At 38.5% G+C, this 72,089-nt stretch overlaps 3 protein-coding genes across 10 annotated transcripts; 2 read left to right on the forward strand and 1 right to left on the reverse strand.

The window, feature by feature from the left end:
- Positions 1 to 993: 993 nt before the first annotated feature.
- Positions 994 to 10,415, forward strand: znf207b (zinc finger protein 207, b). 4 transcript variants are annotated; one of them, XM_059571255.1, is made up of 12 exons: positions 994 to 1,188; positions 1,609 to 1,735; positions 1,818 to 1,956; positions 2,052 to 2,240; positions 2,327 to 2,402; positions 2,487 to 2,557; positions 4,275 to 4,414; positions 5,764 to 5,856; positions 7,517 to 7,729; positions 7,925 to 8,090; positions 8,753 to 8,943; positions 9,158 to 10,415. In XM_059571255.1, exons 1-11 carry the CDS (start codon positions 1,148 to 1,150, stop codon positions 8,911 to 8,913), a joined length of 1,416 nt encoding a protein of 471 aa, XP_059427238.1. In that variant the 5' UTR covers positions 994 to 1,147; the 3' UTR covers positions 8,914 to 8,943; positions 9,158 to 10,415. The 4 variants fall into 4 exon arrangements, with proteins under 4 accessions (XP_059427238.1, XP_059427237.1, XP_059427236.1 ...); XM_059571254.1 differs by having other exon boundaries at positions 8,753 to 8,935; XM_059571253.1 differs by having other exon boundaries at positions 8,753 to 10,415.
- A 9,869-nt stretch (positions 10,416 to 20,284) lies between these two features.
- On the forward strand, positions 20,285 to 24,194 carry LOC132161300 (uncharacterized). The gene is made up of 5 exons (XM_059571261.1): positions 20,285 to 20,582; positions 20,905 to 21,252; positions 22,421 to 22,426; positions 23,195 to 23,301; positions 23,825 to 24,194. The coding sequence occupies exons 1-5, from the start codon at positions 20,522 to 20,524 to the stop codon at positions 23,999 to 24,001; spliced, it is 699 nt and encodes a 232-aa protein (XP_059427244.1). The 5' UTR covers positions 20,285 to 20,521; the 3' UTR covers positions 24,002 to 24,194.
- Positions 24,195 to 24,315: 121 nt separating this feature from the next.
- rhot1b (ras homolog family member T1) lies at positions 24,316 to 56,108 on the reverse strand. Of its 5 annotated transcripts, none has more exons than XM_059571248.1 (21): positions 56,037 to 56,108; positions 55,759 to 55,933; positions 43,022 to 43,080; positions 42,825 to 42,906; positions 42,621 to 42,664; positions 42,474 to 42,527; positions 41,891 to 41,943; positions 36,656 to 36,764; positions 35,385 to 35,486; positions 35,180 to 35,278; positions 31,892 to 32,000; positions 31,372 to 31,492; positions 30,833 to 30,917; positions 30,465 to 30,610; positions 30,236 to 30,336; positions 29,779 to 29,909; positions 28,225 to 28,308; positions 27,861 to 27,983; positions 27,413 to 27,615; positions 26,657 to 26,779; positions 24,316 to 24,969 (listed from the first exon to the last, which is right to left on the reverse strand). In XM_059571248.1, the coding sequence occupies exons 1-21, from the start codon at positions 56,091 to 56,093 to the stop codon at positions 24,852 to 24,854; spliced, it is 2,178 nt and encodes a 725-aa protein (XP_059427231.1). In that variant the 5' UTR covers positions 56,094 to 56,108; the 3' UTR covers positions 24,316 to 24,851. The 5 variants fall into 5 exon arrangements, with proteins under 5 accessions (XP_059427231.1, XP_059427233.1, XP_059427232.1 ...); XM_059571250.1 differs by having other exon boundaries at positions 55,759 to 55,878; positions 56,037 to 56,077; XM_059571249.1 differs by lacking the exon at positions 26,657 to 26,779.
- Between the last annotated feature and the right edge of the window lie 15,981 nt (positions 56,109 to 72,089).

Genomic DNA, 72,089 nt, shown 5'->3' on the forward strand with positions numbered 1-72,089 from the left:
GGTGAAAAGTGTCGGAAGCCTCGGAACCGAGTAGAACAAAAATGGCGGAAAGGTTGGAAAGGCTGGAAAGGCTGACAGCGCGACACCCTGAAATACTCCCTGAAATCCTCACCGTTGTTCAGACGCAGCTCACCCACCAGGCGGTGAAACTCCCCGTACTGATACCTCTCTGCCAGGTAGTATTTTACCCACATGGATCTCTTTTTTTTTTGCTTGCTTCTCCAGTATAGGAGAGCAACAGCAAGAGCATTGACAAGTCTACGATTAGCCATAATATAATTTTTCTGGCTATATGTGAATGAGCGGGAAAATGGCCACAACATTGAATTGTACAATATTTAAATATTTAATTATTTAATTGTATTAACTGCATAAATTACGTTATAAAATCATTAAAATGAAAAAATGACATGACAACTTGTCGTTATAAAATCATTATTTATTTTATTAAAAGTTAAGAATTCAGGTTTGTTTATCAGTACCATAGCAACGCCAACTTCGGCTGGAATTGTCGGATAGGAACCGTCCGTAGCCTTTCGCAAGAGTTCAATTTTTTGAACGCATCCGGATGGCCAACGGACACGATTTTTTTCGCACCGCACTCGTTCGCACCTGGTTCGGACCCATTCGCATGCGGTCTGCGAATCTCCATAGAAAATGAATGACTTCCGGTCGTTTCGCTGCCGTATCGGAGCTGATTTCAACTGCCAGTGTGAAGGCGGCGTAAGGGGCAGTCACACGTAGCCTACTTGACTTTCAACGTGTTAAATCTTTTCGGACGCCGCTGCGAATATGGGCGGGAGCAGGTAAGGATATAACATTTAACATTTTAGCCGTAGCGCAGCTTCCTATTTTATAGAATACATCTTTAAAAGATTATAAAAGTATTTAACGGCTCTGGGTGGGTTGTGCAAGTTCCCAAATGGGAGGGGTTATGTCTCAACGTCATCAGGAGCGCGCGAGAGTACGGAAGATGTTGCGTGTTTGCGTCATATCCCGCTGCATTGTGGGTGGAGAGACATTAGCCGAGGAGTCGCGCCATTTTTCTTGTGTGTGTCCCGAAGTAAAATCAAAAAGCTGCGTTTGCTGACGGTTTGAATTCCTCTTCCCCTGTTGGTTTCGAAGACAATACCGAGTTATTATTAAAATGGGACGAAAGAAGAAGAAGCAATTGAAGCCCTGGTGCTGGTATCCTTTTCATTTAACAATGTGGCCTGTTCAGTGCCATTACAGCAGCGTGATCGTGAATTTGAGCTCATGCTGTCAGTTTGACACCGCAGTCATATATTTATTACATATCAGAAGAAAAACAGAAACCTGTATATTCCATATTGGTGCATTTTCTTTTCTTAATGTTATTTAGTGAATCTTCTTTATTAGGATTAAGGGCGTGTTTTTTACACAATAGCTGTGTCTCATTGTCGCAGTTGACCGCGTATCGTGCATCATAGGCGCTTTCTGGGTTGTAATCTTCTATAACTTTCTAAAATCTCATTATCAGCTCATTTATTTGTTCTTTACACAATGCAGTTCGATCTCTATACATATTTCGTTCTCTTTATCACGTTCTTTCCTCTCCCTCAGTGTGATCCTTAATCAGACTTTCAGGTATTGCAACAGAGATTTCGATGATGAAAAGATTCTCATTCAGCACCAAAAAGCCAAACATTTCAAATGTCATATATGTCACAAGAAGCTGTACACCGGACCTGGATTAGCCATACACTGCATGCAGGTACGGACAGTGATGTGTTTACTGATACATTTGCTTTGACGTTTGGTAAAGGTTGTTGAGCTATTTAATCTGTATTTTAAAGGTGCACAAAGAAACAATAGACTCCGTTCCTAATGCTATACCGGGAAGAACAGACATAGAACTGGAAATCTATGGCATGGAGGGTATTCCAGAAAAAGACATGCAAGATCGGAGAAGAGTAATTGAACAAAAGTCACAAGGTATGGTCTTGTAGTGCTTATACTAAACTAATTTGTGTAGAAAATATTCATAGAATAATTTGTGACAGAAATGTAAACTTTTGTTATCTGAGCAGAGAGTCAGAAAAAGAAGCAGAACCAGGATGATTCTGATGAGGACGACGATGATGATGATGATGAAGCTGGACCTTCATCATTTCAGCAGCCTGCTGCTCAGCCTCAGGCTGCCTACATGCCCCCAATGACCCAGGGGGGTATGCATCCTGGTCCTCAGGCCCACGGCATGCCACCCACTGGTTATGGAGGTGTGTATGCCATTCGTTTAAATAGTAGTTTAAATACATCTCAAACAAAAATGTGCCCCATTAATACTTTATATGTCTTACTAAAGGCATGCCACCTATGTTGACTGGCATCCCACCAATGATTCCTGGGATGCCGCCAGTAATGCCAGGCATGCCACCTGGGTAGGTCTTAATTTTCAGTCACTGAAGTTATAATCTTATATATTATATGATCCAGTGACTTAACTTTGGTCCTGTTTTGCGTAGCATGATGCCTATGAGAGGAATGATGCCTCCAGGTCCAGCAATGCCTCCGATGATGCCAGGCATGCCACCAGGTCAGTGTTGTTAATTATTTTATAGTCATTATGTTGATTGTAACAGTAACATTAATTTATCCAAACCAAACTTAAAGTTTTTATGTTAGTAATAGGGTATTTAAACTAGGCCTGTAGCTATCGAATATTTTAGTAATCGAGGATTCTAACGATTTCAACGATTAATCGAGTAATCGGATAAAATGTGTTTTTGCTTAATTAAAGTGCAATATTAATTATGCAAGAGAAAATAAGACTCCTGGGTCTCTTAAAATGAACAACTAAGTTTCCTTTTTTAGAAAAACTAATATTTGTATTTTTTTAAATGCATAGAATGCAATGCATACATCAAAAATAAACATTTAATTATTACCCATTGTTTCTCTGTCTGTAATTTAGTGCATTTAAGAGCCATTCAGTTGGCGTTTTAAATAATGCATTTTCTGAGATGCATATAAAACATTAATTTAATTTATCTTTTAATTATTGAAAATTAAGCAAATGTAACTTTTTGTTAAACAAAGGGGATTTACTATTAAAAATAAAACATGGAACATGTGATTAAACCTTAAAAAAAAAATAAAGTTTGATTTTTTTTTTTTGTAGTAGTAGGCTATGTACATTCTGCTGGACAATAGTGATACATATTTGGCAAATACTTGTTTTTAAAATAAACCGGACTTTTGTTTTGACGGGTTGGCGTACCCTCACAGTTCTGTGTATGTGATGTGACGCTAGTTTTACTCGAATCAAACGGTCAAATGCTCATGAAGTGACTGTCAGAGCAGTTCTGGAGATGTTGTTCATATGTTGACGTCCTTATTTAGTGAGACAGCAGATGCTTGAAATTACCGCGAGCGTCACGCGTGCTTCCGTGTGTTTAATGAATGAAGACGCGCTTCTGCTCCATTCATTAACAGAGACACGCAGAACATGCAGGATTCGTATTTAAATAGACGGTTCCGGCTTAATATTTACAGATATTAGTCCATATCGTGATTTGATGTAAGTGCAATGACTTATTTTTGATTAATTCATTCAAAATTTGCCAAATTCTGTGCTATTCCACATTAAACTTTAAATTCAGTTTTTATGACTGGATTCCGCGATTCCCTCTGTGTTTTCTGCATCGCGGAGATCATAGGGCCCTAGTTGTGGTATGCCAGCTCTATCTTGCAATGGACACACGCCAAGATGTTCTCTTTACGTTTGCCCGCCTCTTCAAATCAAAACACTGCTGACTCCTTGTATGAGATTTCGGACTCAGCGCTTGTGTCTCCTTCCGCTTTGTGGGTGACGTAAACGCGTTGTCACATTGAAAAAAATCATTGCAAAAGAACCTGACGTGAGGAGATTTAAAATGAATTAAAGAGGCTTCGAGGCAGAGGAATTTGCCTCGATCATTTTTTGTAATCGAGTTACTCGAGGAATCGTTTCAGCCCTAATTTAAACTCCTTGTGCTGTTCAGGTTGTCTTATTCTCAGGTAAATTAAACTGCTTTGTTTGATTAACAGTTTTGGTCAGTTATTTTCAGCCCTGCAAAACTATTGTGGCCAAGTATTAATTTTTTATGTTTCAAGTGGACACTTTTGTTTGTCAAAATCTTGGTGCATGAGTAATTGTTTGTGTAAGAATAGTGATATTGTTATTGATAAAAGCCATTTTTTACATTAGCTTGAGAAGAAGAAGAAAATGCTAGTCAACAGGTTGTGGTAGTTGATCATTTTCTTGTTTTTAGGAATGCCACCTCTTGTAGCTAGGCCTGGCATGCCTCCTATGGCGCCTGCAGCTGTCACTGCTCCTGGAATGACCAGCAGACCAGCTGTACCCGCCACACAGTCCGCTGCATCCAAACCTCTCTTTCCCAGCGCTGTGCAGGTACTGAATATAGAACCAGACTTATTTGCTGGTTGAGTATGTGTAGCCACTGTTTGTGAATAAATAAACTTAGGGATCATGAAAAAAAGATATTGGAACAATCTAAAGTTAGTAGTCATTATATTAGACAAGTTTTTTTTTTTGTTTTTTTATATAGTAAAGGACAATAGCTAGTGTCACGGTAAAATAAGAATTTGTATGTTTATAGGTCCCATATCTAAGTTGAAATTTCCTAGCTTTTTTCACAATAACGGGTCTAGGGGCTATTTAACTACCATATAAATTTCAAAACAGTCAGTCCACAGTAAAATGCACACAGCCTACTTAAAGTAGACACGAACCGTTGTGACTGCCGTAAAAAGGTCACGTCAGAACTACAGAGTCACCTCCTTCAATCACCACCACAAGCAGCACTGCCCACCGTGTATATATATATATATATATATATATATATATATACGACATTGTGAGATGCTAGAAACATATAAATCTGTAGACTTGTCCATAAAAACAAAAGACAATATTTTATTGAACCTTTTCAACAAGTGTGCATAAACACAAGCATTTTTGACAAACGTTTCTGTCCAGTCCATTCATTTTATCTTGTTTAACCATAGCTGTCATCGGTTTGTTTGTCTGGCAGTGGCAGCAGATATGCGATCATATTTCTAATTTGAGGCTGTATTACGGTACGTTAATGATTCTGGAACCCAACATCACAACAAGATGATATTTTAAGCTCCTTACGTGGTCGAATCTGTGCTGTTTTGAGTGGGCCACCTCCTGTTTCCCCTTTGTTTTGCTGCCTTCAGCTAGCGCTGTGACGTTGGCTGACCCTAGTTACGTGAGGTTGGCCTGGCCGTGCGTCACTCAGAAAACAGGCCAATCAGAAAAGAGTGCTCATGAATATTAATTAAACAGGCTAAAATCGACCTGTTCTTAGCAGACCTCCTAAGAAAGGTGCTGTAAAAATATAAGATTGTTTTTCGTAATTAGACCACATATATATACTTAAGGATATGAAAACATAAAATAAAACTCCAGAAAAGTGTACAATATGGGACCTTTAAGGTTATAACAACTTGCAATTGGAGAAGTACCCTTACAGAGATAAGTTATACATTATCTTCCTCTAAAATGTGGTCAGTTTGAGGGTGCTGCCCTAGTGACAAGCTGTTCTACACCCAAAGGTTCAGTTTTTGTGAGAATGTATGGTACCGGGTCTGTATCTTCTCTTTCTGTAAAAACAGATCTTGCCACTAAAGGGACTTACTGAATAAATTCAAGGTTCAGTTTACTCAGGGAGTTAAAGGAAACTCTTACTGTTATCCTTTCTCTCTGTGCTTCAGATGGGGACTGGTGTTGCGACCCTCAGCGCAGCCCCTGCAAGTGCAGAAACACAGTCTGCCTCCTCTAAGCCTCTGTTCCCTAGCTCTGCCCAAGTACGCACTAGTTTGTGTGCTTCTCTTCACATTAGCACATGCAGACATGCTTGTCTCTGTCACTCAGTAGATATGCATCTAAAGCTGTGTTGATATATTTAGGCAGATATTTAGTTGTTTGGTGTTTTTGTTCATTTCATCATGCATGCATGCATGCATATGCTTTTTGCATTGGGCATGTTAAATATACACTACTTGTAATTGTCTTATTTAAAAAAAAAATCATAACCAGAAGCTCAAAATTATCGTATTTGGAAGAGTACAGTTATTAAAGTATAGTTATTTTTTTTACCAACAACTTTTTGACACAACCTGCAGGTTACCACAATAGATAAATAGTGGAAAGATCCAAACTCCATCTCTGAGTAACTGTCATTGGAAGCCTGTGTGTTGCCAGATGTTGAGGGTGCGGGTCCTTTTGCTGTACAAATTTGATGCCCTCATGGACCGCAACATAGTATTCATTAGGGCTGCACGATTAATCAAATGTGTATCTGCATATCTTGTAAGTAAAACTGGTTTAGTTAGTAGAATTCAGATGGAGCAGCATTCACTAACAAGCTACGCAAAATCACATTTGTGATCGCAGGTGATTTAAACACGTGATTATAAAATCAAAGAAATCGTTCTGTGATAATGAAAGCTGTTTGCGTAGCTTGACAATGAACTACAGCTCTGTGTAGTAAATGCTCCAAACTCACTTCATTGCGTCAGTTGACTGTTTGAAATAAATTAGGGCTGCTCCGATCACGATCGGCCGATTTCACATAGAGCAGCTGTTGTTACTACACAGAGCCATTGTTAACTGAGAAGATGCGCAAATCCACGTTCATTTCCAGCGTTTATTTGCGCATCTTCTCAGTTAACAACGGCTCTGTGTAGTAACAGCTGCTCTATGTGAAATCATGCACCTGATGGAATTTACCGCTGATTAGAGAATCTGCTTTACTGACGAGATGCGCATAACGATCGGCCGATCGTGATATGAGCAGCCCTAAAATAAATCCTTCTGTGAGTCGATGTGGTTTCTTACACAAATAAGGCACAAAAAATATTTCGTAGTATTCTAAGCAGTTATAATGTCGATTAGCATTGCATTATTATATACTTTTGATTAAAATTGTTGTAGTGTGTTTATTAGTCACTTTGAATTAACGAAAGCAGTTAAATCTTCTGTATTTAAAGTTTCAGGGTGAGAGTGTCCTCTGGCCTTCGGATGGAGATTTATTTCTGATCACAGAACCGTTCTTCACTGAAAGCTATGCATGAAAATCACAGCTTCTGCCTAATCGCGATTTATCACCTTTGCAATTAATTTTGATTAATAGTGCACCCCTAGTGCTCATTGACTTAAAAGCAGGGCACCCTCCCGCATTCTTAACACACTCTGTGCACAATCAATGAGTATAAGAAGCCTTATGATTGCAACCACCATCATTTGAAGTGTCACTAATTTTTGAAATTATCGTATGTTATGGGATGTTTTTCAGTATTGATCTTACATTGTACAGAGGTCAAATTTATCGTTCAAATACTATAATTATCGTACATCTGGCAACACAGTTTGGACTTTAGAGGTTATGTAGATTGTGTGTTATGTGATTGGGGAGGACCTTTGCCTTAATTGTGAAATGTTTTGAAAATGTGGCTTTCATTTCAGGCGCAGCAGACTGTATCAGGACCGTCATCAACCACCTCTGATTCTCCTAAGGTGACATTCCCAGCCTACACCCAGCCTTCCTCCACTCCCTCTGTTGCTGCCTCCTCCAGCACTGTGGCCAAGCCCCCTGCCACAGTCACAAGTAAGCCAGCCACCCTCACCACCTTGAGTGCTACCAGTAAGTTGATGCACCCTGATGAGGATATCTCGCTGGTGAGTGTTTGAGTTTTGCTCTAACTACTTTTTTTGACAGTAAGTAATTGTGAATGCATTAACTGGTATTATGAAATATTGCTGAAGCACAATTGAAGTAGTTATCTGATGTTATGAGAATACATGCTGTCCAAAGTATGTTATTGTTACTGCATCGTGTCTGATTTCATTGTCATTGTCTTGGCCCCGATTCAGGAAGAGAGACGGGCTCAGCTGCCTAGGTACCAGAGGCTAATCCCTCGGCCTGGGCAGACTGCAGCAGCTGCTGTCTCGGCTCCCCCTAGTGGAGCAGTGGGAGGAATGATACCTGCCCAGCAGGTTATACCTCCTCAGCAGCCTGGAATGAGGCATCCCATACATGGTAAGATTATGTCTGTAGATATTATAATTTCAGTTTAAGGTTAAATTTGTTACATTTTTATTTTTTACTCCTATTTATTATTGGTATTTTAAATATGCATTTTGAAAAAAAAAATTCATTAAGAATTTATATATTGATCTCAGTAATGCACAACAAAATAAAATTGTTGATTTTCCATAAAACAGACTTTCTATATTGATAAATTATTTTCAAATAAAGTTTAAAACCCACCCTTTAAAAGCACCTATTTATTTGCTTTATGCCATTTTTTTTATACCATCACACTTTTATGTTGACGCTCTCATTAAAGGGAAGGACATTTACAAATCAACTATAAACAGTTCGCAGTTGGAAAATGAAGCATTACGCTGATCAAAACTTGTATGACATTTTTAATTAAAGCAATAAGCACACACAAGCTGTGGTTTACAGTGATTTTAGGGAAATTGTTGAACACTGCTGTGGAATGCAGGGGCTTTGTTATGCAGATGTAATCAGAGGTGTTAACAAGTATTTGACAGTCATTTTCCAGTCATAATCATTATAGATCATCTCTCAATGCAATAATCACTTGTTGACATTAAAAATAATGGAATTTTAAATCAAGTATGGTAGGCCTAACTGGTTAAGTGTTTAGTCACTATATGTATTTTTGCTTTCAGGTCAGTATGGTGGTCCTCCACAGGGCATGCCTGCTTATATGGGTGGTGGCATGCCTCCTTATGGACAGAGTGCCCCAATGGTGCCCCCTTACCAAGCTGGCCCACCTGGGCCTCCCATGGGCATAAGGCCACCTGTAATGTCTCCAGGCAGCCGATACTGAAACAGCGCTGTCGTCCCACTAGGTTTGGAGGTTAAACCTTTTCTCATCTTGTGCTTTTAATGTAGCCAAACCAATGAGCTCTAAACCCACTGCTGAAGAAAAACTGCATTCTGGACATTTGAGATATGTAATATCACACAAGAGTTTTGGATTCTGCCCTTAAATAAAGACAAAGAAGATAACAGCAGTATCAATGTTACAGTTGATACATGTATTGCTTTTCTTTCTATTGTTTTTCATTCAGGTTGTACAAGTACAGTATATTAGACAAAGGTTCATAATATATTGAAGCTGCTGGCCTAACAGTATCTCCATACTCAAGGCAAGTTCCCAGTAAGATTTCTGCTTTTATCTTAGTAGTGAAGCCCTCACAGCACCATACTGTGCTGTTGGACTTTACGTCCCCAACATCAGCTTGGTGAGGGCTTCAGATTACTGTTGTCATGTTGTTGGTTTTATTTTTTTTTACTGTTTGCATCCATTTATTCAGGGTTTAAATAGCACAAGGGTAAATGTGTCTCTGTATTTTTTCTTTCTTCGCTATATGTATTGTAATAAAACATACTTAATTTGATATTTTTTTTTCTTCTTGATTTTGTTTTTGTGTGAGTGTGTTTCCTGAACAGTGGAGTCTTCAGGCAGGTTGGTTTTTTTGATAAAGCCATAATGACGTTACAGATACACTCGCTCTGGCAATAACAAGTTTGTTCTGGAATGTTCATAAAGGTATTCAGTGTTAACACCATTAAAAGTCATTTATAGTAAAATAAAAAAAAAAGTAAAACTGTAATCACTCCTTAATATTTTTAACTGGTAAATTGCACATTTTTGCTTGATAACCTAGTTGCATGAATGATCTGTCCAGAAGTTGGATTTAAAATGCACCACACATTTGTCTGTGATATGCTTGATTGATGTTTCTCAGTTACCAGTATTAAATTGGTACAATGGCTTGGAAGCATTTCCTGGTTTGCAGGTAAGAGCCACTGTGAGTTACATTGTAAAGGATCTGATCTTATTGCATGTTTTTGTAGTTCATGTTCTTTTCTTTTTCTCATGTAATTATTTTACCAGAAACTGTTTTAGCATTTGGGGAAAAGCAGGAAGAATGAACTCTAAAGATATTTAACCAGCTAAGTGTTTGCCAGACAGTCACGCCACTTAACGTCTGTGTACACATCTGTCAAGACTTTTAATGCCCTAAAATCAGGGGTTTGCTGTCTTACGGAGTTTAGTTTTAACCATATTTCAACTCACCATAACCATGTGATGTAACCTTGGTATTAACGATTGTCAAAATTACAGATGTGTTACTTGATTTCCCACCATAGGTTTTCATCTTTCCTTCCCAATTCGGTGTTATTTTGAAGAAAACAAGTTCTATATTTATTGCTAAGTCAGAACATAAATTCAGTGCTGAAAAGTACTGTAAGGATTTATAGCTGAAAAGTTTTAGTTTGTACTGTGATGTTACAAATGTGAAATAAACCTCTGTATTCTAATTTGACTGTTTCATTGCTTGGATTTAAATATGCAATATACAGTACTAGTTTAAGTTCAAGTTTTCTACACATTCCAGAACTTAAAAAGAGCAAGATGTCTGCCAAGCTTTTTTTTTCTTATGAGACCACAATTTCGCTTCTAATCCAAAGCCTTCATGGACAATATCTTTTTCATTTAGTGATGCCATTTCTAGTTTTGGATTCAAAGTGCAAAATGTTAAATTAGCTGTGTTAATCTTGTCATCAAAATCTGTTTAACCAAAGCTTTTACTACTACTGGATCATTTAGAATACCCAAATTGATAACAGCTTTGCACACTTTTATTTTATAATGCAGCTTGAGGTGCCGATTGAGATGCATTTCCATTTCCAGTCTTGATTAAGCTTCTATACAACAGGCACTGTTTGGAGATGGGATTAAAAAAAAAACTTAACACTGATGATTTCCAGACCACTAGAAATGTGTCTATAGAAATCTAGTGCTTCTGCAGCCTTAGAAGTATGTTAAATATTTTAAAAGGGAAAAAAACTACTATCTGATTGACCTGTTCTAAACATTCATGAGAACACACAAGAAACCACATTTTACACTCAAAACATTCTCTGTGGTTTCCCTTATCTCTTGCACTTTCAAAAGTCAAAACGCCACCCCTTACAAAGTTGAAGTTGAAAACATTTTGAGTTAAAATGTCTTTAAAAGTGTAAAATCTTCTCAACAGGGAATCCGTATGGTATTTATTTTCAATCTCCCACGCTCATGAATTTAAAAATGATCAACAGCAGACTGGTTAGAACTTGGTTCTTTCCAATTTCCAGTTTGTGGTGTGTGAGAGAAGTGAAGAGAATAGCTGTTGTGATCAAAAACAAAGGAAACTAAATAATGATAACTGATTACATTGTAGTCAATGTATGCTTTATTTTCTGTGAGCTTTTTGTTGTTATTATTAATAATAATGTTATCATTACATGATATGCTGGAGTTTTTCTTCCTTGCCAACATTTTTTTTTCTTTGTTTTAATAACTATAATAAATGGACTGCATTTATATAGTGCTTTCAACAGACCACATGGGCATCCAAAGCGCTTTACAAGTTGCCTCACATTCACCCATTCACACACTCATTCATACACCGACTGCGGTGTCAGCCATTCAAGGCACCATCCAGCTCATTGGGAGCAGCTGGGGTTAGGTGTCTTGCTCAAGGACACCTCAACACTTGGTCAGGTTGAGCCGGGGATTGAACCACCAACCTTCCGGTGTGTAGACAACCTACATGAACCACTGAGCCGCTGCCGCCCCATAATAACCAAATTGAGTGCATTTTTCTTCCCATACTCTTTTGTTTTGTGGTCTTTTGGTATATATATATTCTAGATTAAATACATGTAAAGTAAAATGTACAGAGTGTTTTTTTTTTATTTTATTTTTTATTTTGATGATTAGAGCTTACAGCTCATGTAAGTCAAAGATCCAGTATCTCAAAATATCAGAATATTCACATTTGAGTTTCATTAAGGGGGTCATATGATGCTATTTAAATTTTTCCTTTTTCTTTGAAGTGTTACAAGCTCTTAGTGCATAAAGAAGATTGGTAAAGTTGCAAAGACTAAAGTCTCAAATCCAAAGAGATATTCTTTATAAAAGTTAAGACTTTGCTATGCCCTCCCTAAAATAGTTCATTCAAACGCCCCCACATGACTACGTCACTATGTGGAAATATTTGTGTAATGCCGCCCAAATATTCACACAAAGAAAGAAGGCGTGGTTTCAGTAACCGCAGTTAGTGTTGAAGCAGCCATGTCAGGGAGATGCCTGCCGAAAGTAGAGGCATTTAGGAATCTTTAAGATGACTTACAACAGAACAGCAATGCATTTTATGGACGACTGTTTCGTGAACCTAGGAGAGGAGGTAATTCTGTTCCCCTTGCGGGCTTGAACTGATGGTAAAACTAAGGACATTATTAACTTTCTTTACATTTATTTTGAAAAGATTAAACTCACGATTATGGAAAGCGGTGTTACATTTTGCTTGCGGTATTCGGCCAATCACAATGCACTGGGTCAGTTGGCCAATCAAAGCAGACTGCACTTGTCGGAAGGAGGGACTTTGTAGAAAATGACTTGTTTGAGAGAGGTAGGGCATAGTCTACAATAATGTACAATATTTGTTTTTTGAACATTGAAGCATGCTAACATTCTTTTACACCAAATACACAAAATAATTATCTTTTAAAAAAGTGTCATATGACCCCTTTAAATGACCATCCCAACAGTATAAATCCTGGGTATTTCTTGTTCTTTGCAAACACAATAATGGGGAAGACTGTTGACTTATGGTCCAGAAGACCATCTAAATCATTGACACCCTCCACAAAGAGGGTAAGTCACAGAAGGTCATTACAGAAATGGGTGGCTGTTCACAGAGTGCTGTATCAAAGCATATTAAATGCAAAGTTGACTGGAAGGAAGAAATTGGGTAGGAAAAGGTGCATAAGCAACATGGATGATTGCAAGCTTGAGAATACTGTCAAGCAAAGCCAAATTCAAACACCTGGGAGAGCTTCACAAGGACTGGACTGAAGCTGGAATCAGTGCATCTAGAGTCACCACACACAGACGTCACTTCCACTTCTGAAACAGAAACAATGTCAGAAGCATCTTAACTGGCCTGAGGGAAAAAAAGAACTGGACTGTTACTCCGTGGTCCACAGTCCTCTTTTCAGATAAAAGTAAATTTTGCATTTCATATGGAAATCAAGGTCTGGAGGAAGACAGGAGAAGCATAGAATCCAAGCTGCTTCAAATCCAAATCCAAATGTTTTGGTCCAATGTTGGTCTATTGTGTTTTACCAAGTCCAAAGTCAATGCAGCCATCTACCAGAAGATTCTGGAGCACTTTATGGAGATGTTAATTTTCTTTTCCAGCAGGATTTTAGCACCTGTCCACTTCCAAGTGGTTTGCTGACCATGATATTACTGTTCTTAATTGGCCAGCCAACACTCCTGACCTGAACCCTGTATGGAATCTATGGGATATTTTCAAGAGAAAGATGAGCAACGGTTGACCCAACAATACAGATGAGCTGAAAGCTCAGCAGCAGGCTGATCGCTTTCATGCCACACCTCACTGATGCTGGAATTTGTGCTAAAGGAGCCCGACCAATTATTGAGTGCATAAAATGCACAGGGGTGGTGGTAGCGCAGTGGATAAGACACATGCCTTTGGTGTGAGAGACCAGGGTTCAAATCCACTGTGAGACACCGATGTGTCCCCAAGCAAGACACTTAACCCCTAGTTGCTCCAGAGGCGTGCGACCTCTGACATATATAGCAGTTGTAAGTTGCTTTGGATAAAATTGTCAGCTAAATGTAATGTAAAAGAACATAAACATTTTTGTTTTGCAATATTCTAATATTTTTTATGATACTGGATTTTTTTACTTTCATAAACTAATATCTAAACAAAATAAAACTAAAAAAACTTTTGAAATGTTTTACTTTACATTTAATGAATCAAGAATCTATGAAAGTTTCACAATGTTACAAAAAAAAGGATTTTTTTTTTTAAGACGCACCTGTAATTCCAAGGCTCTAGTCTATAGTTGTCTATAGTCTATAAGTTTATTTATATAGCACATTGCGTACACAATGGTAATTCAAAGTGCTTTACATTAAAGAAAGTAAAATAATAAAACAAAAATTATCACAACAATAAAACAAAGAATTTAAAAACTTTTATTTAAAAAATTATTTAAAAATGTATTTAAAATGAATTAAATGCGGGTGGCATAATAACTAAAAGCGGACTCCCTTTGTTTTGTGTGAACCCTTGGTATTTGTAACTAACTTGATCCTAATGATTTGAGTGGGCTGTTTGGTTTATATTCAGTGAGCATATCTGCAATTTTTTTTGGATACAGACTAGATCTGGTGGCTATGGTGACATTGGAAAAAGAGCGATAGAAGAGTGGTGCTTAGAGCTGAAGATCTTTGCCCAAACCCGATGGGACCCGACAGTTAGGAACCTATGTGTGCTATTTGATAGCAATCGTTCCTTTCCTTTTCCTTAGCCACGTTTCTAGCACTTGTAAAACTGCATTTTTCCATCTCAAAAATATTTCTAAATTACGGCCTATGCTCTTAATGTCAAATGCAGAAACGTTAATCTATGCATTTATTACCTCAAGGTTAGATTATTGTAATGATTTATTGGGTGGTTGTTCTGCATGCTTAGTAAACAAACTACAGCTAGTCCAAAATGCAGCAGCAAGAGTTCTTGCTAGAACCAGGAAGTATGACCATATTAGCCCAGTCCTGTCAACACTGCACTGGCTCCCTATCAAACATCGTATAGATTTAAAAATATTGCTTATTACTTATAAAGCCCTGAATGGTTTAGCACCACAGTATTTGAATGAGCTCTTGTTACATTATTATCCTCTGCGTCCGCTGCGTTCTCAAAACTCAGGCAATTTGATAATACCTAGAATATCAAAAACTGCGGGCGGCAGATCCTTTTCCTTTTTGGTGCCTAAACTCTGGAATAACCTACCTAACATTGTTCGGGAGGCAGACACACTCTTGCAGTTTAAATCTAGATTAAAGACCCATCTCTTTAACCTGGCTTACACATAACACACTAATATGCTTCTAATATCCAAATCCGTTAGAGGAATTTTAGGCTGCATTAATTAGGTAAACCGGAACCAGCAACACTTCCAATAACACCTGATGTACTTGCTACATCATTAGAAGAATGGCATCTACGCTAACTAACGCTAACTGTATCCAGATCAGAGGGTCACTGCAGTCACCCGGATGCAGTACGTATCCAGACCAGATGGTGGATCAGCACCTAAAAAGGACCTCTACAGCCCTGAAAGACAGCGGAGACCAGGACAACTAGAGCCCCAGATGACCACAAAAAAACAGATGATTCTTCTGCACAATCTGACTTTGCTGTAGCTTGTAATTGAACTGCTGGTTTCGTCTGGTCAGAGGAGAACTGGCCCCCCAACTGAGCCTGGTTTCTCCCAAGGTTTTTTTCTCCATTCTGTCACCGATGGAGTTTTGGTTCCTTGCCGCTGTCGCCTCTGGCTTGCTTAGTTGGGGTCACTTTATTTACAGCGATATCGTTGACTTGATTGCAAATGAATCCACAGACACTATTTAAACTGAACAGAGATGATGACATCACTGAATTCAATAATGAACCTCCACAAGATTTTCCTCCACAAAAACATGTAGTAGGCCTAGCCTAATCTAGGTGAGTAAAGGTATTTCAAATTATAACTAAATATTAATTGAGTCTTAAATGCATAATGTAGACTAATATTAAAAGGCTAATGTTGGCATTATTCTTTTATTAAATTTCAGCTGCTAGTGGCAAAGCAAATCCGGCGGAGCCTTTATCTTAATTTCGTTATTGCCAAATACCCATCTTAATTTAGAATTTGTCTTAATTTATTTTAAGAAAGACTCATTTTTATTATGCCATGCCTATGCCATAGGCCTATCTAGAGTGCTGAGATGTTACGATGTTACAAAGGACTTATTTTATATCTTTGTTTTAACTTCCAAGTGGCCTATAGCCTACTTTAATCATGAATTCACAAGTTCACCCTTACATCTAATCTGATAGCAAATAGTAAGCATATTTTGGCATGCTGTCCTGGGGGAGGGGACCGGGCCCATAACATAGCCCGAACCCAAAGAACTCCCCCATCCCTAATTTTGGATACAAATAGATTAGAAGTGAGGAGTTTGGGTGGGATGAGGAGGGATCCCAAAAAACTGTCATAGGACAGAAGGCTGCATATATATATATATATATATATATATATACAGTACAGACCAAAAGTATGGACACACCTTATCATTCAAAGAGTTTTCTTTATTCTCATGACTATGAAAATTGTAGCTTCACACTGAAGGCATCAAAACTATGAATTAACACATGGAATTATATACGGAATTATATAAATAACAAAAAAGTGTGAAACAACTGAAAATATGTCATATTCTAGGTTCTTCATAGTAGACACCTTTTGCTTTGATTACTGCTTTGCACACTCTTGGCATTCTCTTGATGAGCTTCAAGAGGTAGTCACCTGAAATGGTCTTCCAATGGTCTTCTCAATGGTCTTGAATGAGTTCCCCAAGAGATGCTTAGCACTTGTTGGCCCTTTTGCCTTCTGTCTGCGGTCCAGCTCACCCCTAAACCATCTCGATTGGGTTCAGGTCCGGTGACTGTGGAGGCCAGGTCATCTGGCACTGCACCTCATCACTCTCCTTCTTGGTCAAATAGCCCTTGATGCCTTCAGTGTGACTCTACAATTTTCATAGTCATGAAAATAAAGAAAACACTTTGAATGAGAAGGTGTCCAAACTTTGATGGTTAGCTAAACGAGATGTACCTGTGCCAAATTGGATGATTATCTGATCATGTTCCTCCCGAACCTTGTTAATAAAACATCATTAAATTGTTAAAACATGTAAAAATGACACATTCTTGACAAAAGTCAAAAGAGCTGTGTGAGTGCTAACATTTGAATAATGTCGGGCTGTAAACGGGTTCAGGCTTTTAAAAAGCTGTCAATCAAAATGTATTTTGTCGGGCTCGGGCCGAAATCTGTCTGGCTCGGGTCCTGTCGGGCCTAACTAAGGCCCGATTACAGCTCTAGTGGTGCTATCAGGATTGCTCTTTATCAGAAAGGGCTTAGCAACTGTAGTGTTCAAGGAGGTTAGAAAATTCCCCGAAAGAAGTGAGGCATTCACCACTTCTAAGAGATCTGCTTCTAAACAGTTTAGCACACTTTCGAAAAAATATTTGGGAAGTGTGTCAAGATAGCAGGCTGACAATTTAGGGTGCTGTACTCTTTATCAATTGCTTCAAAAACAGATATAGTAACTTATTTTTTAAATTGTGGTCGAATCTGTCTGACCTCTGTATAATTTGAGGATGTACTAATCACCTTTCTGATATTAATGATCTTCTCAGAATAGAAGGAAGCAAACTCACTGCATTTGCTGTTGGAGAGAATTTTTATGTGGAATATTGACTTGGGAGCTTTGTTAGTCTCTCAACAGAAACAAAAAGAGTGCTGATGAGTAAATCTAGAGTCTGTCCTCGACTGTATGTGGTTACATGCTGAATCAGGGCAAAAGAGTTTAAAACAGTTGTAATTTAATTTTTGTAGTTTTTGATTAAATATTAAAATCCCCTGCAATAGCAAAACAGTCAAACTCTGAGGAACTAGAAATTGATAACAGTTCCGTGAACTCTTCAACAAAGGTTTGAGAGTGTTTTGGAGGCCTGTAAATAATGATAAACAGAATGTGTAAAGCACCTTCATTAGATATTCAAAAGACAAGTACTGACCAAATGACACTTGCTTGCATTGATAGACATCTTTAAATAGAGCAGCTACACCTGCACCTCTCTGAACAGTCCTGCAGACACTTATAAAAGTAAAGTTAGGAGGGGCTGTTTCATGGGACTTTTGCACTGCAACTGGCTTCTAGCCATGTTTCATTTAGAAACATAAAATCCAGGTTGTTTGTGGTTAAAGTTGTCAAGTCATTGATCAGAAATTGATAGCTTAATTTTTGTCTCTACAGCGATCTTAGTTTGATGTATAATAGGCCGCAGATTGGATGGGTCAGCCATACTGCTTGAGAAGGCCTTAAAATTTTCATCACATGATAAAACAGAAACAGAGAAAGCTACAGGCACACTGGGTTCTGGTGAGCGGGGCTCTGGCTGGTGTTTCCGGTGGCTGAAATATGTTGTCCTGGCTTCCCTGGCTGTTTTCCAGAAAGTCGTCCTTGGGCACTGAATCTTGGAGCTGTTCTGATTCATCACAGTCTGTCTGTGATGAACTCTGTGGGCAGGGCTCAGTCGGAATGTCCATGAGCAGTATTTGTTTTGCCTGCGTGGTGTTATCAGTGTCCTTGTGGGATGTGTCAACCACATAATGACTTGGAAGCTGATATGTTATCAGTGTCCTTGTGGGATGTGTCAACCACATAATGACTCGGAAGCTGATATGAAGTCATGTGATCACTGATATTTTGTTCAGGTGTGTGTGTGCCATTCAGGTTGAGTGGTTTGGCACACACTACTGAAGGATAATGGAGGGAAAAGTAGATATTGTACTTTAGCACTCTTGCACTAAGTTTGTTTGGGTGGAGGCCATACCGTTTAAACAGTTGTCTAGGGCCCCAGGAAAGATTAAAGTTGTCGATGAAGCTCATTCCTTTATGCTGCAGGTTCTTTGTAGCCATGTATTCATCCCAAGTAACCTTAAAAACATGTTGGTTCCCCTTTCTGGGAGTGGTTCACTGATGAGTCTTCAAAGTGTTTCAATGAGTTCTCTAAAATCCGTCTTAAGGAGTTCTGACTGCTCTTTCCAAATATAATTCTTCCCCACATGGATGATGATTCCATTCGTAGTCTTGTGCTTCATGAGAATGTTCTGAAGTTCCTTGTTCACATCAGAGACGGTGGCTTAAGGTAAACAGCATGTAGTAGTAGTCCTGCTTCTGATGGAGTCGGCCACTATCAGAGTCTTGGGCTCTGCTGCGCTGAGCTGAATGCTGCTGTCTGCTCAACCTTGAACGCCTGTTAGTCGCAATGTTAGTTGCTGGCTGATACGATCCATGTTCACTCACATTTGGGGATTTCTCACCCCATTCATAAATGCTTCAAATCTTTTGTATAGGGGGTGGTAGATTACCAGTGTTTGCAAGCCTTGTCATAACCGTATCTGGGGTAGAGGATGCTACCTTAGCAATATGAGATACCTGTATCAATCTGATGTCTCAAGTGCCTTTGGGTCTCACTCCTTGTTTGTGCCATCGATTAGCTTGTCGATCAGTTTTGGCTTGTTCCTCTACACTTAGTGTTAACTGTTGAGATTCACTAGATTCACAGTACTCACCGGCTGTATGCTGAGGGGATCTGTGACAACGGTCTGCTGAGTGTTCTTCCTGTTTTGGAAGTCCAACAAGTAACTTTGTTTCAAGAACTGCAATCCTTTGTGGAAGTTTATGGCAGGTCATGCAAGAGGCATTTTCTTTCTCATCTGTTTGAATGAAGGCAGCTGTGTTTTCCCATCTCTGTAATGCAAGCTGCTGGCAGTGGGAGGCAAAGAGTCTTCTATTTCATAGTATCGAAATATTAGTATTTTAGAATCTTAGAAAAAAAATCTGAGAAAAGTACATAAACAGAGAGCAAAGCACGGAGCATTTAGCAAAAGAGATTCCGAACAGTAGCAAAGCCAGAAGCATTAACATTTACAATCAGTGCTCGAAGTGGGTAATGCAGTAACTTCAATATTTTAGTCTTTAGCGTACTGGCACTTTTTTGTGCTTACCGGCACTTCTGGCATATTGCCAGTACAGAGTGCAGCCACTTCAAACACTTTTTTTCCACTTCAAACATGGTTTACAATTAAATAGTAGCACTTACTACCCTCTCAGATGTGTAACAGCTTGTACATGTCTCATGATGTAATTAAATAACTATTAGAATTTATAAGTACTAATAACCAGGCAATATGTTAGTACATACTAACATATTGGTTTATTAGTACTTATTACCAGGCAATATGTATTTATAAGTACTAATAACCAGGCAATATGTTAGTACATACTAACATATTGGTTTATTAGTACTTATAAATTCTAATTGTTATTTATTTAGAAAGCATATAGAAAGCACATAATGACTGTCTGCATCCCTTAATTCTACCCCATACCCAAACTTAACTACTTTAGAAACTGATAATAAACAGTAATTAGGAGTTTGAGGCAAAAGTGGTAGTTATAGTTAGTTAATAATAAGAATTTGTTCCCGAACTAAAGTGTGACATTATTAAATACATACTATACTTTTGACTTACTAAAAAATATAAAGATGACTCAAAAAGCAAAGAAAAAATCTGTACGTTTTCACAATGATGAAACTGGTTTCCCTTTCCTCTTCAAACTTCAAGGTGGAGTCAAAACACTGCTTAAGATTTTCACATGGCATGATTTCTTTATGCTCAGAGACTATCTGGCTTTCTAACCAGTCACTATTTTTATTTTTTACTTTTTAATAATGTTAGGTTTCAAGTATGCTCATGTTGTTCTCTTGTTTCTTATCACCACTTCTATAACTGGTAAGTTAATACTTTATTCAGTTTTAACTTTTGTTGTAGTTTTTTTGAAGATTATAAAAGACTGACTACATTGTGATAATTTTATAAAATTTAAAGTTTACATCTAAAATTAAAAGTTTCCATGTAATATTAAAGTTTACATGCAGAAATGTACACAAAACTTACATATTACATATTAAATTTTTGCATTTGACTTAATGCTGGATTTTATTTTAGCGGTCTAGAGCAGCCGTATTAGGAAACTGTGTGTAACTTGAATGTGTTATGCAATGCATGTGATTACTCTGTCAAATGTGACTAACTTTAAGTCATTTTACCTCAGCACAAGGGGGTATTGTTTATATCCACAGAGTAAGAAATTCATCCATTGACATTTCCTGTGAATCGGCAAAAAAAGAAGAAAACCTATTTGCCTTTTCGCTGAACCGCAGGTTGCTGCAGTCCAGACAAGTGATGTATCTTTCTAAAGGAGCCCAACCTTTTATCAATAAATCTGAGGACAAGGATCGCATCACTGTACGTGATGAGCTGGACAACCACACAGTTCATCTGACAATCTCAAACTTGCAAGGACAGGACACAGACGTGTACCACTGTGAATTCCACTATGATGATCTTCCATATGATAAGAATGTTCCTGGCAAGATGGAGTTCTTCATCTACATTGAAGGTGACCTTTACTGATATCACTTCTAATATGAGGTCTATGGTAAAAATTTCCTTCCGATCAATGTGAATAGCCCAAAATAGTTAAATTTTGTCTTCAATCTACCATTATCTTTAAAGGGGTCATATGATGTTGCTAAAAAGAAAATTATTTTGTGTTTTTGGTGTAATGAAATGTGTTTATGCAGTTTAAGATTTAAAAAATACATTATTTTCCACATATTGTACGTTATTGTTTCTCTTTGTCTTTCTGAAACCCGTCTTTTTTTTTTACAAATCTCATTGGTCTGAAAAGCGAGGTGCGCTCTGATTGGCCAGCTATCCAGTGCGTTGTGATTGGCCGAATGCCTCAAGCGTGTGACAGAATTGTTACACCCCTTAACATACTGTGATGCATGTCCCAGTCAGAACACCGGCGTGACATAAACAATTAAACCCCATTGCAAACGTGTGGGGACATCATTACTGATTAGAATGACTTGCATCGTGGCATGTGAACATAAACCATGTCTGCATTTGTGATTGGAGAAACGACAAACAAAAGCTACTCTACACTGCTTAAAACTTGTGTTTGAATCATCAGTGGCAAATCCTTTAAATATTTAACGTACTTATAGACTGTGAGTCAGAACAGCCAGCATTGTAGTTGACTCTCCCAGGATCAGGAAACAGAAAATGTGCTGCACACATCTGAATATTTGGTTTGAATACAACGTTGTCAATACAACTTAACCACTGATTTCTAGTTATGTCCTCTTTTGGAAAGCCAAACAAAGTATTTTTGCTTTCACAACGAAACAGCATCTCGACTACATGGTGCCAGTGGCAACAGCGAGAATAAAAGTTCTGCATGAACATTTGGGCGGTGTTATGCAAATCTTCCCACATCATGACGTACAATCTTAACTTTTTTAAAGAATATCTCTTTGGTATGAGACTTTAGTTTTTGCAACTTTAGGAAATTTATCTATTCACGAACAGCTTGTAACACTCCAAAAAGAAAGGAAAACTTGAAATTACATCATATGACCCCTTAAAAAAAAAAAAAAAAAAAAAAAAAGCTAAATCATACAGATGCATTTTATTTTCAACTGAATATTTAACTTAGTGCATGATTTTCATACAGTGTGGCATGCTGTTTTTTTTTTTTTTTTGATGGAACTGTAGGACAGTGAATTGTTTGATAGTGATTGGCTAGTCCTGCAATGTGCTTTTATTATACCTCACCTCAACAAGAATAGACTGATTACTGTTATTTTTCAATTCATTAGCTTGTAGTATCTGAAATTTTCTGTCAACTGTATGGAAACGTTGTAATCCATTAAATCAAGATATTAGATACCTGCAATTTACTAGTACCGCAATTTATGTAACAAAGTACTGAGTGAAAGAATATCTGATACACTCAAGCAAAGAAATTTCACAAAAGGATTATAATTCTCACTATTCTCATATCACATTGTCCAGTTTTTCTAGAAATTATGAAAAATGCTTCATGAATTTTAGTGCAGCAGTAGGCACAGAGCCTAGAAACTAACTCACTATTCTTATAGTATAGTTTGTAAAATTTGATGATGTTATGCAATAAACGTACCACTCTTACACAGCACTTCACCAATCAAATTAGAGGATCAAAAGTACCTACTGTGTAATGTGTATTTTTCAGCCTTTTTATTTTCAGCTGATGGTTACAGAACCTGGGAAAACTGAAAAATGTAATTAAGATAAGGTTAGGCAGAAGCCTAACTAGTACCGGTATATTTAGCCTATGGAAAGAGAGAAGGACAGTTTTGTGCAGAATTATTTTAGATTCTACTTTATTTATTTTTTTAAATGACTACAATAGTAGTCATCATAAATAGTGTATCTTACATAAAATTTAAAAAAACATATAAAATGTGGAAACACAACGGATTATATCAGTGTTTTTGTTGTGACTGTTGCAGCTCATGATCCTTGTTATTGTTCAAGTTACCTGCCGTTGCTGTATGTGATCTCTGGAGCTGCATGTCTGCTGGGTGTTCTGGTTTTCACTCTCCTTTCAGCTTACTGTGTAAGTATTTTAATTATAGTTTCATATTTGATTTTTAGGAAAGAGTGAGGTAACCTGTGCCATGTTTTACTGATTTGTTCTTTAGGCAAGATAGAAATACAATATATTTCTAAATATAGTCCATGAAGACTGCTTTTAATTGAAATTAGAAGAAAATGCATAATTGGGCCATAGTTACAATATTATTAGTCTCAAAAAAGTAGTCTTCATTACTGGGGAATATGTCAAAGAAAACATAAAGAAGATAAAGATAAATAAGAGAAAACCATTTTATCTCATTTCAGTTTCAAGTTCATCTTAACTTAATATTTTTTTATTTTACATATCCAATACCAAAATATTTTGTGTGTATATATATATATATATATATATATATAAATAAACAATCATTTGGCATTTAATTCTTATGTGACAGAGATTTGCTATCTAGGATGTGGTTTAAAGAAGCTGTCTTTCCGACTACATATTCATATTCAGTATTTCGGTTAAACCCTCCCTTTTACCTGTTTCCTCTCACATACAGTGTAAATGGCCTAACCGTAGTAAGCCACAGCCTGTAGTTCCTGTTTATGAAGAGATGACTGGGGTGCGGTCCTCCAAACAAAAAGCCACAGGCTGTCATACTGATATTGCAAAACTGGAGGAAGCAAACAGCTCTGTGGCCCATTTGTTCAGCAATGAAAACCTTTATGTCAATTGATTTAACAAAATGTGTTGACTGGGATGTGACTCTACTGATGTTTATCATAATGCTCCAGCTCACCCACACAACCTTTCGGAATCATCAGCTTGTTTGTTAGCATAAAGTTTGTTTCATCTTTCATCTATATACCTTCATGTTAATGGTATTTCACAACATATAATTGTAATGCTACAAACACAGAATGGCAGCTTTTTGGCTGTAGTACAAAATAGTTCTGATTAAAGATATGTTTTGTGATATACTGGCAACAGTGTATTTCCCACTGTCTGCACATTCTCTGCATTAAAAAAAAAGTTTTGTGATTTCACAAAATTGTTGAGGGACCTGTTTATTGAAATGTTGTAAAAAGCGGAAACTGACAAGACTTTCACATCATTGTTATGTTGACATTTGTCAAATATTAAAGCATGCAAATAACAAGATTGTTTTCACAGCTTTGCATTTACACAAGCAGAACATTCGACTTCCTGTCTTCTCTCACACTTGGATGATTTCGGACTGAAAACAGTCCATCAGACGTTTTGAGACAAAAGCGAGAGCAAAGTGTTGCATTTGTTGACTTTGAATATGAATGCTATATGTTTTTATTCACTTTGTAACAAATAAATATTTTCTCTCATTTACATATTTACAGTTTGCTTGCATTACATTTAAAGAAAAACATTCTAGTGTTCTGTTTTACAGAGTCCCAAGACCTGGGAGTGTACATACTACAGTAATAATTAAATAGAGCAGCTGTTACTTTATGCTTCCTTTTTTAAAAACTAAATATTTCTACTGGTTTTCCCTGTACATGAGAAATAACTAAGGTAGACAGAAAATGAAGGAAGTACGTTTTTGGGTCTGCTCATCGAGGTCTAAGGAGGGCTCTGTACATTGCAAAGCCAAGCATGGCACAAACTGTGGCTCCAACGCTTGCTCTGAGCCAAAAAATAGAGCTCTTCAGGTCAGCATGGGGAATATGCCTGAGAAAGAAAACAGAAATTAATAGTTAAGACAAAAAAAAAGTGACATTTGTTTTAGTACCTTAAATTTACTATACGGCTTTTGTAACTTAAACTAAGGAACAGATCACCTCCGAAATTAAAATTCTATCATTTACTCAATCTCATGTCGTTCCAAACCTGTTTAACTTTCATTCTTATGCTGAACATAATAGAAAGTATTTTTACCTACTATGGAAGTCAATGGGGGTCAACAACTGTTTGATTACCATTATTTTTCAAAATTTGTTCAACATAGGTTTGGAATGACATAATGGTATTTCAGATAAATAAAATAAATAAAAGGTTAACTTCAGTAGTGAACATTCAAATTAAAAATAAAACAAGTTTAGTGGAAAATAATGCCCAAAATAGACAAACCAATGAATTCAAATGAAGAGGAGGATAAAAGCTGGATATACAAAGTTGTATTTAAAGGGAATGGAGAAAATTATATTTTGCAACACTAAAACATTAAAAACTCAATCAAGCTGAAGGATGAAGAAATAAGACAAATTTCTGTGTCAGGAAGTAGCTACGGCAGATGGAGAACATAAAGAAACTTTAAGAAGAGGAAATACAGATGAAAATGGTCATAACTAGATTAACTGTGTTGCAACTTGTAGGAGAATGAAAGACTGAACTGCTGCATGTCACAAGTTGCAAGTCAGATGAGAATGACATGAATTTGGACAGGAATTTTAAAAGCATGTAGAATGTGCAGGATCGTGCTTAAATCTAAACCCTGAATCCATACCTGCTGCCCATTTGCCATGACAGTCTCAAGACCTGCCATATGTAGTTTTTGTATAATGTGGTATATAAGAGGGTGTATCACATTCTATTTGCATATCGTATGAATAGTTATTTTATTAGAAGGCAGCGTAGTCATTATGTATAATTATACAATATAGTCAATACCAATATTAAAACTAACAATACATATTTGTTTAAAGCACAAGAAAGTGGGCTTCCCTAGCCATAAAGTCCCTACATTCTTGGTTCCATCAAAGGATTTTTCTTATCTACCTAAATATCTTAGGGAGTTTCTTCTTAGTCATTTGACTTGTTCACTGCAGGGATTCGTGTGTTACTGCACTACTCTGTTCAGCTCCTTTGGATTTACATGTTTTTGAAAAGTGTTACGTAACTAATCTGGACTGAACTGAAAAAGTATCCAAATGCCCAACACTAAAATAAGCTAAAAAATAACTGCAGCAACTCTATAGCCTAGGCCTGTCCACTTCTATACACTGAACAAAATTATAAACGCAATAATATTTGCAATTTTTGCTCTTTATGTTTTTTTTCCCATCAAAGGCACACCTGTGCAATAATCATGCTGCTAATCAGCATCTTGATATGCCAAACCTGTGAGGTGGATGGTTATCTCATCAAAGGAAAAGTGCTCACTAACACAGATTTAGACAGATTTGTGAAACAATGTTTGAGAAAAATAGGCCTTTTGTGTACATAGAAAATGTCTTGATATTTTCATGTAGTCTATATGGTCAAGTGTTTGTTAGCATGTTAAGCCAGGTGCACTTTGCCAGACTGCCAAAGTAATGTGAATTAGAATGAAAGAAAAAAAAGAGGATGAAATACGATAAAATCAAGAGATATAAGTGCAGAGGAATATGATTAACCAAGATAAAGCCATCCTGAGGACCTGCTAAAGATGACAGTGTAGAGTTTGGTCCGAACCGTCTGCACAAGCTCAGAGTTCAGGAAGTTCTGACACAGACAGAAGGTACACCTGTTACAGGTACACATGCAGCGCAGACGCGCATGGCTGCCAACACACACAGAAAGATAGAGGCAAACAGCAGAAATGAGTCACTACAGAACAGGATATAAACAGTGTACTTCTGAGTTAACAGACAGTGGAAAGTCTTGAAATAAAGAAGTGAAAGAATTTTTTTTAACAAGTGTAAGAGTATTTCAGTATATATTGGTCTACATTTTCTCTCCTGTTGTCTTACATAACAAGGGGAAGAACTGGGCAAAATATGATTTATATCACATGCTTGGAGATTTCCCAAACTGTACTGAATTTAAATGCATATGTACTGTAGGCAACGTGATTTCATGATACTCCAATTGAAGAACAGAAAACCGTCATCTGACTCATAAGATGCTCTTCATCTAGACAGTTTGGAGAAGCTTTCTGTTTTTAGGGAAATAATTATTTCTGAGTCAACCACCTGTTTTTATTGTTATTTGTATGTGGAAATAACCCCTGAGAGATAAACGAGTAGGCAATTAAAACAGAAAGAATATAAGACAAAACTCAAAAAAAAGTAAAAATGGATCATTTGAACTGTGACAATTGATAAACAAAGGTAACTGTACGAAGAATTTATATAGAATTCCGGTCCTGTGTTAAAGTACAATCAACAATTATGGATAATGAGAGTTCACTTACGGATACACAGCCATGGTGGTGAGTTTGATGAAGATGTCTTTGCTGGGAGCCGCAGCTGTGTTACAGGTGTAGGTCTGAGGCGGCGGCATCTTGTGCTTGCGACAGAATTCCAGTGGAGTCATACAGTATTGCTGCTTTGTTTCTGGCAGGTCTGACTTTGCAGCAATCAGCATACATGGAGTCTTACTATCCATGAAGTATTGCTGGTAAATAAAGTAAAACATGCATTTAGAACATATACATCAGTATAATATAAAAAGAAAACAGTAAATATCATTAGATAGCATGCAGAAAATGGCATGTGTAGCCTAAAAGTAAATTAGAGTCATAAAGGAATAAGTCGTGTTAGTGTATTGCAGTTTAAGTCCTGTTTTTAATAATTAGACACAGTATTGGCTTTGCTGTTTCTGTAAAGCAAAAAATGTGAGGTAAAAGTGTAGAAGCAAACCTTGAAGATTCGTGCACAGTACTCAAAAGAGCAAGGGTTGCTGACATCATAGATCAGACACACAATGTCACATGAAAGCTCAGTCTCAGACAGGAAATCAAAATCTGGAAAGATTTCATGGAGCTGAAAGAAAAACAAGCGTAGGACAAAGTTTCAAAGATTCAGCATCTTTTTTCGGGAAACTATCATGATAAACAGTGGTCAAATCTCTGAACTCTTCATATGGCTTAATAAATGCATGATGTAAGAGCAAATGATTTGAGGAATGCTTTTCCACCCAAAAAAAGTGTGTAATATAACTATAGTTAAACAGACAAAAAAAAAAACTCAAGTGTAAGCTCCTGTAAGCTTAATAACTATTTACCAACAAGTACTTCTCCTGTCCATACACATGTGCTGTGCTGATTGCATAATATGATTTGTGTTCTTCTTTTATGGCCCTCTGACGCTGTGAGGAACAGACAGTAAATAAAAAAACAAATTAATCATGACAATGTCACATCTGAAATAAATTTTTACATTTTTTTTAATGAATGGAATGCAAATGATATAAGAAATACCACAGATTGTAAACTGCCTTGTTTTCGAAATTATGTTGTTGGGTGTTTCTCTCAACACACAGCACCTCTGATGAAATCTAAAACTGTGCAAGGGATTATAATAATGCTTCTGCAATACATTAAAGCTGCAGTCTGTAAGTTTTGCCTCTTTGTCGCCATCTCTGTTTGAAAACCTAAATATTTCAAATCTAATGTTTTGAGGTGAATGTGTGCACAAACTGGCAGTCAGTCACCGCATGAGTGTGGGTATTTACTTAACTTCGCAATTACAGATTCTAGCTTACGTCTTGGAATATATGACCCGAATAATTTTTTTCACGGGATATTTTTATCTGAACATGTAAGTAACAAGTCTGCCACGTTTGTTCTGACCAACTGAGGAAAAAAAGCATTACAATATATCGCACTATCAATAGTGACGATCGGTTAGCTCGTATCACATCAAATCGTGCAAATAATAATTATTATTGACAACTTTTTAAATTCTCAAATTCTTAATGTTAACAACATCAGCATTGCATGACTAAGACTATGTGTATAGTGTGTATCAGAGTGTGATGTCAGTTTCTGTACAGTCTAATCTCTAATTGTTATACCATTCGAATTTCATATTAAGAAATTCTTTTAACCCAAAAAGCTAATTATGCTCCCTTCAAACTGGTTCTCTTAAATGCAGATCTTGTGTAATTCCAGGCTATCTCTAATCAGATGCACAATTGAAACTGGAATACAATTTCAATTCATAAACACATAATCCTTTGTGGATTACAATCCACAATCAAAATGATCAAATTAATTATACTAGCTGCTGTGAGAAAAGGCTATAAATGAACCGCCACCTGCAGGATCCTCACATGTGATAGCCTAGTAGCCGTGAAGTAATGACCTGTACCTGTACCACTCAAATTAGAAAACATTATTATAAGTTTATGGTCGTGAATCGGGTAAAAGTAGGGCGATAGTTTTGAACACTGGCTGGTTATGTACTTGCTCATCATTTTTAACCAAAAAAAGTTACGGACTGCAGCTTTAAGTATCATAAAATAATGATGAACTGTACTTATGTATTTTTTACATTTCAAATTGTAGAATTTAACATTAATAAACTATGAAAAAAACATGAATCAATAATAAACAGTTACATACAATTTACAACATAACAATAACCTATATTAATAAATCCTTTAGAAACTGTTTATCATTTTAACAAATTTTAACAAACTGAAATTTGTGAAAAGTGTAACCTAACTGCTTATTTTATACCAAAGACCAAACAGAAAATATCACTATTAAGTTCATAGGCCTGTGTGGGATATGGTTTTTCACTTAAATAGAGTGGTTTTCTTGTTGAAACTGACCACAAGGTTTCTGCCCAGGAAGCCTTGCAGGAAACCAGTTTTACCACTTCCAGTTATTCCAAACACATGACAGCGAAAAACATTCCGTTGCGTCTGTTTCTTCTGAAGATCGTGCTTCTTGTCACGGGTCACTAGCATGTGCAAATACATTCAGTGAGGACCACAGGTATCATACTGCACTTATAAATAAAATACACATGAACCAAATACATAATGTCAATGAGATGTGACTTTTGCAATCTGCATCTGTAGTTACTCTAACAACCACAAGAGGGCTCAATGACCCCGATTTAAATGGGCTAAGTGCTGAGTTAACAATATTATGAATTAAGTCTTAAAAATGCCCCAGATGGAATTTTCCCAAAACTACTCAGAAGCAGTAATTATAGATGTATATAACTATATAATTATATATAATTTGGTACCTTATGTAGCAAATATATGTCTTTCAACTTACCTGCTATGGCAGATGCCTGAGATTCCTGCTCAGCAATGATAGAGTAACCAAGGTAACCAAGATATTCCAGACATCGCTGGACATCAAGGTAAGTTGTTAACCTGCAAGAAACATTGATAACTGATAAACTCATGAATCATTCCAAAACCATCCAGACAGTAATGAATCATCGTTCATCAAGGATAACAATAATTCTTGAATGAGGACACATGGCATGTTTAATACACACGTCCACTGAGAGAGATAGCCTTGGTATGTGATCCAGCCCTGGTCATTAGTGCAAACCGTACTGTTCACATCCAATCCCCAGGGGACGTAGGGGAAAACGTCAAAGAGATCCATAAGCTCTTCAGGGCACAATGCATTGTCTCTGTCCTAAAGCAGATACAAACATGCTTTAATAAAACAAGGTAAAAATGAACATCCTGAAAAAACAATTAAAGTCTCTTAGAATTTAATCTATTATCTATTAATCTAATCGACATTTTTCTCTAAACCTTTTTAAAAAATGGGTTTCTTTCTCGTCTGTCTAATTGGGTTCTGATAAACATTTGTCAGTCACATCAGTTGTTTCAGAAACAGTTAAAACACTTTTACCTTATCATGTTTGTCAAAGACACTCTGTAGGAACAGGTAAGCATTGTGATTGAGCTCTGTGGTGCAGTCTGGTGGTATTTTTAACCTGCAGGAACATAAACATTGAGTCACATGTCGATAACTGCAAGATCATCTGATTAGCACAGTTGGATTAAATTGGGATTTCTACAAAGACTTGAATACTGAGCGATCAAAGCAGATTAAGAAAGGGTCTTAAAGAGTTCAACACTGTTCTTAATTACTCTTAGGAAACTATCACACACACACACACACATATACTGTATACTTTTCTACATTACATACACATATATATCAAGTTTGCTGTTCTGGACTGGTCGAAAAAAAAGATTACAACTAAGAATAAGTAAGAATTTCAAGAGAAATTAAGTTACATTTCCTGAGAAATGAAAAATTTCATCATATTTTAACCAAAAGTTGATTTACTGAGGTCTCTTCAGAAAAGCCAAATGAATAGAACTGATCTTCGTAATAAATGTGAACAGTTAATAGCTTGACTGATTGGCAGCAGTTGTTCTCACAGAGGAAACAGGTAGTCCTGATGCAGCTCAAGATCGTCATCATATCCAAACCTCCGCAGTACAGCCCACGTTGTCTCATGCCTTCCTCTTTGGATGAAGAGAGTATGTAGGAAGAGGAAACCTGTTTAAAAAAATGACTGTTGATTGATTAAATCAAGAATTTCAGCATGTTCCTTTCTGAACAGAACTGCCAAGCAAACACAAGGCTGCCACTAAAATTCAAAACTTTTTCACAGTCTGGGTCATTTGCCTGCCCTTAGACAACAAGGATAACTGACAGTCTGTGGAACCACTGCCTTAAAGGCTAGGTCTGTAGAACATGGTCCTGCAGTACCCAAGCACTGCTCTTTTTTTCAATCAGTTCAGGTCGTGGAGCCTTTATTAATGATTTGATGATATAAATAAGGTGTCTTAATTAGGGAAGGCATTTAAAATTAGCAGTTCTTGGGTACGACAGCACCTGCACTGAGAACCAGTGCTCGTGACCTGCAAATGTTAAACTTCCCAATTGCAGCCTCACCTTTGAGAGTGAGCCCATTATCACGCACTCCATCTGTCAGGTTTTTTCTTACAACATTTTTTACATCCTCCAGGGCCTGTGGGGCTAGTGGGGTGTTGAAGCAAGTCCTCTGCAAATAAGAATCAGACAGTGATATTGAATACACAAATACTAACCTTACCCAAACCTTAAGGAAAACAATTTGAACTTGAAATCCTGCTTAAAGTCAAACCATAACCTTATGAATGAATTTACAGGGAAAGTTCTGGAAAATTCTGTTATCCACAGTTACCACCCTCATGTCGTTCAAAACCCTAAGACTTTCATTCATCTTCAAAACCAAAACTTATTGAGTGTAAAGTGAGCCCATTTGACCTTCCGTTTACCACATTTGATGTGCTCTATGTATGTGTGCTGATTATTGCTTGAATAAAAATGAACTGAATCAGTTCATATTGTTAAAGCGACCAGGTCGATTCTCTTTTGGTTGGAGGGGTAGGGGTAAGGAGAAGGGCCAGATAGCCCATCAAAAGAAAATTTTTCAGGACCACACTTCAAACGAAGGGGTATGAATTATCTCAGCAACATGGCTGCTACAGCAAACAAAATGACACATAATGTAAGCTTTTTTTGGCAGAAATAAAGACTTTAACGAAAAGTAATCATTTGTTTTATGTTACATTCAATTGTGAGTTCATATTAATGGTCGTGTTAGTCAAAGAAATGTTTGCAGAAAATCTCTAATATTTGCTAACGTCATGTTACAGACTGCATGATAGTGCCACAGCATATGTCTGATCACGGCGTAACTGCCGTAGACATTGATGGGGGCTAATCCCCCCAATAAATAGAAATCTCTAAACCATTTTCTCAAATATTGCCTATTCGAGAGAGAGAGAGAGAGAGAGAGAGAGAGAGAGAGAGAGATAGAGAGATAGAGAAATGGAAGTTGCGTGTATTCACGCCTGTGCATTTATCTTTTTAGAGTGAGTTTACTTAAAAACAGCGATTGTATCCTCTCGTCGCTGGAAAATATAATGTTGCAATTCAGTATTTAAACTGTATTTAATAAAAGTTGTGGGGCAGCGTTGACAAGTTTATTTTCTCCTGGATGTGTGAGCTTGTGCGATTTCCGATATGTGTGTGTGTGTGTGTGTGTCAGTAAGCAGCTCATTAACCCAGAACGATAATTAAAGGCTCTAATGCACACCAGCATATGTGTATATTGTAAGAGCTAGACGATGAATGATGGCGTGTGACGTCATGGTAGTGGTGTCCCAATCCTTAGGGGAATATTGTCTCCCCTACCCCTTGACACTCTGTTTCAAGGGACAAGGGGAAGGGGTAGGCGGAGGGGTAAGGGAAGGGGTATAACATAGAATTGGGATTGGGCCTAAAACTGCAATTCATCAACTGGCTGCTAGAGGCTCTAGAGAATATTTACAGCAGAAAAGTTCCGCATAATTAAGGATGTGGTTGAGCGACAGGTGGATTGCCGCTGCTGTCACTTCTGTCGAGCTAGGTGGGTGTGGTTTCAGCATCCAGCTCCCGCCTCTTTGCCCATTTTCGATTATCCAGGAGTGACGCGCAGTGACACGCTGCTAAGATGGCGACGGGCCACTCCTTCCACTTTGAGCTTCAAAACCACTCTTCAGAACCCTACAGGGTGACATCACGGACACTATGTCCATGTTTTTATACAGTCTACGGTTACAATATGGCTGCAGGGATTTATTTTTTTCTCTCCCAGACACAAGAACATCAGTGAAGTCAGGCACTGATTTTAGCAATGGGACCTGGATTGGTTTCAATTCTTTTTAAAGTTGTTCAGTTCTTGCCTTTGTGCAGGCCAGGTAAGTTCTTCCCATTTTATTATGGACCTCACTTTGCACACATCACAAAAGTAAGGCTGGAGCACTGATCTATATATGACCACCGGAAGTGTTCAATCCTTCATCCGCCATCTTACTAATCCCTACTAGCAGAGAGCACCATTGAGTCACATTCAAACCGCTTTCCTAAAATCACCCAATTTGAAGCAAATCAGTCAAACGGGACTAGTTTTTATGTTATGTGTGTGTAAATTAATGTTTACTTCAGATGTTATCTGCAGTGTTTATGGTCTTTTGGGGCAGGATAAGCGATATATTTAAATCGTTTAGGTGGGTGTGTCTGCTGCGCAATGATGACACAGGTAACTGATCCAACACAAAATATAGCTTATTTCTTTATGAACATAATTATTCAGGAATTATTAAATATGAATGTATTAGTATCAGTATCAGTAATGGATTTGAATATATTACAATGAATAATACAAAATTGTTATTAATATTGCTCTATAATGAAATGAAAAGCTTAACTTACTATCTTGGAAATAAAGCTGTCTGTCTTTAAATCTGTACTGTATGGTCAGTTATTTCTCTGAATAAATTCAGATTTCAGAAAGAGCACTTTGTTGTTTGTTATATATGTTGAGGTCATGTCCGTCAGATGTTTATCATGTTCATAATGTTCGCTACTGTAATTAATGTAGCCCAGGGGAAATTCCCGACATTTAAAAAAATAATCGTTTACATGCCTAGGGTGTATGCATTGTAATAATGTACAGAGATACTTCAGATTTATAAACGCTGACATGTTATGTGATGTTTTCATATTAAAATCATACAATTTCCTTTTAATTTTATGCACACTAGGGATTACCAATATGGCGGCGCAGTGGCTTCACTTTAATGACGTCATGAGCAATCCAGTTCTATATTATAGATCAGTGGGCTGGAGCAGAAAGGGCAATCCCTGAGCTCTTGCAAGCAGTTGGAAATATTGTAATTACCAGTAAAGATTAAATGATGTGCAAGAGTGCACAGCTTCACAATCCCATTAGAATGCCACTAGAATTTAAGGTATACAAGGCAATGTTTCAGAACTGTAGGCTACTGTTTTGTGTCTTATAGCAGCAAACAATGGTGCTTTGTTACTCAATAAATCTGTGTTGCGAACAAACCCTTTTAATGAATGATTCAAATAAAGACGTTTTAATAAATCATCCTAATGACTCAACTCATGAAGACAGTGATCTGCCACCACCTACTGGCCATTAGCATTTTTTTCAATCATAAAAAAATTTATACTAATATTTCTAATTAGCATTATCATCAAAATCCCAGAAAATATTGAGATATCATTTTTGTCAATATCACACACTCCTAATTATGATATAACTCTATTAATTTGTAGTGGATCTCCACAAATAATGTTGTGCACTTTAAAATGATATAAATACACTCTACTCAGAAGAAATCTCACCTGAAAAAAGGTGAGCTCATGATCATTGAGAATGCCATCATTGTCCAAATCTGACACCTTAAAGATACGTGTCAATGCCCGAATACAGGCAGACCTCATCTGTAAAACAAATAAAATACAGTTACTTCAGAACACAATAGGTCAGTACAAAACAAATACTGTATGTTTACATAAATTATTAAAATGTAGTCATATATGTGCAGACCTCTTTCTTCTCTGGACAGTAGAGAGGCCCTGTAGGGTGAAGGACAGCCTTCTGTGCATAGTAAAATAACTCCGAAATATTCTTCAGATTCTTTGCTGAACACTACAGAAAGAAGTAAAACACTTAATTTACATTAGGCGTAGTAAACTGTAGCCGAGTTTCAATCCAAAGTTGCAAATTTAACTTATGCGCAAAACTTAAATATCCAATAAATAAAACATTTGCAGATAAGCATTGTTTCCATCGAGACAAAGAACAAAACTGTGACTTCCTGGTAGAACTGGCACTAGCCTATATATCACTAAGAAAAGTAGGAAAAGCCACTGAATATAATAATTTTCACATATACTGAATTGCTTTTGCCTCAAAGCGAGCAGTCGAAACTTAATAAATGCGGTCATTGCTGCCTGAGGTGGATGTTTTCTGTATGGGAATGCAGTCGTGTAATAGGTCTTGAGAAAATTATACAGAAATACTTTGATGACAGACTTTGCTTGGGCATTTTAAAATGACCATAACAACATTTAAGATGCTGTGGAACAACATCGGTCTGCTGGTTAGTCAGATTTTGCCGTCCCATCGCGCAACGTCACATTACTTTTTTTAATGCGTATGGAGGAATTTACTCCATCTCCCATTATTCACATTACTCCTTTTTCACACAAGTCAAAACCCACCTCAAGCGAGTATAAAAACTTTTTTGCGAATTAAAGGAAAAATAAAATTAAATTTTTATTCGAAATTTGCTGTTTCCATCACTCGTTTCTTATGTGATACTTCAAAATGTGCATAAAAACAGGGTGATGGAATCGCAGCTTGTGACTGTACCAAGGTTTGAGTTTAGGATGTTCTAGGTTTATTCTGACTCTGCTGAACCCAAAGTGCTAGATGTACTTTGCCACTACCACACTGCAATAACGTTTTAATAAAGATCTTCAAAATCCTCGTCATGTTCATTTAAATACCTACTTTTTAACTATCATAAATAATGTTCTTATGAATCATTGACATTGTCTTGCAATCTACAAGGCACTTCACATTTCAAAGAGGTATATAAATTGATGGAGATTGTTAGGATTGGCTGCCTCTTTCTTTGATTGCCAAGCTTTTAAGTTAATTAATTGTATTAGAATCCACACAACAAACAGACTGACATCACATGACCTATATGACAGTTAAAGGTTAGTGGAAGACATTCAGCTGCTCAGTACGCAGATATCTCTCTCTCTCTCTCTCTCTATATATATATATATATGCATTGTTTGGCATACCTCCACACAGGTCTCTATCTCTGTGTATTTGTTCATAATGGGAAGGACAGTCTCCATACTGCTGTGCTCCACCAGATCAGATTTATTCCCCACAAGGATCAGAGGAACCCTTAAACAAACACACACAGTAAAAGGTGAACACAAACAGCTTCTGGCTATTTTTGCTATACCAGGGAATTAACATACTGACTGCTGTTAACTCTTAATCTGGAAGGCAATTGTGTAAATTTGGCATGAAATGAATACACTACACTATATTTTATATCTTGATAGACATGGAAAAGATCGTATTGTGAATGATTATCCCATGGATATGTTTTAATTAAAAAAAGAAGCTCACCATCATCTGGATCTATTTATGAGTGCATCTCAAAATCCAATCAGAAACCATTTCATAGAACGAATTCCACACCCCACCTTTTTATTTATTGATAATCTGTTAAACTTGGATATATGGCACAAAATGGAAGAAAAGATCTGACCCTTCTTCCATTTCACTGTGGCAATAAAGTACAAGAGGCTGTGCAAAAGAATATTATATATACAGTAAAGACCAAAAGTTTGGACACACCTTTTCATTCAAAGAGTTTTCTTTATTTTCATGACTATGAAAACTGTAGAGTCACACTGAAGGCATCAAGGGCTATTTGACCAAGAAGGAGAGTGATGGGGTGCTGCGGCAAATGACCTGGCCTCCACAGTCACCGGACCTGAACCCAATCGAGATGGTTTAGGGGTGAGCTGGACCGCAGACTGAAGGCAAAAGGGCCAACAAGTGCTATGCATCTCTCAGGGAACTCCTTCAAGACTGTTGGAAGACCATTTCAGGTGACTACCTCTTGAAGCTCATCAAGAGAATGCCAAGAGTGTGCAAAGCAGTAATCAAAGCAAAAGGTGGCTTTTTTGAAGAACCTAGAATATGACATATTTTCAGTTGTTTCATACTTTTTTGTTATGTTATATAATTCCACATGTGTTAATTCATAGTTTTGATGCCTTCAGTGTGACTCTACAATTTTCATAGTCATGAAAATAAAGAAAACTCTTTGAATGAGAAGGTGTGTCCAAACTTCCAAAGTTTGGAAACATTACTATTTTTAATGTTTTTGAAAGAAGTTTTTTCTGCTCATCAAGCCTGCATTTGTTTGATCAAAAATACAGAAAAAAATTTAATATTGTGATATATTATTACAATTTAAAATAATTGTTTTTACATTTATTATACTTTAAATTATCATTTATTTCTGTGATGCAAAGCTGAATTTTTAGGATCATTATCACATGATCCTTTAGAAATCATTCTAATATGATGATTCATTATCAAAGTTGGAAACAGTTCTGCTGCTTAATATTTTTTCAGAACATGTGATACTTTTTAGGATACTTTGATGAATAAAAAGAAAAAAAAAAACTATGTTTTTAAAATATAAATATTTTGTAATAACAATATACACTACTGGTCAGTAATTTGGGGTCAGTAATTTTTTTTTCTTTCTTTTTTTTTTTTTTAAATAAAATCAATACTTTTATTCAGCAAGGATGTGTTAAATTGATAAAAAGTGATAGTAAAGAAAATATATTATTAGAATTTTTTTTATTTTGAATAAATGCAGTTCTTTTTAACCTTTTATTCATCAAATATATTAGACAGCAGAACTGTTTTCAACACTCATAATAAATCAGAATATTAGAATGATTTCTAAATGATCATGTGATAGACTGGATGTTACATGTGACACTGAAGGCTGGAGTAATGATGCTGAAAATTCAGCTTTGCATCACAGGAATAAATTATTTTTTTAAAGTATATTCAAATAGAAAACTATTACTTTAAGTTGTAATAATATTTCACAATATTACTGTTTTTTCTGTATTTTTGATCAAATAAATGCAGGCTTGATGAGCAGAAGAAACTTCTTTCAAAAACATTAAAGATAGTAATGTTTCCAAACTTTTGGTCTGGTCTGTATATATAGTCAGTTTGTGGCACTGCTGAGGTGGTATGGGAGCCCAGGTTTCTTTGACAGTGGCCTTCAGGTCATCTGCATTGTTTGGTCTCTTGGTTCTCATCTTCCTCTTGACAATAGCCCATAGATTCTCTATGGGGTTCAGGTCTGGTGAGTTTGCTGGCCAGTCAAGCACACAAACACCATGGTCATTTAACCAACTTTTGGTGCTTTTGGCAGTGTGGGTAGGTGCCAAATCCTCTTCAAAAGCATCTTCAAAAAAAGTGTGCAGTGACTTTAGTTTTCAAAAAACACAAAGTACCAACACCAGTAAATGACACTGAACCGCAAATCATCACAGACTGTGGAAACTTAACACTGGACTTCAAGCAACTTGGGCTTTGAGCTTCTCCACCCTTCCTCCAGACTCTAGGACTTTGGTTTCCAAATGAAATACAAAACTTGCTCTCATCTGAAAAGAGGACTTTAGACCAATGGCAACAGTCCATTTCTTCTTCTCCTTAGCCCAGGTAAGATGCCTCTGATGTTGTCTGTGGTACAGGAGTGGCTTAACAAGAGGAATACGACAACTATAGCCAAATTCCTTGACACTTCTGTGTGTGGTGGCTCTTGATGCCTTGACCCCAGCCTCAGTGCATTCCTTGTGAAGTTTTCTAAAATTCTTGAATCCAGTTTGCTTGACAATCCTCATCCTCAAGGTTCTCTCGGTTGGTTGTGCATTTTTTTCTCTCACACTTTTTCGTTCAAATCAACTTTCTGTTAACATGCTTGTATACAGCACTCTGTGAACAGCCAGCTTATTGGCAATTAATTTGTGTGACTTAACACTCCTTGTGAAGGGTGACAATGATTGTCAGATACCATTCTGAAGGCACAGGAAACATTTGCAGGTGTTTTGAGTTGATTAGCTGATTGGCATGTCAACATATTCTAATTTGTTGAGATAGTGAATTGGTGGGTTTTTGTTAAATGTGAGCTACTTCAGTCTGTGAAGTACTACTATAAATTGACCACACATAAATGTAGCTTTAAACTTCCAAACTTTATGAAGTCTGATAACTGCATCTTGATGACACTATTCAACATAATAATATATACATCTATTAATTAATCAATTAGTTGAAATATGAAAATCGATTTCTTGATAAAAATTATTTGTTTATAGGTTGTTTTACTTATTATAGATAAGCATATTCTAACCACCAGAAGTACTTGTCTGCAAGCTGTCATTGAATATTTTCTGTTATCTGCTTATGGCCACTTAAGTTTCTTTTGCATTTCAGTGATTCTTGAGACATGGGACAAAACAGCAATTGTAACTGCTATTTGTTTTAAAAATAAAAATATTTTCAATTGTAAATATCATGGGGATTAATAATAGAATGTATATAACACAACTATCCCCTTCAATTTCATTTTATCATTATTATGTGAACTCTATGACACTTATTTTCTTCTCACTACATTTAAAAAGTGTGTCCACAGAGAAGGGTTAAATTTTTCATACGCTATAAAACTTGATGATTTGTTTTTGTTTTTTTAATGATGATGATTATCAAAAGCAACACTTAATAACATCTCATATCAAAGCAATGTTGTTTTTCAGTGACACATGCATGTTTCATAAGGTTTCAAAGTTGTGTGCCCACTTTTTGTCAACACCTTCAGACATTTATTAAAATGTAATAAACTCAGGGTATGTCAGGGGCAGCTGTCACTCTAAAGGACCCCCTTGCCACAATCCATCTCTCCAGAATACATCAGTCAGACAGGCTCTGGTAAGTTTTATGGTTTTAGAATATTTAAAATTCTAATGTTAATATTTCCCTTTGTTACAAAAACGATATGTCAACACCATCTTCCAATTCCTGAGGAAATTATTTTGAAATATTTAGATCACTGTATTCTCCTGAAGCAGGTTCCATTAGCATCTAGCATCAACAGAAAACAAAAACAAAATGGCTACTACATGAACTCCATTTGTTGTGTGAAAGAAATTTGTCAACACACCGTCAGATGTCACCACTATAAGATTTTGTGTTCTAATGATATATCAAAATACTTTAATGTGACTCTTGAATAAAAGCTTTATAAACAATAACATACTACATTTTTGTGTTTGTTTAATACAGTGATTGATTCAATGTATTTGATAGCCCTCAAACATTTCTGAATTCTCTGGATCCTCCTCTACAAACTCCTGTGAACTCTCCTGAGAAAGATTATGTTTTTAACAATCAGCTCCTTCCTATTTACTCCATGAGTATTTATTCCTATTTACTCCTATTTACTCCATTCTGTCATCTCCATCAGTGGAATATTTTGATAGCATTTCATTATGACATTTTATATTTGTTGTTGAATTGTTGGTCACATGTGAAAGTGTAATCTGTATGCTAGCATGAGAATGTGTTTTGGAATGTTAAAAACATCTTGACTGCTGTTAAAAGATAAAGCTGAAATTATATTACACAGTCCAAGGTTAAAAAGCACATTTTGATAAAGAAAAAGAGAAAAGTTGGGAGTTTGGATCAAAGCATAGCTCAGTAGCTTAGTACATAAATGTGGTTTCAATTGTCTGTGTACAAGGTTTTTTATTTTTTTAAATTGTGCACCGTTTTGTCCCACTTCTTGAGAATCAGTGATTTATGCCATATACTGGAGCCAAATTTGAAAAGGGAGTCCAGAGGATCCCATAGCATTCCTGTACATATAATTCACATAGCTGCAATTCCTGACTGAAAATTATGCTAACTGTGAATGAGCAGGCATTCTATGTATGAATGAATGGAATTCATTAACAAACACGCATTTAACTATCATATCTGAGAGATATAAATATTTTTATAATTCCAGAGATGAGTGTTTGGAAAGGTTCATTATACATGGCAATTACGCAGAATGTACTCATATATTTAAAAACTTTTATAAATGAGATGGGTCAAGTTCATGGGTCATGGGTCATAAAATGGGTTTATGAATGGGTTGACCAAGATTCTGCTCATCACCCAAGATGTATTACTGACATATAAATATGCCTGATTTCAATAATTGCTCTAGTTGGATAAATAATGTTTCAGCTTCTGAAAGATACAGTATGTTTTTATAATCAATTTTGCCTATAGCAAATGAAAATTAGCAAGCATTATATGATATATGATACGCCCCCCTTAAAATCCAATCTACCTTTAAAGAAGAGCATGTAATTGTGCATTTGTGAGAAAGACACACAAAGAAACTAATGCATTATACACCTGTATTTACATACCTGCTGTCTTTGTCGGTTCTCTCATTTATCAAAGGAATCCAGTGACTTGTCACCTGAAATGACATGATTTATTAAATCTGAAAGCTATATAAGTGAAAAAGTGAAAAGTGAAAGTGACGTGACATACAGCTAAGTATGGTGACCCATACTCAGAATTCGTGATCTGCATTTAACCCATCCAAAGTGCACACACACAGAGCAGTGAACACACACACTGTGAACACACACCCGGAGCAGTGGGCAGCCATTTATGCTGCGGCGCCCGGGGAGCAGTTGGGGGTTCGGTGCCTTCCTCAAGGGCACCTCAGTCGCGATATTGAGAGCGGAGAGAGCACTGTACATGCACTCCCCCCACCTACAATTCCTGCGGGCCCGAGACTCGAACTCACAACCTTTCGATTGCTAGTCCGACTCTCTAACCATTAGGCCACGACTTCTCTCGACAGACTCATATAAACATGTTTTAAGTCCTATTTACACCAAAGAAGGACAGTAAGTAATTACAACTATAAATGATTCATAAATGATTACATTATTCTGACTTTCTTCATGAAGACTAGGTTGTATGATCAAGTTATCTCACCTTTTCAATAGACTTCTTGTTGTTCACAGAGTAGACTATACATATAACATTGGCCTAAAAAGGAATGCAAATATAATTTCTCTGAGGAAATCAAAGTATCATACATGTATGTGTGTGTGTGTGTTAAGTTTTGTGTATCAATCTTACTTTTGATATCTCTTGGTACAGCTGTTCATCTGTCTGTTCAGCTTCTGTGTAGATTTAAAAACAAAATCAACAAAAAAACACTTATGTTAATTAGCATTTAATGTGCATTCTGTGTATTTTTAAAAAGACAAATATTTTCATTAAGTGTCGTACATCGTTGAAATATAATAGATAACCACTATTATTTCATTTCTAGTTTAATACCCGAGTAGTCCACTATATGAGTGGGGACTCTCTCTGGTGTGACATCTGCTGGTATAGTTATCTCCTCAGCTCTGTAAGGAACCTATCATAATAAAACATCTATTTTGAGAACAGACAAAGGCACTGTTGCAAATAATAAAGTCAGTGAGAAAAATAATTATTAAAAACACTGTAAAATTATTAATAATAATGCATACCACCGCTGGAAACTCCTCACTGACAAGTGTCATGATCAGAGACGTCTTCCCCACATTGGCTGTTTACACACAGGAAAATATAAGAGCATTGACAGTTTCCTCCACATATCAATCCGATCAACCTTAAATTCTTTAACATTTCGCAAAAAAAATTAAATAAATAAATATTTCTATTTCAGTGTTGAAGAGCTTTTATAATATGTTATAGACAACCAGGTCTAGAGTGAAGCCATGATATGTAGCCCTCTTATGGTCATAAAACTAAAATATGTTTTATGTCTTTGCAGAGCTTAGATATGCAAATACATTTGAGTTTGGCAAACTGTAATATTGACCAACCCCAACAGACGATTCCTTTTTGCACGTCTTTGTGGACTACAGTAGATCTTCTCACTGTATTTAGCAAATGCTGCCTGTCTAAACAACATTCTGTAAAGCTAATGAACTGGCTTCCTATGCAGCATTCCCAAAAGATACTGAGCTGCCTGCCTAAACAACATTCTCTGAAGTAAGCACACTACCTAGACAGTGTTATTAGGCATTATACACTCATTTAAGCACAAACTGAACCCTTACAGTCGGATGACTTGAAACACGCACGGAAAGATGGCCAAAAGCGTTGACTACTGTAGATACTGTAGGAAATCCACTATCCCTCAAAGCGCTGTCATTACAAGAAGGGCAGGTTATGGCAATCTCAAATTGCAGTAACACGGAAATCTTGTCATCAGACATGACATCGATTTTATTTAATGTTACAATACAATTTGTATTGTATATAAGCTCAGTATTTCAGTGGAAGAGTGTAAATGTTTAATTCATTTTAAGATTATGGTCGTTTCGTAACAGTGAATCAACGAAACCATGCAATCAATAAGACACTTACGTTCTCCAACCAACAGAATCCTCACGTCTTTTCGCATATTTCCCAGTTGTGAAGTCAGAATGACCCGATTATAATCTTCAGGATTTTACATACGTCCAAAACAACGCACATCAACCCCGAAACTAAGCAAGCTTGACATTATGAACAACCAAACTTTATTTAAAGATTATCTTTAAAATCATGGGATACGAAGTTCTTTATATAATATGAGCATCGGCATCTGTTGGTACTGATGGAGTCTAAGGGGATGGAGACACTCAGCGACTGTTAACTGATGTTGATGTGTTGCACACACGCCTCCCTCTGACCTCCACCATGCCTACGGGTCTCACTGAGGGACAAACTACGCAAAATTCAAAAGAAACGCACGATTCATCGGTTTCAAATTAGTATAGATTTGCAAGCTGAAAATCACAATTTACATATGTTATCAAGATAAATCATAATATTACATCTATTTTCTTAAACAATAAAGTACAGTATACCCTTATGAAACAAAAATATATTGCAGTATATTGGAAAATATCATGTAATATATTAGGCATATATTCTTATATATGGGATTTAATATTAATTATTTCCAATATATTGCAATATATTGAAAGCGGCAATCATTTGTATATTTTGCAATATATTATATAATATATGTATCATCAATATATTATTCAATGTATTCAAATATATAATATATTAGAAAATAAAAAGGGAAAATAATATAATATAATATTACAATATATCACAATATATTTTAAGAAATATATTGGTAAATATATTTTCCTTTCGTAAGGGATATTACAGCAATCAGCAATAGACTACATTTACATTCATTTATACATGTATCCTTTATCTTTTATCTAATGCGCCCAAAATACAATGAAGAAAACATAATAAAGTATCCAACAATATTAGCAGTATCACAATCCAAAACTGCAGAAATAATTAGGATAGCAAAAAAGGGACATAATTAGTCCTATAGAATAATTATGATTGTGTAACTAAATGGTAAAAATAACAGAAAACTGAACGAGATTACACAGATTTGTAAAGAAAATAAACAAATACAAGATCCCTTTATATAGCATGCATATTCTGTAAATAAACTGGAGCGTATAAAGTAGCCTATTGTAAGTGCTACAGATCTATGTTATCCTTAAGGCATTGTGTGACAGTCCACAAATCCAGAAGACAGGTGTGAAAGGGCCAGAGGAATCCACTTGGAAACTGTGTAATTCAAGCATGCTATCACGCAGACTCTGAAAGGACAACTGTCCTTTTGTCATGTCCAGAATGACTCTGATCTTATTAGGGATGCTATGCTTAAAGGGACACTTCACCCATTTGCATTTAGCTTTGTATTGTTAGAAACCCAGTCATATATTATAATGATCATGGATTTTCCCTTTATTTTTCCCTGAGATGGGAGAAATAAGGATTTAAGTGTTTTACTTCCTGCTTATTATGACGTAAAAATCGTCATTTTGCGTCATAATAAGCAGGAAGTCAAAATTCATTGAAAAGTGTAGAGACTACAGAGACTAGCTTATTATTATTCCAGGGGGTGGGACCCACTCACCCTACAGGCCTATTACAGATCAGTGGGTGGGACTAAATTTACAGAAATGAAAATGAAAATCCGCCATCTTGTTTGGAAGCTATGTAGCTAAGCTAACAAGCGCTTATGGAGTCAGATTTACGAGAATGGCTGGAGGAACAACTCATGATACGGAAGAAGAGGATTTTCTGTTGCTCGAAACAGATGTTCGTGGCTATCTATACGAGCCACAATATAGCGCAGAGCAGCTGAGGCTGATGGAGGAACAGGAGGCGGCGGCTGCAGCCGAGGCCGGAGACCTGCCTGTCGCGTCCGAGGAGCCCGGGCGTGCTCGAGCTGGTGCGGACTGGTGGTGGCTGTGCTCTCGTTGTGCGCCTACGGACACAGAGCTCGAGTCCGTCTGCTGCAAGAATTTGAAAGATGCCAATTTCTCCTCGAAGAAATGTCTGAGGCAGACAAGGACACGGATGTTTGCGTTGTGAACCATCCTAGTTTCGCCCCGCATATGGACAGAGGCGTCCTGGAGACATACTTCAGAATTCCGAAGGTAAAATGGAAACGCCAGCCGAAGCCTGCACAAATGGACGTCTAACTGTAAAATAAGTGTTTCAATTTTATTTATTATTCATTTCGTGAAATGTACACAATTTCTTCAAGGATTATTATCACGAAATGATTCCCGGTTAATAAGTTACGTAACGTCAACTGTAAACTGTTTGTGCAGTACCTTTTTTAATGCACAAAAAACTTACTGTGGCATTGTTTACTACTGTGGCACGTAAATACCATACATCGCTAACTGTGTCCTCAATGTCTTGTAGACAATATCGCCTAACAGCCTAACAGCGGTGTTCTGGATTAGTGGGAGTGGCTTGTGGAGCTGTGCAAATGTGTTGCATTGTGGGAGTTGTGGTTTTACATACAAATGAGCCCTAAAGTTACTTTCTGTAATAACTCGGTCAAAAAGGCACCAAATTCGAAAGTTTTAATAGATTTCGACTACATATATGACCCACTTTCAATGAAGATCAATGTTCCCACGGGTGAAATGCTCCTTTAACTATTCTGTCCTCAGTGTGTGTGACTGTACACAAATCGACAGATAGCTAACAGGCTTCAAGAGAAAGTCAGAGGCTGGAGTAAAGTTCAAGGCTCTTTACTGTTGTCTTAATTCTCATGAAGGAATCTTTGTAAAACTGAAATGATACAGAAAGATAGCACCAATCACTGAATGCTATCCAAAAATGTCATACATTAACAGACATGAAATAATATACTTTTAAGCTTCAAAGTTGTAACACATATATTACATTCCGCTAATATGCTTATAACTTATAGTAAATATAGGATGTGCAGCTCAACAGCTAAACTAACACACTTTTTATGACCTCTTCACTGAAAGGCTATACAATAGCAGTTTTCATGTGTAAACAAATAAATATTCAAGAACATTCCAGAAAGTTTTACATGACATATGTATCAACGTAATTAACTATAAACTCAAATACAACTTACAAGCGATGCTTTCTCAAGGCAAAAACACAAAATGAAGACAGGATTAGATGACTAGAGCTGCCAGTGGACCGCATGGAATATAACTACTGATGTATTTCCTGATCTGACTGCATCATGTGATAAAATCAACCAATGAAAGCAATGTAAGAATTACATATGAACACAATGAATTACTCCTAGATGACCACTAGGGGGAGAAAGAAACAAACTAAATGCAAAGTATTCTTACATAACATGACACTCCCCGCCTGGTATTAATAAAATACCACTCTCTGAATAACCTTATTAAGTCTGAATAAAAAGGGAAAACTAAATCAGTTTAATTCCTCAGCACTCTTGAGAAGGATCGTCTCAGAAACAGGTCTCAAGAAGGTCCTCGCTGACCCAGATCTTGTGACCTTGAGTTCAATCTTCCTGACCTTCCCATCTTCATCAGGGAATGTCCTTGTAACCAGAGCCATGGGCCATTCATTCCTTTTCTCCTGGTTATCCTTAAGCAGAACCAGGTCACCTTGCTCAATATTAGGTCGTACATCCTGCCACGTGCTTCGGCTTTGCAGCGTAGGAAGGTACTCACGTCTCCATCTGCTCCAAAATGTGTTGGCCAGATGCTGCACCCGTCTCCACTGCTGGCGATGAAGATCTGTGCTGTCAAAGGTTCCCGGAGGAGGAGGGTAAGTAGACATCTTCTGAGTCAGAAGTGTAGCAGGAGTAAGAAGAAAAGGTGCCTCCGGGTCTGAAGAAATAGGTGCGAGTGGCCTAGCATTAATAATTGCTGTGATCTCTGCCATTATAGTAGACAACACCTCATGAGTGAGGCATGAAGGGTTGGTTTGCATAAGCATGGAGTTGAGTATCCGTCTGGCGAAACCAATCATTCGCTCCCAAGCTCCTCCCATATGGGAGGAATGCGGAGAGTTAAAAACCCAAGAGCAACCCTCTTCACCCAAGTACCTCCTCACATTGGGCTCTTTGGGATCGGTAAGGAGTATGTGCAGCTCCTTGCAGGCACCTGTAAAGTTGGTTCCACAGTCTGAACGGATTTGCTTAGCAGGTCCCCGCAAAGCTCTATGTGCACGGCCCGTGTGCTCATGCAGGTGAAAAGTACAGCCCACATTTGGTTTTAGCCTGTCCACCGCGGGTTTGTCTTGTTGTGACAGCCCATGGGCCGAAAACGTCAAGACCCACGTAGGTGAAGGGGGGCTCCATACTCAGATGATCTGAAGTTAGGTCTGCCATCTTTTGTTCAGTGCTTTTCCCCCGAAGTTTGTTACATGTCACACATTTGTGAAGGATACTGCTGATACATTTCTTAGCGCCAATGATCCAGAATCCAGCTTCACGGACAGAGCCTTCTGTAAAAACACGACCTTGGTGCTTAACCTTGTCATGGTAATGGCGCACGAGCAATGTTGCAATGTGGCTGCGGCCTGGAATGATGAGAGGGAACTTTTCTTTAGTGTCGAGTAACGCATGGTTGAGCCTGCCTCCTATTCTCAGAAGACCCTCTTCGTCCACATAGGGGTTAAGCTTTCTCAGTGAACTATCTTTTGAGATATCTCTCCCAGCAACCAAGCAGGCGAACTCTTTGCTGTAAGTTTCCCTTCGCACACACTTGACAATAAGAGTTCCTGCCTTAGACAGTTCTTCTGTCGTGTGAGGTTTTCCGCACAGATGCCAACCACTACAGCTGTCAGTCTTGGTTTTTACTTCATTTCTTTGAGACTGAATGATGTGTGTCAGGAATGCTGTGGCTCGTACCAGAGACTTCCAAGATGAGAACCGTTCAAAACGATGAGATCCCAGACTACATGATGGAGTAGAGAGAGTGGTGGCATGAGAACACACATCAACGTCTGCATCTGGATCAATGAGCTCATATGACTCCTCTCCTGAAGTGGCTTCTCCTTCAGGAAGGGACAAAAACGAAGGCCCCGTGAGCCAGGTTGTGCTTGCTAATTCAGCCGCAGGTACAGAACTTGTAGCATGATCTGCTGGATTCTGTGTGGTGCAGACGTAGTGCCACTGCTCAGGTTTGGTGGACTTCCTGATTCGCTGGATTCTGTTGGAAACGTACACATAAAACCGCCTGGTCTGATTGTATATGTACCCCAAGACAACCTTGCTGTCTGTATAAAACCGCAATGTGTCTACACTGATGTCCAACTCACTCTCTATCAACTCTGCCATTTCTACTGCCAACACAGCTGCTCCCAGTTCCAACCTTGGGATAGTGTGAGCAGATAAGGGCACCAGTTTTGCCTTTCCCAAAACAAATCCCACGTAACACTTTCCATCATCGCTGATCACCTTGAGGTAAGCTACAGCGGCAATGGCCTTCACCGAGGCATCTGAGAAGATGTGGAGCTCTTTCTTTTGGGTGGTGGTAAGGGTAGTAGGTGTGTAGGCTCTTGGAATCTTGAACTCACTCAAGTCTTGCAAGGAGTCTTTCCACATTCTCCATTCAGTTTCCTTCTCATGTGGGAGAGGCGTATCCCAGTCGAGGGCTTCAATGCTAGTAAACTCTCGTAACAGGAACTTCCCTTGTACAATGATTGGCGCCACAAATCCGAGACGATCAAACAGACTGTTCACGGTGGCTAGAACACCTCTACGAGTAAAAGGCTTCTCGGTAGATGCTACTCTGAAGGTGAAAACGTCATGTTTAAGATCCCAGCTGAGCCCTAAGCTGCGTTGAATAAGGGCTGAATTGTCATTGAAGTCCAGGTTCTGCAAACCCTTTGCGTGGTCTTCTAGTGGGAAGGCATCCAAAACATCAGAGTGGTTCGACGCTATCTTATGGAGGCGTAAGTTTGAGTCGGCAAGCATCTCTTGCGCCTTTTTCAGCAGATCTATGGCTTTAGCAGCTGATTGTAGAGACTTGAGGCCGTCGTCGACGTAGAAGTTGCGCTCCACAAAGTGTTGTGCCTCTGAGCCATACTCACTTGCTCCATATTGTGCCGCGCGACGAAGACCATAGATAGCTACTGCTGGCGACGGGCTATTGCCGAACACATGGACTTTCATCCTGTACTCAACAATCTCCTTTCCAGGTTCGTTGTCCTTGAACCAAAGGAACCTAAGGAAGTCTCGATGGTCTTCTCTGACAGTGAAACTGTAAAACATCTGCTCAATGTCTGCTACCACTGCTATCGACTCTCTGCGGAAGCGTAGTAAGACTCCAAGTAAGCTGTTATTCAGATCTGGGCCTTTAAGTAACACATCATTGAGAGAAATCCCATGATGCTGAGCAATGGAATCAAACACGACTCTAATCTGGTTCGGCTTCTGAGGGTGATACTCACCGAAGATTGGTAAGTACCATCGTTCCTTTCCCTCTTGCAGCGGTGGAGCTAACTCTGCCTGGTCGTTATCGAAGATCTTTTGCATGAAGTTCACAAAGTGAGTTTTCATCTCAGGCTTTCTTTTAAATGTGTGGCACAAAGAGGCAAGGCGACTAAGAGCTTGTTCTCGATTGTTTGGCAGCTGTCGCCATGGTGATCGAAATGGAAGAGGCGCCACCCAGCTATTAGACTCATCTATAAACATTTCTTTATCCATAAGCTCCAGGAAAAGATCATCTTCGATGGAGAGACCCACTTTGTCATCATCCTTGGTTCTCTCAAAAATCGTACTGCCGAGGCTGCAGTCATGGAGGACTGGGGTGTGGTTTGTAAGGCCGTGAAGAGATGTGCAGTGTAGTCCTTCATTCCCAAACCTCTCCTTGACTTGAATATGATTGGGACATGGAGTAAGGAGAGATGGACGTCCATTTTCAAGCACGTTAGTCCGAAAAGAATTTACAGACTCTGTCTTTTGGGCTGAGCCCAAGCAGACGTTACCTATAACAATGTCAATGTCAATGTCACCTTTATTTATATAGCGCTTTAAACAAAATACATTGCGTCAAAGCAACTGAACAACATTCATTAGGAAAACAGTGTCAATAATGCAAAAATGATAGTTAAAGGCAGTTCATCATTGGATTCAGTTATGTCATCTCTGTTCAGTTAAATAGTGTCTGTGCATTTATTTGCAATCAAGTCAACGATATCGCTGTAGATGAAGTGTCCCCAACTAAGCAAGCCAGAGGCGACAGCGGCAAGGAACCGAAACTCCATCGGTGACAGAATGGAGAAAAAAACCTTGGGAGAAACCAGGCTCAGTTGGGGGGCCAGTTCTCCTCTGACCAGACGAAACCAGTAGTTCAATTCCAGGCTGCAGCAAAGTCAGATTGTGCAGAAGAATCATCTGTTTCCTGTGGTCTTGTCCTGGTGCTACTCTGAGACAAGGTCTTTACAGGGGATCTGTATCTGGGGCTCTAGTTGTCCTGGTCTCCGCTGTCTTTCAGGGATGTAGAGGTCCTTTCTAGGTGCTGATCCACCTGGTCTGGATACGTACTGGATCCGGGTGACTGCAGTGACCCTCTGATCTGGACACAGACTGGATCTGGTGGCCACGGTGACCTCGGAACAAGAGAGAAACAGACAAATATTAGCGTAGATGCCATTCTTCTAATGATGTAGCAAGTACATAGGTTGTTATGGGAAGTGTTTCCGGTTCCGGTTTACCTAATTAATGCAGCCTAAAAATCCTTTAACGGATTTGGATAATAAAAGCATATTAGTATGTTATGTGTATGCCAGGTTAAAGAGATGGGTCTTTAATCTAGATTTAAACTGCAAGAGTGTGTCTGCCTCCCGAACAATGTTAGGTAGGTTATTCCAGAGTTTGGGCGCCAAATAGGAAAAGGATCTGCCGCCTGCAGTTGATTTTGATATTCTAGGTATTATCAAATTGCCTGAGTTTTGAGAACGTAGCGGACGTAGAGGATTATAATGTAAAAGGAGCTCATTCAAATACTGAGGTGCTAAACCATTCAGGGCTTTATAAGTAATAAGCAATATTTTAAAATCTATGCGATGCTTGATAGGGAGCCAGTGCAGTGTTGACAGGACCGGGCTAATATGGTCATACTTCCTGGTTCTAGTAAGAACTCTTGTGTAGTTTGTTTACTAAGTAGTTTGTTTACTGTAGTTTGTTTACTGACATTGAGAGCATAGGCCGTAATTTAGATATATTTTTGAGATGGAAAAATGCAGTTTTACAAATGCTAGAAACGTGGCTTTCTAAGGAAAGATTGCGATCAAGTAGCACACCTAGGTTCCTAACTGATGACGAAGAATTGACAGAGCAACCATCAAGTCTTAGACAGTGTTCTAGGTTATTACAAGCAGAGTTTTTAGGTCCTATAATTAACACCTCTGTTTTTTCAGAATTTAGCAGTAAGAAATTACTCGTCATCCAGTTTTTTATATCGACTATGCAATCCATTAGTTTTTCAAATTGGATTTCTATAACAACCCAGCCAAGGTCTAGTCTTTGAGCGTAGGGTGCTCTAGGTGGCCCATTGCGTTGTTCTCTGACTTTGTGAACCTGGAGGATGTCGCGTCCCAGAAGAAGGAGTATCTGGGCCTCTTGATCTAGGTGTGGTATCTTGTGAGCTATGGACTTCAGGTGTGTGTGGTGCTGTGCAGCTGCTGGAGTTGGAATCTCTGTGCGGTCATTCGGCACGTGATTGCATTCAATGAGTGTAGGAAGCATCACGCTTGTTGTTTCATCCAGTGACTCCACCATGAACCCTATGGCTCTTCTCCCAAATGCTTCAGTGACCCCTGAACATGTGCGCAGAATGTATGGTGAGTTTGACCCTTCAATTTGAAAGAGGTCAAAGAATTCAGACCTGGCCAAGGACCTGTTGCTCTGGTCGTCCAGAATGACATACATTTTCACAACTTTGTCAGGGCGTGCTTTAGGATAAACTTTCACTAGGCAAATCTTCGAACAGGATCTAGGTTCCTTACTGTTATCACAGACCTCCGTGCACCTAGAGGTGACTGCCATCTGAAGTGTGTCTCTTTCACCCTCCCCGCCATGCTCTGAGGAGGGACTTTTCCTGTCCCATGGTGGGGGTCCAGGATGCAATGCTGCAATATGGTTGTCGCTCTCACATTCTGTGCACTTCAAAGCTACTTCACAGTTCTTAGCCTGGTGAATGGTAGAAGAGCAACATCTGAAACAGATCCCATTTTCTTTAAGAAAAGCTTTGCGTTCCTCTAGTGACTTACTTCGAAAACCTCTACACTTTTTCAGAGGATGTGGCTTCTTGTGGATCGGGCATTGTTTGTCTATTTCTCCTCGCCTGCTGCTTGAACTGTCCGCCTGGGAAGCTGTTTGTAGCGACGCAATTCCAGTCTTGTGAGCAGAAACATAGCTTTTGCAATATGCTGATTTCTTTTCCACTCGATCAAACTTTGATGGTCCTGTAGTATACCTGTGGGAATTATTCAACGGGGTTACAGGGGCTGTCAAGAGAGTGAAACTTGGGTCGTTTCTTCGGCGTGCTTCACTGCATATGAACTCTGTAAAGTAAGTAAATGGAGGAAAACATTCATTGTGCTGCTCCTTGTATTGTGAGCCTTGAGCTAACCACCTCTCTTGCAGACCAATTGGCAACTTCTCAACGATAGGGTTGACACCCCTTGCGGTGTCCAAGTATGAGAGCCCTGGCAGGTAACCCTCAGATTTCGCAGACACTAACTCCCTTAGCAGGTCTCCCAGCTCCCTGAGCTTTACGGGGTCCTTATGACTGATTTTAGGAAAGTTCTCTATCCTCTCAAAGAGAGCTCTTTCAATTACTTCGGGGGAGCCATAGCACTCCTCTAGGCGCTCCCAAGCCATTCTTAAACCTATATCAGGCCTGACAACATGTACAGAACGAATCCGTATGACGTGTTCTGAAGACTGATTTCCTAACCATTTTGTTAAGAGGTCAAGCTCTTCGCTAGCACTTAAGTTCAGTCCTCCAATAGCGTTGCAGAATGAAGATTTCCACGCCCAGTAATTTTCTGGACGATCATTAAATTTGAACAGGCCAGAATTCACCAGCTCTCGACGTACCAAGTACCTCGCAATATCACTCATACCTGCTCTGTCGTCTGCATAGCCTAAATGTGACTGTAATGAGGCTCTACTGGCAGAGGAAGGGTCTGGACGAGTAGAGAAAAGGTGATCAAAGGAGTGGTGATGAACTGCTGGCGTTGGCTTATCAGGCTGCTGCGCTTTATTACTATCGTCCCTTGTGGTGAGTTGATGAACCACGGACGTCGCTCTTTCTAGCTGTTGTGCTGCAGCCTGAATTGCACCCTCATTCTTGGGTAAGAAATGAGAAGCACTGCTGGGACCAGGGAAATGCTCCTTTCTGTCTGATTGGACCTCGGGTTTGATAAGCGGCAACAGTGATGGCGTGTATGGTTCAAGTACTGGGGGTTTTTCATCACTGAGACGTAGCTGGGAGTGTAGTTTGACGTATTCACGGGTGCGCTGAATGGCGGCTTGAACTGACTCATGAAGACTCCTACTGCCCTGAGTACCTTCGATCTCTGCTGCTGCCTCAAAAACTTCAGCTTCAGCTAAAGCTACTGCAATCTCCTTCTCTTGTTCCAAAGCTGCTAACTCAACGGCTATACGTGCCTCCTTGACCTTCAAATCAGCTGCAAGATGTGCCTCTTTTATCTTCAATTCAGCTTCTCTCTGAACGAAGGTGGCACGTGCAAGTGCACGTGCAGCTTCAACTTTAGCACGGGCCTTAGCAGCGGCCCTGCTAGCTGAGGACACTTTAGATGTGCTTGATAAGGTGGAACATTGTGATCTTGCTTCACGTGCCGTCTCTTGATCTTTAACACTGCCGTCAGTGATGGACGCTTTTTCCACTCCAGCCTCACTGATATGCAACATTATGTTTAACGATCCTCCAAGATGTATTAGACGGGAAGTATAAAGAGGCCTTAGTATGTTTGAGGCGGTGTCCTGGCTCAGTTCTTTATCTTCTTATTGTTGTTTTGCCCGCCATGAAGTCGCTTTTTTACTATTCTGTCCTCAGTGTGTGTGACTGTACACAAATCGACAGATAGCTAACAGGCTTCAACAGAAAGTCAGAGGCTGGAGTAAAGTTCAAGGCTCTTTACTGTTGTCTTAATTCTCATGAAGGAATTTTTGTAAAACTGAAATGATACAGAAAGTTAGCACCAATCACTGAATGCTATCCAAACATGTCATACATTAACAGACATGAAATAATATACTTTTAAGCTTCAAAGTTGTAACACATATATTACATTCCGTTAATATGCTTATAACTTATAGTAAATATAGGATGTGCAGCTCAACAGCTAAACTAACAAACTTTTTATGACCTCTTCACTGAAAGGCTATACAATAGCAGTTTTCATGTGTAAACAAATAAATATTCAAGAACATTCCAGAAAGTTTTACATGACATATGTATCAACGTAATTAACTATAAACTCAAATACAACTTACAAGCGATGCTTTCTCAAGGCACAAACACAAAATGAAGACAGGATTAGATGACTAGAGCTGCCCGTGGACAGCATAGAATATAACTACTGATGTATTTCCTGATCTGACTGCATCATGTGATAAAATCAACCAATGAAAGCAATGTAAGAGTTACATATGAACACAATGAATTACTCCTAGATGGCCACTAGGGGGAGAAAGAAACAAACTAAATGCAAAGTATTCTTACATAACATGACATTAACTGAGGTATTTATTTTATTGTGCCAAGCATTCAGTTTCCCCCTGCTCAATTCCAAACACCAAAATGAAGAAGATCTCCCCAACCACTCATCACGCCTCAGACTGGGATGCGTCACACCAGCCCATGCAGTAGTAAATGTGGTGTACACGTAAACCCACCCTTCTTTAAATTCCTGCTTCGCCATCCACTGACAGGCATTAAAACGCCCGTGTGATGTTCTTGCTTGGTGCCCTGGCTGCATTTCCACTGTACGGCTCTCTGTGTGAAAAAGCAGTCGTCTGTTTCCCAGGTGGAGAGAAAAGGAAAGCTCAGTGAACTCTGCATGAAGAGCAGCTGGGAGGTCAGGAAATACATTAAAGTTGGAACAAGAATAACACGAAATACACAATTTTAAATCCAGTATGCACAAAAATCAGTGACCGCATAAAAACATTACCCTCAGCACTGTGTCTGTTGTGCTGCTGCACACCTGCACTGGGAGTGAGATGAGCATCCTCAAACAGAGATTCTGAATTCTCTGGAGCCTCTTCTACAAACTCCTGTGAACTCTCCTGAGAAAGATTATGTTTTTAACAATCAGCTCCTTCCTATGAGTAAATAGCATTGACTATATATTTGTAAATAAATTTCTCAGGATTCTTCATTACTTAAATTTTATCAAGATCCATTTATTACTAGTAAATACATATACTTATGGGGCGATTAGATGAAAACACTTTGGTTCCCAAACCTCTCATCTAGACATCTTTTGGGGTTTATAAGATAATGGAAAGTCTTCTGTGCTCAGCAAGGCCACATTTATCTGATCAAAAACACAGCAAAACAGTAATATTGTGAAATAATTATTACAATTCACAGTAAATGTTTTTATTATTATTATTAAGTTGGCTTGAGAAAGCCAACATACTGAAATCCTATTTAAACTTCTTCTTCTACTTCTTCTTCTTCTTCTTCTTCTTCTTCTTCTTCTTCTTCTTCTTCTTCTTCTTCTTCTTCTTCTTCTTCTTATTTTTCTGGCGGCAACATTTTTGGACACGAACTCCTCCTAGACCGTTCAAGCTACATACTCCAAACTCGGGTCAGACCTTCATACTGTTCTGACTCGGTGTGCTATATCTTTTCAGACTGGTTTGAGTTATGGTTTTCTTAAAAATTAATATTAAAAATCATAAAAATGCCCATAGACTTTCATTGACAGGATGTTCAGCTGACCCAAGCTCCAAATCCCATTAGACTCAATCAAACTTTGATGTTAATCAATTTAAACTCATTCAAACTCATCTAATCTATCTATCTATCTATCTATCTATCTATCTATCTATCTATCTATCTATCTATCTATCTATCTATCTATCTATCTATCTATCTACCTATCTATCTATCTTTCTATCTATCTATCTATCTATCTATCTATCTATCTATCTATCTATCTATCCTAATATGCTAATCATGCTAAAATCATGCTAGCAACATGCTAGTCGCATACTAGTCATGCTACCAACATGCTAATCATGCTAGAAACATGCTAGCGACATGCTAGCAATATGTTAATCATGCTAGCAACATGCTAGCAACATGCTAGCAACATGCTAATCATGGTAAAATCATGCTAGCAACATGCTAGTCGTATGCTAATCATGTTAGAAACATGCTAACAACATGCTAATCATGCTAAAATCATGCTAGCAACATGCTAGTTGCATGCTAGTAATTGCTAGCAAAACATGCTATCAACATGATAATCATGCTAGAAACATGCTAGCAACATGCTAATCATGGTAAAATCATGCTAGCAACATTCTAGTCACATGCTAGTAATGCTAGAAACATGCTAGTCGCATGCTAGTAATGCTAGAAACATGCTAGTCGCATGCTAATCATGCTAGAAACATGCTAGCAACATGCTAACAATATGGTAATCATGCTAGAAACATGCTAGCAACATGCTAATCATGGTAAAATAATGCTAGCAACATGCTAGTCGCATGCTAATCTTTTAGAAACATGCTAACAACATGCTAATCATGCTAAAATCATGCTAGAAACATGCTAGCCGCATGCTAGTCATGCTAGCAACATGATAATCATGCTAGAAACATGCTAGCAACATGCTAATCATGCTAGAAACATGCTAGCGACATGCTAGCAATATGCTAATCATGCTAGAAATATGCTAGCGACATGCTAGCAATATGCTAATCATGCTAGAAACATGCTAGCGACATGATAACAATATGCTAATCATGCTAGCAAACATGCTAGTTGCATGCTAATCATGCAATAAACATGCTAGCAACATGCTAATCATGGTAAAATCATGCTAGCAACATGCTAGTCTCATGCTAATCATGCTAGCAACATGCTAGTCGCATGCTAATCATGCTAGAAACATGTTAAATACATGTTAGAAACATGCTAGCGACATGCTAGCAACATGCTAATCATGCTAGCAACATGCTAGTCGAATGCTAATCTTGCTAGAAACATGCTTGCATCATTCTAATCATGCTAAAATCATGCTAGCAACATGTAAGTCACATGTTAAAAACATGCTAGCAACATGCTAATCATGCTAAAATCATGCTAGCAACATGCTAGTCATGCTAGAAACATGACAAAAACATGTTAATCATGCTAGCAACATGCTTCTCGCATGCTAGTCATGCTAAAATCATGCTAGCAACATGCTAATCATGTTAAAATCATGCTAGCAACATGCTATTCGAATGCTAGTCATGCTAATCATGCTAGCAACATGCTTGTCGCATGCTAGTCATGCTGAAAACATGCTAGCATCATGCTAATCATTTAAGATACATGGTAGCGACATGGTAGCAACATGCTAATCATGCTAGAAACATGCTAGTTGCATGCTAGTCATGTTAGAAACATGTTAACAACATGCTAATCATATTAAAATCATGCTAGCAACATGCTAGTCGCATGCTAATCATGCTAGAAAAATGCTAGCAACATGCTAATCAATCTAGAGACATGCTAGCGACATGCTAGCAAACATGCTAATCATGCTAAAATCATGCTAGCAACATGCTAGTCGCATGTTAATCATGCTATAAACATTCTAACAACATGCTAATCATGCTAGTCGAATGCTAATCATGCTAGAAACATGATAGCAACATGCTAATCATGTTAAAATCATGCTAGCAACATGCTAGTCGCATGCTAATCATGCTATAAACATTCTAGCAACATGCTAATCATGCTAGTCGAATGCTAATCATGCTAGAAACATGTTAGCAACATGCTAATCATGCTAGAGACATGCTAGCGACATGCTAAAATCATGCTAGCAACATGCTAGTCGCATGCTAATCATGCTAGAAAAATGTTAACAACATGCTAATCATGCTAGAAACATGTTAGCAACGTGCTAGTCAAATGCCAATAATGCTAGCAACATGCTAGTCACATGCTAGTCATGCTAATCATGCTAGCAACATGCTTGTTGCATGATAGTCATGCTGAAAACATGCTAGCAAAATGCTAATCATGTTAGATACATGGTAGCGACATGCTAGCAAACATTCTAATCATGCTAGAAACATGCTAGCAACATGCTAATCATGCTAGAAACATGCTAGTTGCATGCTAGTCATGTTAGAAACATGTTAACAACATGCTAATCATGCTACAATCATGCTAGCAACATGCTAGCCGCATGCTAATCATGCTAGAAACATGCTAGCAACATGCTAATAAATCTAGAAACATGCTAACAACATGCTAATCATGCTAAAATCATTTTAGCAACATGCTAGTCGCATGTTAATCATGCTATAAACATTCTAACATGCTAATCATGCTAGTCGAATGCTAATCATGCTAGAAACATGATAGCAACATGCTAATCATGCTAAAATCATGCTAGCAACATGCTAGTCGCATGTTAATCATGCTATAAACATGTTAGCAACATGCTAATCATGCTAGTCGAATGCTAATCATGCTAGAAACATGTTAGCAACATGCTAATCATGCTAGAGACATGCTAAAATCATGCTAGCAACATGCTAGTCGCATGCAAATCATGCTAGAAACATGTTAACAACATGCTAATCAAGCTAGAAACATGTTAGCAACGTGCTAGTCACATGCTAATCATGCTAGAAACATGTTAGCAACATGTTAGTCATGCTAGAAACATAGTAGCGACATGCTAGTCATGCTAACAACATGCTAGTAACTTGTTAATCATGCTAGAAACATGTAAGTCGCATGCATTCTTTCTGTCAAACTAATCTATCTATCATTCTTTCTTTTGAACTAATCTATATAATTCTTTTTTAACTAATCTATCTGTCATTCTTTTTAACTAATATATCTTTCTTTCTTTCAACTAATCTATCAATCTAACTTTAAACTATAAACTTCTAACTTCTTTAAACTTCTTCAAACTTTCTGGTCAGGCTTTCTCAAGCCAACTTAAAGTTTGACTCAACAAACTTTTTTTTCTAGTTATTAATATTATTGTTCATTAAATTTTAAAACAATTCATTCATGTTAATTTTTTATTCTTTTTTAATCATTACTCCAGTCCTCAGTGTCATGATCTTTCAAAAATCATTCTAACATGCTGATTTGGTGCTGAGTTATTTTTCTAATTTTTATCAATGATAAAAAACAATAGTGCTGTTTCATATTTTTGAACAGCATTTATTTTAAATCTTTTGAAACATTATATAGGTGTCATTTCTGAATAGAAATAAGTTGCAGATATAGTAGAAAGAAATGCATTCATATTTTCATAAATTGGATAAATTAGTGGCCCTACAATAAGCATAAAAACCAATCATTTCTAATTGTTGCCCATATAAATGTCACATTCTTCGTTTAGCAGATCAAAGGACAATTGAGGTGCTTGCTGCATGTCAATCATTTAGCAATGTCACAATGCATAAGCCAGAATCAGAGAGTGCTTTAGACAGACTTTTACGTTTTTAAAACTGTTTGGGAGGTCCAACAACAACAGTTTAAAAAGACTACAAAAGAAGTGAGATATATGTAAACATCAGTAAAGCTTTCAATAAAGGAAGGTTAGAGCAGCAAAGTGCATTTGAACAGGTTCAGATCATACTTTGTCGGTTGTAGATAGGGCATTTCTTATGTAATGTAGTGTTTTCTTACACTACACATACACATACATACAAACACAAATTTGTGTGGGTCTTGCTCAGAGTCAGAGGAAAGTGAAAGATCTTTAGGTAATGGATGGAAAGAAGTAAGGAGTAATCGGGGAGAAAAACGGAAGAAAAGGAGTGATGTATAAGAGTCAGATGAAAAGAGTGGGGAAAGTATAAAGTGCATCGTATGGTTTGGAGATCAGATCGGGGTAAGCAAATTTAATCCATTAAAACTGACAAAGATCATAAATAGAGATATAGGAAATATTGATTTCGCTAAAGTTCTCTATGATGGGAATCTGCTAATTGGATGTAATAAAGAAGAGCAAGCAAATAAAACTCTCAAAATTAAGGAGATAGGAGGGACATTAAACATTAAAGTTGTCAGCACAAACAGAGTAGGAGATAAAAGTAAAAGTAGTGGCCGAAAAGGGATCATTTTTGGTTTTCCTCTTAATATAGGTATGGACAAGTTTAAAGGTAACTTAAAGGGAGGGAAGATAATAAATGCGAAAAGAATTAAATCAGGTGCATATGGAAACAGAAGAGACACAGAAACAGTAGTAATAATTTTCAAGAGGATGAAATTCCAAAAAGAGTAATGATGGGTGTGATGAGCTACATTGTAAGAGAATATATACCGGGACCAGTGAGATGTTTTAATTGCAAAAGATTTGGACATGTTGCTACAAGATGTAGAGAACAGTGTAGATGTGCTCGGTGTGGAGAAAACTATGAATATGGCAAGTGTGAGGAAAGTGTACAACCAAAATTTTGCAACTGTGGAGAGGCACATAGTGCAGCATTCAGGGGATGTGAAGTATTGAAAATGGATATTCAGAAAAGAAGGGTGGAGAAGAAGCTAACATATGCAGAGGCAGCAAAACAGGTTAAAGGACAAACTAAAGATCAAAGAGGTCAGTCAGGGGTTGCAATTGAAGTAAACAAAGTTCCGGAATAATTTCTGATGATTGAAAATAAAAAATTAGTGACATTTATTGCAGGAGTTATAAATAGTACAGCTGGGATTGAATCAAAAACACAGAAGACTCAGTTAATTGTAATAGCAGCAATACAGCATCTTGGAAGGACAGTCTTGACCTGGGAAGAAGTCAGAGATGAACTTCAGATAAGATCAAGTCAAGAAACATGTGGGTAATGCAGATAGATTTCAATAATTCAGTGGAATGCAAGATCTCTGATAGCAAACAGACAGGAGTTCAAGCATTTTATTGAAGATTTAATTATAAAACCGGATGTAATATGTATTCAAGAAACTTGAATGAAATGTTGGATGAAATGTTGTATAGATTTTGTTATACAAGGGTATAGTATTGTATGGCAAGATAGGGAAGAAGGGATTGGTGGTGGGTGTGCAACGTTTATTAAAAAATAAATTTCATATAGAATACTGGGAAAGGGAAGGGATCAAGAATATATTGTTGTGGGAATATGGAGTAGAGGACAGGATATAGTTATTATAAATTATTATAACCCATGTAAAAAAAAAAATGGTCAAGATAGATTTAGAGTAGTATGGTGTGGGGATTTAAATGCACATAATACACTATTGGCGCTTTTCCACTACACAGTACCAGCTCGCCTCGGCTCGCCTCGACTCGGCTCTGTTTGGTTTTCCACTGTGTAAAAGTTGTACCTGTACCGGCTTCCAGGTACTTTTTTTCGTACCACCTCCGGCGAGGTTCCAAGCGAGCTGAGGCGATACTATAATGTGACGTGAAAACAGCAGACTGCTGATTGGTCAGAGAGAATCGTCACTATTCACTGCGTCATCATTACACTCCTGTTTTTTTCAGCAGTGTTTCGTTTTGCTGCTCTCAGCCTCTCCTTAAACAACGTTTGTCTTCTTGCTGTGAAAAACAGCCACATCCCGAGGATCAAAAACAACATGCACTCGATTTCCTCCATTGTCCTGTGTGTGTGGGTAGCGGGTGTGTGTCGCGTAGAAGATTACGTCACGGCAGTTTCCTGCAGCGTCGCTATGACAACCAGGTACTATTGTGGAGGTACTATCTGCAATGGAAAACGGAGGGAAAAGCGAGCCGAGCCGAGCCGAGGCGAGTAGAGCCGAGTCGAGTCGAGCTGGTACTGGTAATGGAAAAGCGCCATATGGGGAGGAAGCTACATAAATTCTAATGGTTAAAGTAGTAGAGGAATTAATAGAGGAGAGGGAGCTGGTATGCTTAAATAATGGGAGGGGAACAAGTATAGACGTTCATACAGGAATGGAGTTTGTTTTGGATCTGACACTACACTGTCAGAAATAGGGGTACAGTAGGAGTCCATTTCTGTCCCCCAAGGTACAATCTACACTAACGTACCCCATAGGGCTTATTATTGGACCTCAAGGTACATGTGTTCCCAAACATTAAAAGGTACATATATGTACCGTTTTTTTTAAAGGGTAAGGTACAATTTGTAGAGCCAGCCCTGATTGGCTGCTTGAATCTCAATTTAAAAGAACGTCCGGTTTCTTCTGTTTCTTTCTATTGGCGGAGACGAAGTCATAGCACGGTTACGCATGGTTCTTACCAGATTTGGGCAGTCCAGGTGCCAAAGAGTAAAAGTCCTGCCATATTTTTGCTCCACCCATGAACTCAGCAGATGATTTCATCAGAGGAGGAACCAAGTCATTCCTTCCAAGTCACAAACAAGTCTTGAGTCAAATCCCAAGTCCTCAAAGAGTTAAAGTTAATGAGATAATTAAGTGACTAATTAAATGAAGATGCATTAGTGATGAACACCTGCTGTTTACAATCAACATCACTGAAGAAAAGAGAAACACAAGAACTACAACTGACTTTAGGCATTTTTGCTTCTAAACAAATTTGCTTCTAAACAATTTAATTATCGTTTTGCAGCAAACATTTGTGCAATGCTGATTCAACTCTTGATCTAGCAGATGACTTATGCTTATGATGACTGTATGATCTTGATTAAATTTCTTGATTATACGTTTAAAGAGAAGGGTTTGTGGTTTTGTTCTTAGAGAGGACTGCGTGTATTTACTGCTCTGTCTGTGCACTTTGGATGGGTTCAATACAGAATACGAGTTCTATATATCCGTACAAAGTATGGGTCACCATAATTAACTGTATGTCACCTTCACAAAAACTAGAGAAGTCTCATTATGCAAATGCCACCATATAATGCTTCAATATTAAGAAAACAAAAAAAAACACATTTTGGAATTAGGCATTTAGCCATGAACATTTATCATGTAATCCTCAACAGTGGTGAAAATTATTATTCATACTGCAGTGCATTATGGGAGTAATTCATGTATTGCAACATGCAGCATTTTGTTGATTGTCACCATTGTAGAGATTCATATGCTGGTTCTTGATATGTGTGTGTGTGTGTCTAAAAAGCACTGGAGTTCAAACTTCTATATGTGTTACAAATAAAAAATCCATACCATGTTAATATTAGAGCAAAGCTTTTATCTGCGCATGCTGTGGTTTTACTGGAATTATTCAAAACCTAGACATGTTATACGAAAGAAAACAAAAATATTTGAAATATAGTTAAACCAGCTCATTGTGACTATATGTTTTTCATACGTCACAGTTCTGTCTTCTCCACAACACACAATGCAGAGCTACAGAGAAAGATCTAACACAGCTAACACAAAGTCAAGGGTCAAGAGTACAACTAAACCAAACACTGATCTCCATGATGGTGGCATCATTTTAACCAATAAAACATCAACATCTGATCCTCTGTAATTCTCAATAACAGCAGGTGTTCATCACTAATTCAATAGTCACTTAATTATCTCATTAACTTTAACTCTTTGAGGACTTGGGATTTAACTTGAGAGTCGTTTGTGACTTGGAAGGAATGACTTGGTTCCTCTGGTGAAATCAGCTGCTGGACTTTTACTCTTTGGCCCCTGGACTTCCCACCTCTGTACAAAACTGGTCTCTTAAGGTACAAATCACAAGGGTACAAATTTGTACCCTATGCCAAGGGTACAAAGATGTACCCTTGAAGGGACAGCCCCAGTGACAAGCTATTGTACTCCTAAAGATACAATTATGTACTTTATTTTCTGAGAGTGTACCCTCAAGGGTACAGCTTTTGTACCCTTGGCATAAGGTACATAAAACATCAACATCTGATCCTCTGTAATGCTCAATAACAGCAGGTGTTAATCATTAATGCACAATCATCATTTAATTAGTCACTTAATTATCTCATTAACTTTAACTCTTTGAGGACTTGGGATTTGACTAAAGACTTGTTTGTGACTTGGAAGGAATGACTTGGTTCCTCCTCTGGTGAAATCGGCTGGTGAGTTCATGGGTGGAACAAAAATATGGCAGGACTTTTACTCTTTGGCCCCTGGACTTCCCACCTCTGGTTCTTACAGGGCTTTCAACCAAGGAGGTCCTTCAAAAAATATCAGAAGCAGGCATAGAAGTAACCGACGTCGAGATGTACTGCATTCTGAGTCTATTCCATTGTTTTGGCAAAATAAAGTATCTCTTTAACAAAGACGCCATGTGGAACCTTTGTGGAAAAATGTTTAATTTTTTGTCTTATGAGCGTCACTTTCATGCATGCTGTGTCAAGGCTGTTAATAAAAAGGACTATGCTGAAACCAGGAGATTAAATGGATTTTCAGGCAAATTACACTCACTCAGTAGATGATAATTTCCATGTTATAGTTAGACATTGTTTTTAAAATGAAAAGGATTTAATAAATTCTGATTTTTATTCAGCGTGTGTGTTAATATACCCTTTTTTCACCCTTTTTGAAGGGTGAGTTTTTGTACTGTTAAATAAAGGTACAAAATTGTCACCACATGTACAAAACTGGTCTCTTAAGGTACAAATCACAAGGGTACAAATTTGTACCCTATGCCAAGGGTACAAAAGCTGTACCCTTGAGGGTACAGCCCCAGTGACAAGCTATTGTACCCCTAAAGGTACAATTATGTACTTTATTTTCTGAGAGTGTAGTTTCAAATAATTTAGCTAGAAAGTGTAATTGGGAAGTTTTGGGGGAATCTAGTATTGGAAGTGATCACTACCCAATAGTAATAACATTGGATATAGAGGCAGATAGAACTATAACTCAAAGAGGAGGAAAATTGGTATTTGAAAAAGCAAATTAGTAATACTAGAAGCAGCATCAGAATCAATTCCAAAAAGTAATGGAAAAATGACATGGTAAGCGGTTCCTTGGTGGACAGATAAGTGTAAAGTAAAGCAGTTGTGAGGAGAACTATAAGGCAAGCTAAAAGAGAAAGCTGGCATGGTTTCTGTAGTGGAATTGGAAAAACAACTCCAGTAGATGATGTGTGGAATATGATCAAGAGAATGGAAGGTAATAAGTGTGGGAATATCCAGTATTAGAGTCGGAAGGAGAAATAGCTGTAACAGATAAGGATAAAGCAGAAATGCTAGTAAAAACATTTGCACAAATACATGGGTCAGGGAACTTAAGTGTGGAAGGAAAGAGGAGGAGAGAAGTAACAAAGAGACAAAATATAGAAGTATTGGGAAAAAGTGGGGGAATGGAGGACCAGCCAATTAACTTTCCTTTCAATGGAGATGAATTGAAGAGAGCTATTTGTAATGCTTATAAAAAACGGTCCTCTCCAGGAAAGGATCAGGTCGGTTATATAATGATAAGACATCTTAAAGATAAGGCTTTAAGAAAAATGTAAGAATTATATAATAGAGTATGGGAGGAAGGAAGACTTCCGAAAGTTTGGAAAGAAGCAGTTATAGTACCTATAAGAAAGCCAGGAAAAGATCCATCAAAACCCTCTAATTATAGACCGATAGTTCTTACATCGAATGTCTGTAAAATAATGGAAAGGATGAAAATGGAAAGGTTGACATATTATTTGGAAAAAATAGGATTAATATCAAAATATCAAAGTGGTTTTAGAAAAGGAAGAGGAACAATGGATCCTATAGTATGTTTAGAAAATGAAATTAGGAAAGCGCAGATAAATAAAGAGTCCGTAATAGCAATATTTTTGGATGCCCAGAAGGCTTATGATATGATGTGGAGAGAGGGACTTTTGATAACATTAAAAATGATGAATATAGGTGGAAGAATTTACAATTGGATAAAAGATTTTGGGGGAACAGAAGCATCCAGGTGTGAATAGGGAATGAAGTGTCAAATACATTCCAGATAGAAAATGGTACTTCACAAAGGAGTGTCCACTATTGATAAGTCCACTATTGTTTTCCATAATGATAAATTATGTATTTAATAAAGTAGAACCAGATATAGGTAGGTCTCTGTTTGCAGATGATGGGGCTCTCTGGAAAAAGGGAAGGAATATTTTATATATTAATAGGAGGATACAAATGGGGATTAAAATTCTCAGTGGAGAAAAGTAAAACAGTAATTTTCTCTAGGAAGAGGGTTCTTCCAGAAGCAAGTTTGAAGATGAATGAGAAATCATTAGAAATGGGGAAGGTATTTAAGTTTTTAGGTATTTATTTTGATGCAAAACTAACCTGGGCTGAACATATAAATAAAATTGTAGAGAAATGTCAGAAGGTGTTAAACATGAGATGTGTAAGTGAAGTGGAATGGAATGGGGGGAAAGTTTTTCTTCATTAAAAACGATTTATGTAGCACTGATACAGTCTGTGTTTGATTATGGTTGTGTGGTATATGGTTCTGCCTCAAAAAAAACCTGTTGTAAAAACTTTGTAAAATTCAAGCTCAAGGGATGAGGCAGTGTTGTGGAGCAGTAAAGTCTACACCCATTCCAGTTTTACAAGTATTAGTAGGAGAGATGCCACTAGAAATTAGAAGGAAACAACTAATGGTCAATTACTGGGCTAACCTCCAGGGGCATAAAGATGAGCATCCCACAAAAATGGTTTTACAGAATTGTTGGGAACAAAATGAAAGATGGATAACAAGTTTTGGGTGGAGTAGTAAAATATCTGCAGAAGAAATGCAAGTAAATAACATCAAGATGAGTCTGTTGTGATGAAAGAGGACAAGAGAGAGCAATTCGCAGAGCAGATACAGTCTTTTAATAACAAAACACAGGAGCTTGACAGAGTTCTAGTAGAAACGAAAAAAACCTCCCAAAGGAAAAAAACTGGAACCAAAACTTTCACTAGTTCAAAAAATAGAAAAGCAAAAAACCACAGACCGCCCAGGCAGTATCAGTATGGTGGACAGCTCCGCAGCATCACCGTAGAGGAAACAGGCAGATCCGTTGACGAGCAGCCGCAATACTTCTAGACTCTCACTCCTCTCTTGACCACGCCGTAGGGACCCGCACACAGACAGCTTCAAAAGGTAAGCGCACTGGGCACAGGCAGACACAATGGTAAATGCAGGACAGACAACCAGCGATGCAGAAATCCCCAACCAGACAGGACTAGGACTTAGACACGACAGGGGAGAAGACATACAACGTTAGCGAGAATATAGGAATAATCTGGCAAGGAAGGTAGGGAGGAGAAGGAAAGAACTAGGAGTGCTAATCAAGGGAGAAGGGGGAACAGGTGCGGGAAGCCAAGTGCAAAGAGTAGCGCAATGAAGAGCAGCTGAAGGAGATTAACAGAGCAGAGGAAAGGTGAGTGCGAAATAGGAGAGGAAGAGTGAATAAATCTGTGTGAAAAGGGAGGGAGAAAGAAAGAACCAGGATCATGACAGTGCCCCCTTCTCAACGAGCGCCTCCTGGCCCTCCCGAGGGGAAAGCCTGGTGGGAGCGGAGGAAATCATCAATAAGCGAATGGTCCAGAACATCCCGGAAGGGGATCCAACTTCTCTCCTCGGGGCCATAACCCTCCCAGTCCACTAAGTACTGCTGACCCCGACCCCGGCGGCAGACGTCTAATAACCTACGAACCCTATAGACAAGGGATCCCTCGATCTGCACGGGGGGAGAGGGAGAACAGGGTGGGACGCGGATAACCGGCTTAACGCAAGAGACATGAAAGACAGGATGGACGCAACGGAGATTAGGAGGGAGTTGAAGGCAGATTAGAAACGGACCAACGAAACGGGGAGCCAACTTGCCGAGACCGACTGGAGGGGCAGGTTGAGAGTAGAGAGCCAAACCCTCTGACCGCAAATATATCTAAGGCTCTTGACTCAGCGGCGATTAGCAACCCGTAGGGTCCGGTCTCTAGAACGGCAAAGAGCGGATCTGACTCTCCTCCAGGTACGCTTACAGCGATGTCCTTGGACGAGAACAAGGGTGGTTGACATCCGAGACTCGTTTGAAAAGGAGATAGCCCGGTGGCAGAGGACGGGAGCGAATTATGAGCATATTCAGCCCAGGGAAGTTGTTCAGACCACGACGCCGGGTGGCGAAACGCAAGGCTATGTAACATGCGGCCGATGGTTTGATTGGCTCGTTCGGCCTGACCATTAGTCTGAGGGTGGAAACCGGACGAGAGACTAGCGGACGCTCCGATCAAACGGCAGAATTCCTTCCAAAACTGCGACACAAATTGGGGACCTCTATCAGAGACAACATCAGAGGGAAGACCATGTAACTTAAAAACATTTTCAATGACAATCTGGGCAGTCTCCTTGGCAGAGGGGAGTTTGGACAACGGAATAAAATGGGCCGCCTTAGAGAAACGGTCGATGACAGTGAGGATAATGGTGTTACCGGCTGATGGTGGGAGACCTGAAATGAAATCTAGAGCGATATGGGACCAAGGGCATGAGGGAATGGGAAGGGGTCTGAGGAGGCCGGCCGGAGGGGAGTTCCCAGACTTCCCAGACGGTCTGTGCACACACCGCACAGGTGGCTACAAAACGACGAGTATCCCGTTCGCGGGAGGGCCACCAGAACCGTTGGCCTATGGATGCCAGGGTGCACCTGGCTGGGATGGGCAGGGATGGGCAGCCAGGATGGGCAGCCAATTTAGACGAGTGAGCCCACTGAAGTACTGCCGGACGGGCGGATGTGGGGACGAAAAGAAGATCAGTGGTACATCGACACGGAGTGACGGAATGTGAGAGAGCTCGTTTGACTAGCCTCTCAATTCCCCAGATAGCCGCACCAATCACGCGCCCCTTAGGGATAATGGGAACGTGTGACTCGGAGCCCTCTGAGGAATCAAAGAGGTGTCAATGTCAATGTCACCTTTATTTATATAGCGCTTTAAACAAAATACATTGCGTCAAAGCAACTGAACAACATTCATTAGGAAAACAGTGTCAATAATGCAAAAATGAGAGTTAAAGGCAGTTCATCATTGGATTCAGTTATGTCATCTCTGTTCAGTTAAATAGTGTCTGTGCATTTATTTGCAATCAAGTCAACGATATCGCTGTAGATGAAGGGTCCCCAACTAAGCAAGCCAGAGGCGACAGCGGCAAGGAACCGAAACTCCATCGGTGACAGAATGGAGAAAAAAACCTTGGGAGAAACCAGGCTCAGTTGGGGGGCCAGTTCTCCTCTGACCAGACGAAACCAGTAGTTCAATTCCAGGCTGCAGCAAAGTCAGATTGTGCAGAAGAATCATCTGTTTCCTGTGGTCTTGTCCTGGTGCTCCTCTGAGACAAGGTCTTAGGTGGGACAAAGCATCAGGCTTGACGTTCTTTGAGCCGGGTCGGTAGGAAATTGAAAAGTCGAAACGGGTAAAAAACAACGCCCAACAAGCCTGACGGGCACTCATCCTCCTGGCGGAACGAATATATTCGAGATTCCTGTGACCCGTCCACACAATGAAAGGAACAGAGGAACCCTCCAACCACTGATGCCATTCACCCAGCGCCAGGTGAATTGCGAGTAGTTCACGATTGCCCACGTCGTAATTACGCTCAGAGGGAGATAACCGATGTGAGAAATAAGCGCAGGGATGGACCTGACCATCGGAGGCAGATCGCTGGGAGAGTATGGCCCCGAATCATCTCCTCCTTGAAGAGGGAAAAGCGCTCGGTGCACACGGCCTTGGCCCCCAGACTGCCGTCCCCCACTGGCGAGCTCGTCCTGAGAGAAGAGAGATGATATAGGCGATCCTTGCCAGGTCCCCTGAATAGGTCCGTGGAGTGAATAGATCTGGACAAGGCTGGCGGATTGAGACAACACTGGTGGAGCTGCTTGGCAAGATCCGTCACCTGTGCGGCCAGGGTCTCCACGGCCTGTCTCGGGGCCGATAATTCCTCCTCGTGCTTGCCCATCATAGCCCCTTGGATCTCGACGGCCGTCTGGATCGGATTCTCTCTTGCTGGGTCCATAGTTTGCCATATTATTCTGTTGTGATGAAAGAGGACCAGAGAGAGCAATTCGCAGAGCAGATACAGTCTTTTAATAACAAAACACAGGAGCTTGACAGAGTTCTAGTAGAAACGAAAAAACCTCCCAAAGGGAAAAAAAACTGGAACCAAAACTTTCACTAGTTCAAAAATAGAAAATCAAAAAACCAGGCGGTATCAGTACGGTGGACAGCTCCGCAGCAACACCGTAGAGGAAACAGGCAGATCCGTTGACGAGCAGCGGCAATACTTCTAGACTCTCACTCCTCTCTTGACCACGCCGTAGGGACACGGGCACAGACAGCTTCGAGAGGTAAGTGCACTGGGCACAGGCAGACACTGTGGTAAATGCAGGACAGACAACCAGCGATGCAGCAATCCCCAACCCGACAGGACTAGGACTTAGACACGACAGGGGAGAAGACATACAACATTAGCAAGAATAGAGGAATAATCTGGCAAGGAAGATAGGGAGGAGAAGGAAAGAAGTAGGAGTGCTTATCAAGGGAGAAGGGGGAACAGGTGCGGGAAGCCAAGTGCAAAGAGTAGCGCAATGAAGAGCAGCTGAAGGAGATTGACAGAGCAGAGGAAAGGTGAGTGCGAAATAGGAGAGGAAGAGTGAATGAATCTGTGTGAAAAGGGAGGGAGAAAGAAAGAACCAGGATCATGACAGAGTCCAACAGTTTTTTTCAAGAATATGAACCATAGGTTTATGTAACACCTCAAGTAGATTTGCATTCGTTGGAGGTTAAAAAAACTGAAAGAGAAGCTGAATTGTCATCCGCTTTTACAATATAAACCAGAATCCAATACCCTCTGCATTTACAAGTGTATAGAGATGGATCAAAAGATCCAAAACGTCAAATAACTGGGGCTGCTTTTTTAGTTTAATAAAAAAAGTAAGTCATAATATAAGATGTGTAGGTAAGTCAAGAAAAGAAGAGATTATCTTCAACAGGATATTGTTAGGGCATTCAAATTTAAATAGCACTCAAAAGTAATAGGGAAACATCTAAATGGGTTATGTGAACAATGTCATGTTGAAGAAACAATACCTCATGTATTACTTGAATGTAGTAAGTATGAATGGGAAAGAGGAAAAATGATAGTT

The sequence above is a fragment of the Carassius carassius genome, chromosome 17 (assembly GCF_963082965.1).
Source record: "Carassius carassius chromosome 17, fCarCar2.1, whole genome shotgun sequence".
Lineage (NCBI taxonomy): Eukaryota > Metazoa > Chordata > Actinopteri > Cypriniformes > Cyprinidae > Carassius > Carassius carassius.

Excerpts from the sequence above, each read along its gene's own strand:
- znf207b (XM_059571253.1), top strand. The coding sequence starts at position 1,148 with ATGGGACGAAAGAAGAAGAAGCAATTGAAGCCCTGGTGCTG. Across the intron at positions 4,415-5,763 it reads TCTTTCCCAGCGCTGTGCAG|ATGGGGACTGGTGTTGCGAC; the intron begins GTACTGAATATA and ends TCTGTGCTTCAG. Across the intron at positions 5,857-7,516 it reads TGTTCCCTAGCTCTGCCCAA|GCGCAGCAGACTGTATCAGG; the intron begins GTACGCACTAGT and ends CTTTCATTTCAG.
- LOC132161300 (XM_059571261.1), top strand. The coding sequence starts at position 20,522 with ATGTTAGGTTTCAAGTATGCTCATGTTGTTCTCTTGTTTCTTATCACC. Across the intron at positions 20,583-20,904 it reads TATCACCACTTCTATAACTG|CACAAGGGGGTATTGTTTAT; the intron begins GTAAGTTAATAC and ends ATTTTACCTCAG. Across the intron at positions 23,302-23,824 it reads CTCTCCTTTCAGCTTACTGT|TGTAAATGGCCTAACCGTAG; the intron begins GTAAGTATTTTA and ends TCTCACATACAG.
- rhot1b (XM_059571248.1), bottom strand. The coding sequence starts at position 56,093 with ATGCTCATCTCACTCCCAGTGCAGGTGTGCAGCAGCACAACAGACACA. Across the intron at positions 30,918-31,371 it reads CAGGACTACCTGTTTCCTCT|GTTAAAAATACCACCAGACT; the intron begins GTGAGAACAACT and ends ATGTTCCTGCAG. Across the intron at positions 24,970-26,656 it reads TACACTGTCATCTTTAGCAG|GCATATTCCCCATGCTGACC; the intron begins GTCCTCAGGATG and ends TTTCTTTCTCAG.